At 50.8% G+C, this 70,734-nt stretch overlaps 1 protein-coding gene and 1 long non-coding RNA gene across 3 annotated transcripts; one reads left to right on the forward strand and one right to left on the reverse strand.

Annotated features, from left to right (window-relative positions):
• Nucleotides 1-47,433: 47,433 nt before the first annotated feature.
• On the reverse strand, nt 47,434-60,217 carry SIX3 (SIX homeobox 3). Of its 2 annotated transcripts, XM_017663434.3 has the most exons (4): nt 59,852-60,217; nt 50,692-51,496; nt 48,711-48,870; nt 47,434-48,361 (listed from the first exon to the last, which is right to left on the reverse strand). In XM_017663434.3, exons 1-4 carry the CDS (start codon nt 59,892-59,894, stop codon nt 48,272-48,274), a joined length of 1,098 nt encoding a protein of 365 aa, XP_017518923.2. In that variant the 5' UTR covers nt 59,895-60,217; the 3' UTR covers nt 47,434-48,271. The 2 variants fall into 2 exon arrangements, with proteins under 2 accessions (XP_017518923.2, XP_036846692.1); XM_036990797.2 differs by having other exon boundaries at nt 47,434-48,870.
• On the forward strand, nt 51,495-53,362 carry LOC118967002 (uncharacterized). The gene is made up of 3 exons (XR_005053762.2): nt 51,495-51,865; nt 52,285-52,607; nt 52,712-53,362. It is a non-coding gene; the product is annotated as an uncharacterized lncRNA (long non-coding RNA).
• Nucleotides 60,218-70,734: the final 10,517 nt, after the last annotated feature.

The following is a 70,734-nucleotide window of genomic DNA, read 5'->3' on the forward strand; positions in this document are numbered from 1 at the left end:
GGGGTGAAAGCTCCCCTCCCTTAGAGCCCTCTGGCCTTTATCTTGTCCGAAGCTCTGTGCAGTAGCAGGGAGGAGGCGGCCTGCTCCGCTTGGGACCCCTCTTCCCCGCGCCAGCAGAAGAGTGTCTTCACTCTCTTCTTTCTTCACTTCGGGGATGGGGGTAGGAAATGAGAAGCTGTATGCGAAACGTGCGTACTTGTGTTTGGAGATGCCGGAAAACAAACCGTGCGGTGGAGGTTTCCAGAGGGCAGGCAACTTAGCGGTGGTCGCAGTCTCCTCAACCAGTCAAGACTCACCGGCGCAGATTAGCTGTGAAACCGGGGTCGAGCCGTGTAAGCAGTGAAGCAAAGGTCTCCAAGCTCAGAAGTCTGTCGGTTTGGAGTGAAGATGAAGGGATGTGGGAGGAATAAGACACGGGGAGGGCGCGTGCGTGTTCCGGGAACCAGCGGGCTCCGGGGCGTGGCTGCTCAGGCCGAAGGGGTACCTCGGCGGGTCCAGAACCTCAGGTGTCAGGTGCTTTGGCGGTGTCAATTAACTTGCAGAGCTCCCTCCCCTCTGGGGGAACCAACCCCTCCCCCCCTTAAGATACACGTCTAAGCCTGTACAGGCAGATCCGAAGCGAGCTGGACTCCTCGAGGAGGAAGTGGAGACTTTGCCGTCTCAGGTCGCGGTGGCTATACGTACCGAAAAAGTCCCTGCTCCCGCATCAGGACGCTTCAGACCAGACCTACCTGCTCTGCACGGGAAGGGACGGAGGGGATAAGGAATCCATCCTGCGGTTCTGGAGCTCGGGGTCCTCTCCGCGACTCTTCTCTGCTGAAATCAGCGCTCGCCGAAGACCCTTAAGCGCGGACTTTCTAAATATCAAGGATTCCTTCCCAGTTGAGACCCGTGCAGACGCGGGCAGCTGGGCGGGCTAACTTGGTGCGGGGGGGCTACACTTGGGCCTTACGCTCTGCGAAGGCCTGGAGGTCAAGGGAGTCCCGCCTCACCGCAAGCTAAGACTGCTCCGGGCCAGGGCGCACCAAGCGCCCCTTACACCCCCGCCCCTCGTCCGTTCCTGCACCCGTTCTAGCCCTGCGGCTCCCCCGGCTTCTCCTGGAGGCTCTGCTCTCAGGGGACAGCTTAGGTCCTCCGGAGACCTGATCTGTGCTTGTGGGGCCGTAGCAGCCGAACCTTCGCTGACTGACAGGGTGAAGAACTAGCTACGGCCTGAGGGTCCGGAGAGGCTCAGGGAACGCGAGAAACTGTCTTGAGTCCTCCGAAGTGAGCCGACAAGCCGGGCTTACTTCTGCGACGGAAGGAAACAGTAGTCTCTGGGCCTGCATCACCCCTATCCGCCCCCTATTTTCCAGACTCACACTCACAGGCAAACAGGCTCTGTACTTTCACAAGGACACAAACTTACGCATTTATAACTCAGTTCACTAGGATTGAAAGCCTGTTATGTGCCAGGCACTGTGGATGTCAGGCAAAACATCCAGTTCCTCACACGTAGTGGCGACACAGGGAAATACACAGACTCTGAAACAGGGTCACACGCACACAGGGAAGCAAATACACCAATTTTCACAGACACAACACTTGTATTCTTAGGGGAAACCCTCTCTTGCCCGGATATACCTGAGATACACAAATGAGACACTCCTGCATACCTGTGTTCCCACAGGGAAATACAAATACTTATCATTTCTCCAGAAGCATGCAAATCCACACTCACCCCGGTGCCCCTGCCAGCAGCCAGCCCCAGCCCTCGACCTGCTGGGCCCAGGGCCGGGTCTCAACGCCTATTACCAGCAAGACCTCGGCACCAGGGGGTTGTGCCCCAGAGAAAAAAATGATCCTAGGCCGAGGCGGCAGCGGATCAGGGATCCCACCTGCGGCACTGCTCTCGGACAGCCCAGGTGCGATCGCTGGAGTTTGCCGGGAGCTCTCAGCCGCCAGTAGGGGGCGGCGTGCCTGTCCTGAAGTTTTATTCCCGTACAGCAGCACTGCTTGTTGCAACTTCCCTCTTTTCCTGCTTTTGAAAAGCCAACCCCAAAAATATTTATTTAAACGGGAAAACTATGCAGAATGTCTGAAAATAAACCCGAGCAGCTACTCGCCCACTGCATAAATCTATGCAAGCCAGCCCTGGTTACACACTCCACCAGATCGAGAAAGAGGCTGCCACCCCGACCAGAGCATGCCAGAGCCCTGGACATGACTTTTGCACAGATGTTGCCATAGGAATACAGCCGCTCGCCATCAGTGTCCACCAAACAGTGTTTCCAGTGGCTTGTCACTTCGGCACGAGCAGAAGCTGGAATTTTGCTCAGGCGACCTGAAGGGACGCAGAGAATGGAAGCGCTAGTCTCCCACTGTGCTCCTTTTACCCCGATCGCTTTCCATTTGTTCCCAGCCAAGGGAACTTCATCGGGAAGGTGAAACCGGATGAAGGCAGAATACAGCCCTCGAGGGCAACTGGTCTGCTCATCTGATTGCAGCCGTAAATGGAGGGCAACCGAGCGCAGAGGGGAGCGTGGAGACTCTCTGTGCTTCCACGTGCGTGTCCTTCCTCCGCCCCGTGCACTCAGCAGTCTCTCCAGGACTCAGGTCATGTCCGAAACCGGTGTTCCTACCCCGAAGCCTATCTCGAGGAAGTGGTGGGTCTATCTGGAATGCAGATGGTGATGGAGCATCACACCCAAGGAAAGGTTAAACAGAATCAGGGAGATCTGGGAAGAGAACCTGCGCTACTCAGTCCTTGGTTTTCCCCCGCACTTGTAGGAAACACCTTTCTGGCCCCTGAGCAAAGCAGGAGCCAAACAAATGGTGATGCTGCAGTCTGGACCTCACTAGCGCCCGCCTCTTGCCCGGATGTTGCCGGGACTCCGGAAGGCAGACCTGTGAATGCTTCTGTGTTGGAGGGTACAAGAGGAGGGCTTGAGCTCCTACCAGGACCCCCTCCTTTTTTCGTGTTCCTCACCCCAAGGCTACAGCTTAGGTATCCAGGCCCTTAAAACTGCCTAGGGACATTGGACAGGGATGTTCCGGTGCGTGAGGATGTACTGGGCGATGAGGGAAGGCGTTAAGAGAATGCGTTTGCACAATAGATTTTTTAAATGCTCTGGTGTGCAAAGATGGGACAGAGAGGCGCCTTGGGAGGGTGGCTGTTTTTGAATCATAGGTGTGCGGGAAGCTGGTGCATGTCCAGAGCTCTTAGGGTAGCCGGGAAAGTCTAGCTACCTTGAGCGCACCTGCTCCTAAGTGGAGGCTCAGGCAGCTGAAGGAGGACCAGCCTCTCCTCTCTCACAGCCAGAACCAAACTGGGTTGGTCCTGATTCCTGGAGCCGCCGCTGGCCGCGGGCCCGATAAACAGGAGAAAAGGAGGATCTCTGGGTCGCTGCTGCCCTGGTTGGGCAGTGAAGCCGAGCCTGGGCCTAAAAGATCTGGAGTCCTGGTATCAAGGTCAAGACCTTGTGCACTGCCTCCTGGGAGTCTCTTCTTAAAACTCAGTGGGACCCTGTGCGGCTGGAAATGGTTTCTCCTGGGTTGGGAGCGATGAATGGGGTGGGGTGGGGTGGGGTGGATACGGGGCGGGAGTCGGATTGAAGAGGGTCAGAATGCGTGCCCTACAGTGGGGTGAATTTTCCATTCGCTTTCCTCACCATCTCAGCAGCAGGGCTTCTCACCCTGCTCCAGGCAACCCAGCAGTTCAGAATCTAAAACAGTGTGGATGCGCTCTAAAAAAAAAAAAAGAAAAAGAAAAAAAGCCCCTTCGCGAGGCCCAATAGGACCCAGATGCTCCCATAATTTCCCTGTCTTGGAGGACCCACAAACCTGAAAGGCTGGCGCAAGGGCCGACACCTAGGAGGAGACATTCTTTAGGATGCCCCCAGCCCTTGCCAGGGCTAAATCCAGAACTCTCAGTGGCGCAGCCCATCCGGAGTGCCAGGCTCGTCCTCGCTCGCGGAGTAGGGTGTACCGCCCGACTCTGGCTTGCCTGTGGGGAGAAATTCCGCGGCTTGACTGCGCTGGGCAGCTGAGTCCTGGTGCTCCACCCTAGGCCTACGCGACCGGCTTCCTGGGGCTAGTAGCCCGCGCGCTGCTCCGGGCCTGAGGGCGGACAAACCGGGGACGCGGGGCTGGATAGCCCTGTTCCTCTGGCTTTCTGAGCTGTCAGTCAGGTGTAGGACAGGACCTGAGAGCCAGAACGCTCGGGACGCGCCGTAAATGACAGAATCATCTGCAACTCTGTCATCCCCGATAGCTGTCCTGGCTCAGGGCACTCCACCCTGCCCGTCAGCACCAGGCCCCACAAGCCCGCACCTGGGATCCTGCAGTCTGGAAGCTCAGGGCTGCGGCAGTTGCACTGGCCCCTGACTTAGAGCCGCATGAAGTCCTGTACAGACAATGTCCAGACAGGAAGGCCAGAGCGGCAGCGGGGGAGGACCTTGCAGAGCTGCTGGCCCTTACTCCCTTTTTTCAGGCTATTGCAGGGGCTGGCGTTGACCTGCCCAGCCAGGCTCTCTCTCTCAGTAGCTCAGAAGCTCACTGCTGGCAGAATTAACCTGTAACCCGCCTGTGGGCCTTGGAGACGCAGCTCGGTGTTGACTTCGTGGTCCCCAGAGTAATAGAGCATAACTGCCATTTCTTGAATGCTTGCTATGCGTCAGGCACTTTACATACCTGGTATCTGTTTAGGTCTCACAGAGGCTACGCAAAGAAGTTATTCTTACTGGTAGATGAAACTGGGACGCCAGGTTCGGGAACTTGCCCAGAATCACACACGTTACAGCGGCAGGACCAGCATTTGAACCTGGTCTCTGCGAATCTGCCGCGCACTTTCTTCTCAGGGTCCCTCCTGGCTGCGGGCGAGCGCGGAGCCCTGGACTGGAGTGGCTCCTGGTGCCGGGGCCCCGAAGGCAGGGACTCCCGTGGGGACCGGAGGCAGCCTTTAGCAGCCAAGTACGACGTGAAACATAGGACGGACGGGGCCTGGCTCCAGAACGCAGCGGCGTCCGCGGAGCTCCCAGCTCAGTGACCCGCGTAAGTCGGGTGAGAGAGTTCATCTCCGAAACTATCGGAATAATTCCCAGTTCCCTCACTTGCTCTCTGCTATGTAGACGTGAAGTGCCGTTGTACCATCGAGCGGGTTTTGACTAATGCCGGTTAGTCGATCTTAAAGATGGAACCTCAGGACCCTAGGTGGGCACAGACTGCTGCTGCCTTCCTCGCCACCCTCCTGCACCTCTGGCCGGGTCTCAGCCATTCTGTTCCTTAACAGGAGGGTGATTCAGGGGACCTGAGGGCTGAGACTGGAATCCTCCCTGGGACATCTTCCTCTTTGTTCGTCTTCTCATCCTATTAATCCCTAGCTGTGGGCAGGGCTGTCTGTCTGGGCACGGGGATATTAAAGTGTAATTCCATTAACGGGTTCAACACGGGGGGTGGGAGGAGGTCAGAAGGGACAGGTAGCCCAGACGGTGCTCTTCAAGGGCCAGAACAGACTTGTCCCATCCCCTGCCCCCCTCCACTGGAGGCCCCCATCCCCTCTCTATCCCCCAGATGTTGGTGGTACAAGTGTTCCGATCCCACCTGAGCTAGGTGATTCTGTCAGCGTCAAGATAGGGCACATGAAATACCCCTTTGGCCTGAGGAAGAGCCGTTGGCGATGCTGAAAAGCAGCCCTGAGACACCTGAACTGCTGAGGGAGGTCATCAGTCCAAACCTAGGAGATTGAGAGAGTGAGTGGAGGTGAAGTAAGGCTTGATGGAGGAGGCCTACCAAGAAGTGGGAGTCGTTCCTCCCTTTTCCTCCCCAGGAGAAAAACCATAGCCCTGCTGGGGTGGGGGTAGGAAGCTGGAGGGAATCAGAAACAGGAAAGGCAGAGCTAAGTAGTTTCTCAAAGCAACATAATGTAGATATTCCTAACATTTATAAGGCACTTTGCAGGGTGTCAATAGATCCACCAACTTGCTATAAATGATATTATTCACAATTATATAGGGTAGGCAGGAAAGTAGTTCTTCTCCCCATCTGACAGATGATGAAGTGAGGCTAAGCAAGTCCTGTGCGACTTTCCTGAGTTTTCAGAGTTAGTGGAGGCTCCTTCCTCTACACGCTGTTGTTCAGGTGACTTGCTGAGTTTGGCGAGGAGGAGAGCACATACCAAACCAGCCCAAAAGTAAAGATTGTTCCCCTGGGGTTGGGAGAAGGATGCAGAAAGGTGGCAGCCATCATGGAGCTCTAGATGCAGCTACAGAGACTTGAAGCAAATGTACCTTAAAATCCGAACACTGTCCCCAAAACCACTAAAAGGAATGCCTGAAACAGGTGTCTCCCGTTTGGCCACTGCCAAACAAGGGAAGCATGGGGAAGTGGGCAGGGCTGAGAGCTAGAACTTTGCTCTGTCACTGGGCTGAGCACCTGTCAGGTAAGTCTCCCAGCAGATTAGTTGGGGGGCTGATTTCCTCAGAAGTGGAACAGGAATTGTGTGGGTAGTCCCCAAAGGACTATACGTTTTTTAACTGGAGAAATGGCAAAAGACTCAAGACTTCTGTTTACTTGAAAGACTAGACCCTGGTGTCAGTTTAGAGCTAGTGTGAGAGTAGATGAAGAAGTGAAGACCATTTTAACATTTACTTATTATTCTTTAAAGGAGTAGATTAAGCAATCACCCTGAAAGCACATAATATTAAATAGAAATAAATGAGGAGGGGGCTTAGGGACAAAGTAGGAGTGAAGACAAGACTTCAAAGAAAGGATGAAAGTCCGGAGTGGCTAGAACCAAGGCACCGCCTCAGGGGTTAGGCAGGGCAACAGGCAGTGCCTCCCTCCCTAGAGACCAGGAAGCAGAAGCGGGCCGGGAGACACAGGCAGGTAGTGCCACATCGCCCAGAGCAGCTGGAAGGTGCTGGGCACTGGACTCGAGACCAGAAAAGACCAAAAACCCTACCATAACTGGTAGCTGTGTCCACAAAAGTCTGTCTCAGGCTCGAAGTCTGCTTTGCAAAGGTGAGCTTCCAACCCAGGGGAAAAGAGAGTATATTAGGTATGGCTGTAACAAATAAATTCCAAGACATGAGCTTATTTCTTACCCACAAAGTAGTCCAATAGGGGTGTTTCTAAGCAGCAGCTAGTTTCCCATGGGGTGAGTCAGGAACCCAGGCTCCCTCATCAGGGGCTCCCCCTCACCTAGGACCTTAGAGTTGCTTGCATTCAGTTGCTGGGTGGCTAAGGAGCATGGAGGACAGGCATGGGAGGTTCAGTGCTGGAGGCAGGTCTGGGGTGGTGCTCATCACTTCCACTCATATTCCATTTGATAGAACTTAATGACCACCCCAACTGCAAGGGAAATGGAGCTGCCTGTGTGACCTGGAAGAAATCCCAGGAAAAGGATTCACAGAGTTTGTATAAAGGGTTAGTCAATCCTCAGTGATTTTAAAACAGAGAAGTCTGTGTTCTGTATATTTTCCTTTTTCTAGTACCAGTATTTTAGCTGTTGTTTTTATTATTATGAGTTGGGGTTTTCTTTTTTGTTTTTGTCTTGCTTATCTTGGTTTTCCAGTAGTGAAGCATATATGTGGAGATGAATGCCTACGCTATTGACCACAATTCACTTCACGTCTCTGGGCGTGTTTCCTCATGTGTTGCATATTGTATTAACTAAGGTAAGGTTCAGCTGGAAGTGACGAAGAAACCCAAATTAGTGTGGCTCAAGCATAATAAAGGATTATTTCTAGCCAGGCAATCTAGGATTGGTGCAAAGTCAGCTCTTCCTACTTTGTTGCTCCACGGTGCATTACCTCAGCCTGATGACCAAGGTGGGGACAGATGGAGGAAGGAATGAAGATAAAGGCCATGTGCCCACTGCCCCTTAAGAAAGATTCCTAGAAGCTACCATACAACATCCCATTGGCAGAATCTAGTCTAATCGCACTGCACTGGCAGTGAAAGGCGGGTTTATTCAGGAAAGCCATGCACAACTAAAATCTGGCAGTTCTATTGCTGAGGACAAAGGGTAGAATGGAGGAGGGACATTGCATCTGAACTCATAGGACTTGGACTTGGTATCTCCAATGTCCCTTACTGACTCTGTGTTTTTATAAAAACAATAAGAAGCCAAAACGATAGCAAACTGTAAACCATTAAGTAGTTAAAAAAAAAAAAAAAGACCACGGCTAATTCACTTGTAAAGTTAAAACACAGATAAGAATATCCCCATCCCGCCCCCACACCAAAGTATATATAACGTAGTTTCAGAATTCTAGAAACTGGATTTACCTGTAGTGGAGTCATTTTTAATTATCTTCCCATGCATTCATCTGGACATGTCTTTTGGGAATGGGGAGAAACATGGGGGTGGGGGGAGATCTGCAACCTCTTTCACTGCTAATGCAATACTGAGGACTGTAGAAAAATGTCTCTACCTACCTGTGTAGTGGAAGAACTCCTCTATTCCTTCATCCATTTATTCACCTGTTCACTATTCACCTATCTGAACATTCAGTAAATATTTTCCTGCTCAGTACTAGATGTGAGGATATAAATATTGTTTTTACATATCATCATTAATAACAGAACTATAGCCTGGCATATGGCTGACCAACTACATGACATTTCCCAAACTCTTTTGTTAAATGTGGCCCTGTGATTGTGTTCTCTTCAAAGGAATGTAGACAGACATGATGTGGGCCACTTTGAGGCCTGGCCCATAACATCTCCCACGTGTACTTCTCCATGCTCCCTTCACACAGACTAAAATGGCAATGACCAGAGTCACTTTGGAAGTCATTCACTGAAGATGGCAGTCACCATTAACCTGGGTCTCTAAATTACTGCTTAGAATAAAGCGCTGTGTATACATACTCTAACCAGGAGTAAATGCCCTGGGTGAAATGAGAGAAATAAACTTGTTTTGTGTTTGAACCAACATGGTATTGGCATCTATTTGTGACAGTAAGTTAGTCTAACCCAGTTCCAGAGCATCATTAACCCCAGGAGGCTCAATTCACACTGCATTCTGTGTGTTCCTGGAGCACAACTGACTAATTAATAAACTAGATAAATGTGATGTGTGTCCTAGGCAGAGCACCTCTGATATGGACAGATGACAGGATCGGTGTCCTTGTGAAGTGGGAGGTCATCCTCTCCAACTCTCACATGTCTGATTATCTGGAACAGGCTCCAGCAGGCAGCAGAGAACTCCACAAGAGTGGTCTTGTCTGGAACCAAAGCTTTGGGTGAGAACATTCTCTCTCTGGAAGCCAGGGAGGGTGGCAGCCTGCTTACAAACCCTAAGAAATCCTTTCTTCACAATATGTGGGAATGGGTAGGTAGAGAAAGGAAGGGAGAGTAGGGAGAGATCAACTGAGGCCAGTAGTTAACAATATTGATGGTGAGGTTCTGCTTCACAGGTTGCTTTAGAAGGTCTATGAAGTTGGTCAATACTCACACTATTCCACTAAACGCAGGGTTGGAGGATGAATATTTGAACCTACTGTCTTTGGGTTTCTGTGCTAGGATTTTTCAAGTGACTTTTGGTAGGGGGCAAGAATCTCCATAGAAAATGGCAGAGTAAGGAACTCCAAAATCCACCCCTCCATAAAGTAACAGCACAATAGCAGGAAATGTCTGCAGCCAATTTTTCAGAACTCTAGAAACTAACTGTGGCATCTTAACTTACCCTGCTCCCATCCCCTACTCCTCAGCTCATCAGTAACACTGAAAATAACAGTCTGCATCCCCATATAAGAAAGTGCAGAATGGATCCCACTTCCCAAATGTCCTTAATCTGTACAGTGGCTTCCTGGAAGACCTGCTCAAAGATCTGTCTTCATCTTGACTGCCTGACTGGAACTCACTTTCTGCTAAAGCCACGAACCAGGGGACACTATTCAAAAACATTTATAGGCAAATGTTTTAGTCTCTGCTGCCTGAGGCAATGGAAAACAGTGGGGTAAAGTACAGACTAACCCATAAGCTTGGTAAGGAAGGCTGGGAAGTGAGACGCTTTGGGGAATAAGGGCTTTGTAAAGCTCCAACATATTCCTAGTATTCTAGAAGGTCACACCCATGCTGAGCGCTGTGCACATGCTCAAGAAAGACCTGAGACGGCCCTAAGCTCTTACCTCTGACTGGCCAGAGGCTCTGCACAAGTGGGAAGTGAAGGCTAAAGCCCAGCTCCAGATGTAAACTTCCCAGCTGCAGGTTGAAGCCATGCCCAGGATGCACATTGAATCTCTCCATAAAGACTGGGAAACCATTTTTTTTTTTGGATCCAAGTTTTTAAGAAAATTCCTGTCCAATAATTAGCTGATCACTAAGCTAATGGAACAGAGACTTCAGTGCCTGTACATGACAAAGAATACAGAATTTACTCAATTAGTTTAGAAAGTTACTAAGCAGACAAACCCCCATGACACACAGCAACAACGGCAAACTAGAGGAGGGGGTAAAATTCTGATTTCCACAGTTGCCATATTGTACTGTTTACAATGTCCAGTTTCAAACAAAAACAACAAAAAAACTGCAAGACTCTCTCCCATTAGGATGGCTATTATAAAAAATCCAGAAAATAATATGTTGGTGAGGAATGTGGAGATATTGAAACCCTTGTGCATTACAGGTAGGAGTGTAAAATGGTGAAGGAAACCAGTTTGGCAGTTCCTCAAAAAATTAAATACAGTATTACCATATGATCCAGCAATTCCACTGCTAGGTATATATACCAAGAAGGACTGAAAGCAGGGAATCAAACAGATACTTGTACACCCACATTCATAGCAGCAGGCGGGTCAGAAGGTGGAAGCAACCCAAGCATCCATCAACACATGAATAAACAAAATGTGGCACATACATAAAATGGATTTTCATAAAAATGGATCCATAAAAAGGATTACAATTCTTATGCATACCACAACATGGATGTATTTTTAAGACATTGTTAAGTGAAGTAGGACACAAAAAGACAAATACTGTGATTCCATTTATGTGGAATACATAAGAATAGGCAAATTCACAGAGACAGGAAGTAGAATAGAGGTTACAAGAGGCTGAGGGAAAGGGATATATGGATTTATTGTTTAATGGGTACAATTTTTGTTTGGGGATGGTGAAGAAGTTCTGGAGACGATAGTGGTCATGGCTGCATGTACTATGAATGTATTCAATGCCACTAAATTGTACACTTTAAAAGGATTAAAATGGCAAATTCATGTTATGCATATTTTACCACAATAAAAAATAAGAGAAATACAAAAAGAAAAATTACAAGCATACAAAAGAAGAAATGGTAGCCCGTATATAGAAAAAAAAAATCAACAGAAACGGTCCCTGAAGAAAACTAGACATTGACTTACTAGACAAAGACTTTTAAATAATCCATTTTAAGTATATTCAAGGAGCTAAAGGAAATCATATATAAAGAACTAAATGAAAGCATTAGAATAATGTCTCAACAAATAGAGAAAATCAATAACGAAATCAGAGCTACGAAAAGTAACCAAATAGACATTCTGGCATTGGACAGTTACAATAACTGAAATGCAAAAATCTCATTAGAGAGATTCAACAATAATTTTGAGCTGGCAGAAGAAAGAATCAGCTGACATGAAGATAGATTCATCGAAATTATCCAGTCTGAGAAAGACAGAAGAATGAAAAGAAAATAAACAGAGCCCAAAAGAACTGTGGAACACCATCCAGCATGATAATATATGTACACTGAGAGTCTTAGAAGAAGAGAGGGGAAAAGAAGCAAAAACAATATTTGAAGAAACAATTGCTGCAAAATCCCCAACTTTGATGAAAAATATTAATCTACACATCCAAGAAGCTTAATAAACTTCAAGTAGGATAAATTCAAAGAGATACTCACTGAGACATATTATAATCAAGCTGTCAAAAACATCGTATACTGCAAAAGAATCTTGAAGGAAGCAAGAAGTGACTCATATACAAATGATTTGAAATGATATTAATAGCCCATTTCTCATCAGAAACCATAGCAGCCAGAAACATATTCCAAGTGCTGAAAGAAAAAACAGTCAACCAAGATTCTATATCCAACAAAACAATTCTTCCAAAATGAAAGAGATGAAACTTACCCAAAGGAACTGAAAACTCATGTTCACACAAAAACCTGCACACGAATGTTTATAGCAGCTTTATTCATAATTGCCAAAACTTGGAAGCAACCAAGGTGTCCCTCAGTAGGTGAGTGGCTAATGATAGATAACATGTCACTATACATTTGTCATAAATGTCATAAACCCATAAAATGTAGAACAACAAGTGGGAACCCTAAAGTAAACTACAGGCTTTTGTGATTATCATGTGTCCATGTAAGTTCATCAATTTTAACAAATGTAGGACTTCGGTGATAATCAGGAAGGCTGTATATGTGTGAAGCAAGGAGTATATAGGAAATCTCTGACTTTCCACTCAGTTTTGCTGTGAATCAAAAGCTGCTTTAAAATAGTAAAGTCTTTTTAAAAAACAGTAGTCAAGAATCTATGATGTGCCAGACATCATATCCAGTGTCAGTTTGCACATATGGGAAGATGTGGACCCTACCTTCCTGGGGTGCATGGTCAAGTTCCAAGTGTCACCTGAAAGGGGTTTGGAAATACTGTCCTTCCCTGCTCTCTTTGGGCCATTGTGTGCACAAAATTGATCACTGTGCTCAGAAGCCACACAGAGCTGGAGAAGGTCCAAAGAAGAGATGGAGCAAGTGGAGAAGTGTCTGCCTTCATGCCTTAGTTCCAGAGGCAAGGGTTTTGCTCTGATCCCAGATCATGTCACTTCCTCTCCGAAGCCCTGCCTGATTGTCTCCCCCAGGTGGAACTGACCTACTCTTACTTGAGTGCCCCACAGTTCTTTGTAAAGAATTCCGTCATGCCACTTTATTCCAACTACATTTTTTTTAACATATCTTATCTTCCCTCCCAAAATGCATGAAAGCAAAGACTTTACTTATTTTTGAATCTTAATTTATTTAGCAAGCATTTTTGAGCATGTACTGTATGCATATACTCTCTGCCCTCACACATGCACAGCCTCCCCCACTGTCAACATCTCACCAGAGAGGCACAGTGGATGAACTGGCACTGACACATCATTGTCCCCTGACGTACATAGTTTGCATTAGAGTTCACTCTTGGTGTTGTACTTTAGGTGAGTCTGGACAAATGTGTATTTAGTACAGTATATGCATACAGTACATGCTCAAAAATGCTTGCTAAATTAATGGGAAGATGGAAATATATTCCATTTGGCCTCTAAACTTTTTGTTTATATGCTGCATCAGAAAAAAACAATTTGAGCACATTCCAAAAGTATTTTTTAAATAAATCATATACTACAATATGCACTTTTAAATACATTGTCTACATTATGTATATCATAAAACATAAAAATAATTTAAAATAAATGATGTATAAATTAGCCTTAATACTTTAATATTTTATTTTTTAACAAGACTATCAATAGCAATAGTAGATTCAAATTCATATTTCAAATCACTTTGACAATTTTGATTGTTTTCTGACTTTGTCTAATCTGCTTAGGATATCTTTATTTTCACCTCATAACATGGCAGATGAAGTGCCACCAGATAAAATGTTACTGAAAAAGTGTCTGCTTTGCCATTAAAATATATATATTTTAATAGACTATATTGAGAGCTGTTTTAGGTTCACAATAAAGTTAAGCAGAGGTAAAGAATGTTCCTATATACTCTCTGCCCTCACACATGCACAGCGCCCCCGATTGTCAACATCTCACCAGAGAGGCACAGTGGATGAACTGGCACTGACACATCATTGTCCCCCGACGTACATAGTTTGCATTAGAGTTCACGCTTGGTGTTTTACTTTAGGTGAGTCTGGACAAATGTGTAACGATACGTGTCCATCATTGTAGTATCATACAGAGTATGTTCATTGTCCTAAAAAAATCTCTGTGCATTACCCATTTATCCATCCCACAATCCCCCACCCCTACCCCTTGGCAACACACTGATTTTGGCCGTTCTAACAGGTGTGTGATGGTATCTCATTATTGTTTCCATTTTTCCCAATTTTTTGTTTGCATTAATTGTGTCATTTTTAATCTAAAGATTATTTGCAAAACTTTTTTTAGCTTCTTACCCATCTGGGGACAGGTAATTTCCTTAAAACTAGATATGACCATCCTGGCACTTAAGCACTTCTGTAACACAAGGAAGACAAAGGACCCCCCCTGACAGTCTTTTTGGGGAACATCCACTCCTCCTTTGGAGTATGTTGTATATAGCAGGTAACATGTTTCCACCTGAAACATGACCTAAATATGGATACCAGCCTAAATTTATATATGAAATATTAGTGAAGGTTCATTTTAAATTATATAGACAAAATTAAAATATTAATGAAAGTCCTGTTATTTCTTGTCTCACCCCAAGGGATCATTTGCAGATTGGGTCATAGATCTAAGTTATCCAGAGAGGCTGTCTTGAAACTTGAAAAAGAGATTTTCAATGGAGAAGAAGGAGTTGGTGTAGTAAATGCAGAGCCAGAGGCAGAAATAGAAAAGCTAGTTTCAGTTCAGTAAGTGGTGGTTTCAAAACACAGTGGCAAATTCTTTTTTTTACACCTTTTCCGTCAAGAGGCAGAACTTGCCTCCCATCCCCTAGAACCTGGACAGGCCTCTGACTACTTGAATAAATAGGATGTGGTGGAAGGGGCATTATGTGACTGTTGAGAGCTGTTTTAGGTTCTCAACCTAAAGGTTGAGGCCATAAAAGGCCATGCAGCTTCCACTCTCATCACCAGAACACTCACTTTTGAACCTCTGAGCCTTTATGTAAGAAGCCCAGCTTTCCTGAGGCCATGTGCTGGAGCATGTGGAGGTTCTGTATGACAGGCCCGGCCCAGCCTTACAGCTATCCCTGCCAAGGAGCCTGCCCTGGACTCTCCGGACCAGCTCACTGGCCAACTAAATGCCACTGCATGACCCCATCAGTGCCCCACAGAGCAGAAGAATCAGCCAGGCAAGTGTTCCCTGAATTCCTGACACACAGAGTTATGAGATAGGAGAACATAGTCGTTGTTTTAAATCACTGAATTTTGGGGTAGTTATCGTGCAGCAGAGGATAGCCAGACAATAAGAAAAGTGTTTCTCAAAAATCAGAGCTACCAAACAGACTGCACTGGTGGGAGTGACCGTAGGCAGTGTTCGGTGAGAGCTGGACAAACATTTGCTGAGGGTGATGGGAGGCAGCTGTGGGGTCATGAAAGAGTGCTGAGCTTGAAGTCATGCGACGCTAGTGGATCCTGCCATTAAGTAGCTGTGAATCCTTGGGCAAGTCTCTTCAGCCACGTATCTCACAAGGTGCAGTGAACATTAAAAGAGAGTGAACACTGTCTGCAAACCGAAGGGACTCTGCTCCTCTCAGGTCGACACATGGCAGGAGAATGCCTGCATTCCGTGAGCAGTTGAATTAGGTGAATTAAATTAATTTAAAAAGGGAGGTAGTTCTCCTTCGTGTGATAAGGCATAAACGTTTGTAAAATGTATACTCCTGTGTCAGGATTTCATCCTTCCAAAGACCCCTCTGAGTCAAATCCAGAGCGTGTGCCCCTTGCTGCCTCCCCAGCCTCTGCAATAGGAGTGTCAGCCAAGTAAGCTACATCATTATTAGTTTTAATGTTTTTGAGGTTCTGGATGGCAAATTCTCTAAGAGAAGACTGGGGGAGTTTGGGGGAAATCCCCAGAATTTTAGGGTGATAGACAGTACAATTATGACTTGCCCCAGTGCCTCCTCAGTGCTCCAGGTCTAGATGGACAGTATTTCTGACAAGTTTAAGATGCTCAGATGAAGAATAAAAAATGCTGCAGGTATTGGGAGAAAGCATCTTGGAGAAGGTTATGCTATCCTAAGGGATACCAAAGTCCTAAATACCAAGAAGGGGAGTCCCAGGTGGCGACTCCCAGACCTCCTTTGCAAACGTAAAGCTGCCTTCCCTGGCCATGGAGGCTCAGAAAATAACGTTATGGTGCCACCTGGTGGACAAATGTGGGTTTGACTCCTTCCACTTGGCTCTGTTCTGACAGAGCCCTAAAGCTCAGCCCTTCAAAGACATGAGACCTGCTAAGGTGCCACATCCCAGCCAAGGGGGAACCCACTGTCCTGCATATCAATATGCCTTTAGCTTTTCAAAACCTGATTTGGGGGTTGGAGAATTGGAATGTTATAAGCCTAGCAGTCTTTCCCAAAGAAGACTGGGATAGGATGAACACACTCTCAATCCCTTAAAAAGGTAAGACCAGAGGAGGAAAGGGGTCCCCTGAGGTTACCCTGACTGCACAACTCCCTGAAAGCCCACCATGGTGAGGGGCCTCTTCCCAGAGCTTTCAGGAGAGATGCTGCTGTGGCTCTGAGGTCAGGTGTGGGTTGGTGAGAGATGGTGTGCTTTTACTGGCCATGAGTGAGCCCATGAAGATCCAAAGCCCAGCCCAACACTGACGAACTTGCAAGTGCCCCTGTTCTGTGTGGACCAAGTCTAAAAGGCTCTGTAATGACCCAATAATGGCTGGCAGATGCCTTGAAAATGGCTCCCTCCTCTAGGAATCATTAGAAAGCTATTAAGGATGTCTAATTATTTCCTAGTGCTAATAAAGGTGATAATAATCCAGGCAAGTTTTCTCACTTTTACGGAGATAATTAGAAGGCCAATTATTTTTTTATGCACATAAAGGAGTGAAACCTTAGTGACTGTCCTGGCAGCTGTATTTTATTTCACATTTGTGACAGAATCTGCTTTGTAGCACTTCATTATGCATTAACAAGAATCTTGGGTAAATTCCACACTACCAGTCTGCCTCAAGTAAAGGATTAGTCTGAAGGAAGCAGAGAGAGAAAAGAGGACAGTTAATTGTTCCCTAGGACTTTCAGGGCAAGGGGTCCTATTGGCCATGCACTGTACTTTAGAAATTCCCACCTAGCTCTAAGACAGTGGTTCTCAAAAGTGGGCACACATATGAACCACCTGGAGGCTTGTTCACACACCAATTGCTGCCCACCCCCTACAGAGTTTCTGAGGGCAGGTGTGTGTGTGCAAATTGACATTTCTAATAGGCCCCCAGGTAAAAAGCACCACTCTAAAACAAGCACTTCTAACTTGGAGTCCAAAGATCTCTGCCCTCCCTCTCTGCCAAGAGATTAATGGGTAGAGTTCAAAGGGGTCCTTGATTTTGGGGAAAAAACTGATATCTTTATCTTCACTAACTTCTAACTGAAATTTAGATTTTTCTCAAACTGTGAATGTAGAAAACCAGACACAATAGTATTAGCATGATTGCAGGTATTTTCAAATCCCATTACAGTCTTAGCAGGTATCTGCAAATATCTATGCACATCACTGCCTCAAAACTCCGATGGTTATTAGTCCTGCCAGTAACTCTTATTACCTAATCCATTATTGGAGAAGCACATATATTACTGTATCACTACTTTTAAAAAATATTTTGATAACTGCATTTCAAAATGATCAGTTTCCTTTGAGGTCCTCTGTACTTTCTTTTGTGCATTTGAAAACATTATTCAGGCTGCCCAGGAAGGAGAGAAAAGGGAGGCAGGCCCCACAGCACACAAAAAAAGAGTACAAACCTTGTTCTTAGGGTGTGAAATTGATCCTCAAGGGGAAGTCAGAGCTTCCTTCAAGAGAGAGGTTTGAAAGAAATGATGTTAGGGCCTAGACGGGCAAGGAGTGGGGTGGACAGGGAGGCGGCCTGGAGGCAGGGTATGGACAAGACCTCCAGGTTGTTAGCAGCACGGTGCTGAACTGAGAGCTGGAGAAGCCAGCTGGTGCTGTGTTGCTCACACTGTGGGTAGATCAGGCCTCTTACAACACCGCCAGCTCAGTTAGGAATGAGCAGTGACAATAGCAACATTATGTTTTGTTTTGTTTTGTTTTGTTTTGTTTTGTTTTGTTTTGTTTTAGGAAAGCAAGGTACAGGCTTTTATTTAGAAATAAAGTGAGAGAATAGAGCTCCTGGCTCATGCCAGGAGGGGACAAGAGAGCCCCAACATAAGGTTAATATTTAAAATGTTACCAACTTCTATCAGGAGCCACAAGATTTATTAAGAGTTTATGTGTGTGATACACTTTCTTTGGGAGATATGATGCTGGGTATAATTCTATGAAGCGTAGAGACAGCAAGGACATCCATTCAGTAAATGGGGGAGATGAAGCTGGTCACTTCACTCTAAATCCCGCAGTTTGCAGCCAGTTGGAGGAATGGGCCCGTGTTTTTATGGAGTTGGGAGATATGGCCCTGCAATGAAATCCTTCTTTATCCTTCCTACAGGTTAACGGGTCCTGTCACTGTGGTTCCCAGGTACAAATCCAAAGTTCTTCTCTCTGTGGCATCAAAGAAAGAACCTGGGTCTGGAATCATACAGACTTGAGTTCCATGCTGTTTCTGCTCTGTGAATTTAGATGATTTATTTGACTTCCCTGAACCTCAGTCTCTACATCTGTGAAATGAGTATGATATCTACTTTGCAGGGTGGTTGGCACACATGGCAGCCATCTTTATTCACACCTACTTGCTCCAGTGACCCGCTCACTCCTTTTAAATCTCCCTGTGGATGTCCAGTTCTGTGCATTTGTGAACAGCACACCCGGTGTCTCCAGCTAGGCAATAAAGGGCCGGACTGTGCCTCCCCTGGTCATGGGGGGCCAGGGTTGCTGCTGACAGTTGTCTGAACAGAGGAGTTGGTGTCTGGTCAGAGGAAAGATAGCTCCACATAGCAAATCTTCCCTAGAACATTTCAAATCTTTCCAGCATATTTCTTAGCCAGAAACTGTCTGGGACTTGCTTTGATGTTTTTTCCTTCCCCTTCCCCGTGTGTGTTGGGACAAGCCATCCAAGCCTGTGGCATTGAGTGCAGCCCCCATACCCTGCACCCTCCCTCTTTCAATCCACCCACTCTTTTTGGCTCCAGAGAAACACAGGGAGGCTTTGTTCAAGAACTGGGAGGAACTGGCAACGTCAACACCTCCGTGTCCTGCATTCAGACACCTTAATCCTTCTATTTGCCCTGTGTCCCTAGGCAAGTCACCTACCTTTTCTGGGCCTAGGATCAACATATTCTGGGAGAGGGAGGAGACAGTTGCTCCATTTTCCCAAGTGCTCTAGAAGGGGTGATGGAGGATTCAGTTAAAGTTCGGATAGGGTGATGGCTCTGCTGCTGACCCAAGGTGGGCAGGGCTTCTCCACAGTGTCTCTCCCATCAGCCCAGCCGGCCCTTGTTACCTGCTGTCAAAAGAAACAGGACATGGCCCCTAGGCCTTCGGCATGGGAAAGACAGGCTTACACACAAAATTACAGCATGTTGTGGTAAGTGCTGTCCTGGACTTAGGTAAGAACACCCCAGGTGCAGGTGAGCAAGTGATGGATTCTTCCTGGGGTGGGACAGCCAGGCTGGGAGGTGGGCAGCAGGTGGCTGTGGCAGGAGGAGGAGACGGGGGCTCCACTTACTGGGAAATGGGGTGCCGTTAACCAAACTGGGGCTTAGGAGGGAAAGCAGGATTGCATCAAAGGATGAGAAAGAAATAATCCATGTGGATGTAGACATAGCAAACACTGGAAATGGGAAGCTAGAGGCAGAAGGCCAGGGCAAAGCAGCGCCAGACCCAGGGCCCCCCAGGCACTCCTGAGGGAAGAATGTGCCGGAGGATAATAACTGACTAGACAAAATGATAATTCTAATAATTATGATGAATATTATTTAATATTATTTATTGAGCACCTACTAAGTGCCAGGACCTTGTTCTCCTGAGCCCTCAGGGCTGGACCCCTCAGAAGATTTAACCACAAGGCCATCAACAACCATGGGCTGCGCTGCCCTTTTGCTGCCCCCTCCCGCACTGGCTCCGAGCTTCACCAGTGCGAGAAGGACCTCTAGCAAAGAACCAAGAGCAGCAGTGAGAAAGCACAGCCTGGGAAACAAGGTGGACAGCCCAGCAGGCGCCGGCTGCAAGCTCCCCCCACCTCAGCTGGCTGAGGGGAGGCAAGCCGGACAGGCAGGCAGGAAGGGTGGCCGCCAGGAGAGCAGAGCAGGCCTCTCTCCCGGGGGAGCCCACAGGCACCTCTGGCCCCAGTTCAGCTCATTCAGACTCTTCTTGCTCGCTTGAGGAGGGAATTACACGACCCTTTACTGAAGTGGGCTGGGAGGGGGTGGAGGGAGGGGGAGCAAAGAGCACGCCCATTCATTTGTCATATGTGGTTTTTAACTGAGTGCGAACTGCAAGTATGAATCAATAAAACTGAGGAGAATATAAGGCAATTTGGACAATATAAGGACCCCCTTCGCCTTCTCCCTTCACCTCCCGGCTTGGGAGAACAGGGGAGCTGCTGCTGTTCAAAAAGAGAGACTGCAATGGTTTATGCTTACCCCAGACTTCTGTCAGGAGTCCAAGAACCTTAATTTCTCTCAGCCTCAGTTTCCTGATCTGTGAAGCAGGACTAAAAGATCGAGTGGGATAATACGGGTCAAGAGGCAAGCCCAGAGCTTGACTGCGTGGCAGCTGGTGTGTCTCCCTTCCTCCCCCACCCCCTGCTCTCAGCACTGCGTCTGCTCTTGGGACTAGGAGTGAGTGAGGCTGGGCCGTCCAGTTGCTGCTGCTGAGCTGAGGTCCCCTGGTCAGGTCTGGGCATGGGAGTTCCAGGATGAAGACTTTCAAAGGCCAGGAAATCTGGCCTCCACCTTCAGGGTGACTGGTTGCTGACCTCCAATATTTAGAGGGGCACAGCACTTGGAAAAAAGGGAGTCTGGAGGGGCAGAAAATAGACCCATGGAAGGTGCTATAGGGAAGAGTCATTGACTTGGGAGGGAAGAACTCTTGAGAAGCCAATCCCGAGATGGTGTGGGCTGGCTTTGGCTGCAGTGGGTTCTCAGGCATTGGAGGTGTTCAAGCAGAGGCTCGGTGAGGTCAAAGGGACTTGGGATTGGAAGAGGGGATGGAGCGAATGGATGATCTTATACTTCCTCTAATCTGGAGCTTCAAAATCTGTCAAAATAGGGGGCTGCTAAGAGGCATGATTTGAGAAAGATTCTTCACCCACATCTCCCCTCTGTCCATTGCTAATGCCTGAGATTCCTTCATCACAGATGCATTGCTTTGGTTTAAGGCACTGTCCTTTGCGAAATGTCAGACTGCCTGCTTGGTGTCACAGTGATTTATCAGAGCCCTTGTGAAGGTTCTGATGGGGGGAAATAGAAAGGTGAGAATGGGGGACATTTGCATTACCTCAACCTTTTTTCAGGGAGTGAAAAACACCTACTGTGTTTTTAAAGCTCAGTACAGAAGTGGATATAAACACTGTGTGGTTTTTGTTCCATTTTAATCAGTTTTGATTCATACTTTCAGTTTGTACTCAGTTAAAAAAAACACATTAAATGCATCCTCTTATTGCTTTATAAATGCATGCAGCTCTGTATATCAAAAGTAATAAATAAAGGCAATAAAACACCAAGACAATTATAAAAATGATAGCTCAGCTTCAAACATCATCCAATGTAGAACAATAACCCAACAAAATACATAAAAACACCACATATGAAAATAAGTGTGTATATCCAATCCAGCACTGGACTTATACTTGAGATTCTTCAAAAACACAGTTGGACTTTTTAACTCCTTAAAAGGATTGACATAATATAACTTACAGCATCATTGAAGAACCAGGTTCCTGCCCTGGAGGAATTTTCCATTTGATAGGAACATAGTGTGTGTTCTGGGGAAGAGGGAGAAGCTTTGGGGGCAACATATAAAATACGTACTCTGGACTTGAGCAGATACTTGAAATCCTTGTGCACAGCAGCATTATTCCCAATAGCCAAAGGTGGAAAGGGCCCAAGGGTCCACTGAAAGATAAAGGGACAGCAAAATGTGATGTGTGCCTTCAGGGGAATATGATTCAGCCTTAAAAACATTTTGGATACATTCTACAACATGGATGAACCTTGAGGACATTATGCTAAGTGAACTAAGCCCATCACAAAGGGCAAATGCTGTGTGATCCCACTTATATGAAGCACGTACAGTAGTCAAACTCAGAGACACAGAGTAGCATTTTGGCTGCCAGGGCTTTGGGGTGGGAGGATGGAGAGTTACTGTTTAATAGGTACAGAGAGCTTGTTGGGAAGGTGAGAAAGTTCTGGAGACTGATGGTGGTGATGGTTGCACAACATTGTGAATATACTTAATGCCATGGAACTGTGCACCTAAAATGATTAAAATGGTAAATCTATACATGTTTAACCACAATAAAAAAAATGCATGCTCTGGAGTTTAGGGTTCAGAGAGGCTGAGTGAGGAAGGCTCTGGGTTCTGCTTCCAAAAGCAGTCTGCTAGTCTTTGCCATGGAGATCTGTCCACTGCCCTCCAATGGCTGGGGTGGTGACTGGAACCCAGGCCTTGTGTTGAAGGGGAAAGTGGTATCAGTGGGGCCTAGGGGAAGCCAGCAAGGTGTTCCAGGGCAAGCAGTGGGTGGGCGAGAGTGTCAAGAGTGCCAGCAACTGTGAGGAAATGCCCAGCAGCCCCACTCAGTACTGTGCCCAGGGGCCTGGGGTGACAGAGACCTGGATGGAGATGTCACTGAGTGGAACGTGGAGTGGACAGGTTTCCAAGGGGGCAGCAGGGGCAGCTGGTGGAGGGTAGGAAGTTCACTGGGACAACATCTTGGAAGTATCCTCCCATTAGGAAGGGGTCTTCAGTATCCAAAAAGGTATCCTGGGGGCAGTGGAGGCTCCAGAATTCCTATGAAGGCAGGGCATAGGGCAAGCATTCTTTCGGTATCTTCATAGTAGGATTATTTGGTGCCTTACTGCCGCTGGATGGAGCAGCAGGCTTTGCACCATGACAGAGGCAGGAAGACGGCTTCTGAGTCAGCACAAGGAAGAACTGTCTAGAACAACTAGAGCTGGATCGGGCTACCTTTGGAGGTGGTGAGTTCCCTGTTACCAGAGGTGTTCCAAGGCGAACTGTCCTCTGCAGACTCGGAGCGCTTTGGACAGTGGGCTGCATGGTTAAGAGAGGGGGCAGGAGATCCCCAGAAGAGGAGGTATTGTCTGAAAGAGTGGCTGCGGCTTTTTCAGAGGAAGCCACTAATCCTTGCAGGGAGCCTGTCTGGCCCAGGGCACTAGATAATCCCAAACTGCCATTCTGGGGTTTCCTTTCATCCTGGTGCCTGGCGCAAGGGGCAGGGCAGCAGAGCCGTTCAGACACTTCCTGGCAGCGGCGCTGGGCGGGAGCAGACAGTCTGGCTCCCTGTACCTTTGCCCTAAATGCTGGGCTGGGGAGGAGGATGGCGCAGAAAGGAAATGTCACCGTTATCCTCTCGGGGACTGCTTCAGAACCCAGGAGCTGGTGGACCTGGACAGACCCATGGGGAAGGACTTGGCTCCTGGGATACAGCAGGCACAGGGGTGCAGCCTATGACGCAGGCAGGTCGGGTCCTGGGCCAAGTGAGATGACAGTTTGCTTTTTGTGTCTTCTAACCTTTGGAAAAAAGGCCAGATTCTACAGAGAGCACTCAATTTGTAGGAGTTTTTGGACACAACACCACACAGCTCAGCACTTGGATGTTACGCCATGGTGGGATTTAAGGTAGGACTGAGTGCCTAGGTGAGGGAATCTTCAGAGGCAGAGTGATTCTTCTGACACTGTTCCACCATAGCTCTCTGCCTGTCCCACCTGGGAGGCTATCCGGCCCATAAGACAAACCCTGGGACTGCTAGTCAGCACTTCCTGGGCAGGAAGGTGTGTGCACATTTGAGAGTCCCAAGTGGAGCCACACATCAGAATTGCCTCCATGTCACACTAAGAATACTGACCCTTACCCATCAAGCTGCGTCTGAGGATCATCTCCTGTAAAAGAAGATTCTGTAGCAAATGGACAGGCCCAGGAACAAGAGCTGGGCAGGGAAATCACTGTCCTGCTGTAGGCTTCGCTCTGCAGGTTAAGGCTCAGGTGGCTGTGGGAGGACTTGCACACTGAGTTTATGAGCATCCCACATTAACATGTACTGTGTGCTATGCCAGCTACTGCGGACCTGCCATCTGGAGAGACACACCGCACACAGCTTCATGGGACAGCCAGCAAACTGATCATTTGTGAGCCACCACTCCTGGGCCCAGCATACACCCACACCCCAGCCAAGGTGCAGGGGCGGCCTCAGTGGGAATCAGTGAGTTTCCCGGGACTCACTACCCCTTCCTCCAACCTCCGCCCTGCACTCTCCCAGAAGCTCCTCCCTGTCTGCTCCAGTGCAGGCATCTGTGGCTGGGTCACTGCCCAAGCTGATGAGTGTACAGAGAACCCAGCAGGGGCTGTTTCCTCCTAGTGACAGGCAGACAGGAGGGGGGAGTTCAAGTGAGCTGTAATGTCAGAGCATGTACAGGTCTGTCTCACTCACTTCTCTGTGGCAGGCTTGCTAGAGGACCTGGTCCTCAGGTAAAAGGTGAAGGTCAGAGGGGGCCCAAGGAGTCATTTGGAGAGCCCATGCATGAGCAGGACTGTGAGCTGGCTGCCTGCCCACAGCAAGGGTGGCAGGGGGCTGGAGAGGATTGAAGCTCCCCCCGACCCTGTCCCTAAACCTTGGACCTTTGGCTCAAGGATGATTAGAAGGGCAGAATTGCTTTAATCTGGTAGCTGCTAATCAAGGATCCTCTCCATCAAATTCTGAGTATTGATGATCTGGTGAACCAAGAGCTCACGTCTCTCCCTGGCCTTCCACCTTCCTCTCCTCAACCCCAGTGCTCATGTACACCACTCACACTCTAATTCAAGTATCCATCATTTCCTGAGTTCTGCCTATGTGCAGGCTCTGCTACACCCTGCACATGCGTCCCTGGACCTTCATCACAATAGCCTCCTTCCTGGGTCCACTTCTCTGACCTCCAGGACAACCTTCTCTTGGTTTTCCTCCTATCCCTCCAGCAGCTCCTTCTCAGCCTCTTTGGCTGGTTCCTCCTTGTCCCCCTGGCACATAACAGTTGGAGTGCTCAAAGCACCCTGTTCCTTTCCTTTCTCTGCCCACTCTCTCCCTTGGTGGGGTCCTCCCACCCCGGGGCTTCAGACACCATCTGTATATAATATGCTGACAGCCTCACCCCAGATGTTCACTTGGCTCACCTCCTGCAGGTCAGCTCACGCCTCCCTTTCTCATGGAGGCCAAAGCTGACAACCCTATTTTTTGCCCTGACTTCCCAGCCTCCCTTCCTGGTTCCCTTCCCTTCTCCTCCTTTTTTTTATTCCTATATCCTTGTGGCCCTCAAACACACTATATGTTTTACTAAGTTTTCATGTTTCTTTCTTATTGTCCATCTTCCTCAGCATGAGGACACAGATCCTTAGCCCCTCTATCCACTGAAGTAGCCCAAGTTCCTAGAACCATGCCTGGTGCACAGTGGATGCCTACTAGACAGAACCGAATAACTGACAGAAGCTGGGTCTCAGGCCAACTGGAAGAATTTCATAGCCACATATGAAACACAATGGTAATATACCCACAATGCTATCAGTCTCACATGAAGTTTCTTGCTTAAAATGTTGTGTCTATAGAATCTTTACACCTTTTGTAGTTGGCTTGGATGTCTCAATCATTGGGCGTACTTGGGAAATTTGGGGGAAGTGTGAGATTCTAGTTTAAAATTTGGTTTTAATCTTTTATGAACATTACATTAGGGAACTGTGGATACATTAATAAAATATATATTCATTGTGAGTTTTGCAGATTTCTTTTCATATTTTGGAGCCAGAATATATTTCTGAGATCTGAAACATTGTCACTGGTCTTAGGCTGTATGACCTTGATGCCTACAGAAAAAATGGTCTGATGATGTCAGTGATGGAGCTGAAGAGTGAACCAATCCTACTCGCTAATGGGACGGCCCTATACCCCCAATTCTAGAGATGCCTGCAATCCTGAGCCACCTTCTGCTTTCTGAATAACTCACTCTCCAGTCTCCATGAGGCCCTCTGGGCAAACGTCCTCAGACTCTTAGAGGTCCAGCCTCATGATCAAGACTTTTTCACATGCTCCTTCACACAGGCATCTGTACCGTCAACCCTGGTTTCTGACAAGGGTATGATTCTCTGACTCAAAAGAACCCCACAAATCCTCTCCAAACTCCAGTTCCTATTTTCCCTGTCATTTCTGCAGGCAGGATTGCTGGAGGGACCCTGGTCCTCCTCATTACCTTCTGACCTGGGACCCCTTCAGTACAAGCTATGCACATATAAATGGCTTCTTCTGCAGTCAGTATGAAGCTCTGCAAGGCTGCAGTTTTTCTCTGTTGGCCCAGTGTCCTGACTGTAAGAAGCTTGGCATCCAAACAGCACTGGCCTGTCTCATGAAGTTAGGAAGGTGCCTCCCCAACCCCTAACGTAGGTTCCCATTCTACCAATGCTGCTAACACAGACTCATGCCAAGCCCCAGAATGCTGGCAGCCCCCCAGTCCCCTTCCTGGGTTCTGTGGGATTCTTCGGTTTGGGCTCTGAGCTTATACCTCTCATTTCAAGTTAACCTGCACTCACTCTGCAGCTGTCCTCACCCTCTTTGGGAAAACCCTGGTTCTGGCTGTTTCTGTTCAAACAGGCCGTTTCTTCTGCATTTCCCTTGTGGAATGCAGGTTGTGGACGTGCTACATCTCAGTAATCTTGCAGGCATGATTCTCCTACACCATGAGGCTCCCTGCCCTCGGGCCTCCAGGAAGCCCCATCCTACCTTCTGTCTGTCCCTTTTCCCCACCTGAAGTCCTTGTCACTGGAGTTACATGCAACATGTAGTAAACAAAAAAATAAAGAAAGAAAGAACATGAGCCTCAGAGGTGTACAAATTTAAGTTTCAATTCTGAATGGGCTGCTTGTTATCTCAGGGACCTTGAGTGTGTCATTTGGCATGTGACTCAACCTCTTTGATCTTCAGGGTTTTTTTCATTAGTCACATGGGTTTAAACATTTTTATATCTTAGAGGCTCTGTGAAAAACAATTCACCTAAAAAACTTGGACAGCTCCTGGTACTAGTAACTGCTCACATAAGGCATCTTCCCCTGGCCTGGCCTTTCTGCTGCCTGTCTAATACCCACAAGTGCTGTTTTTGAGGGAAGGGGTTTGGCTTCCATCTTAATTCATGCTGTCTTTCAACTCAGGCCCACGTATGTCACCCACAGCCAGTGCACTGATTCCACCTGCCTTCGATCTTCCACCAGCCCTTATTAGAGTTCTGCTGAGTTCCTTAGTGGGACGATGTGGTGGGGATGCTGGGGTGGACCCCTCATAGGCCAGGGCTCACTATGACCTTGTTCTGGGCTTGCTCCATGAATTCCCCCAAAGCACCCCCTCTTCTGTCCCCATTACTAGCCCATCTTCTATGGTCAAGGGAAAAGTGAGAGGCTGTGTCTTTCCAACATTTTCACATTAATCCTGAGACTTATAGAGACAGTGAAGTCCCACAATGCTCCTCCTTAATAGAAGTCAACACTGTACAGTTTTCTACTTACAAATAAGTCAGCATTTGTGCACCACTCTGGCAATTTCCCCAGATTCCTGTAGGAATGCCTGCAAAGAACCTTCTTTTCTAAGAGCATCAGCAATGGTCTTGACCTCTGTTTCATCAGATATCAGATTTCAGAGATGACTGTGACATCATTTAGCACTTGCTTATCTGGTTCAAAGGCTATAGATATTTCCCCTCCTCTGGAGGGAGAAGAGGAAGAGAACCCCATTTCTGAAGACTTGGGAAGTTGTTTCTCCTCCAGCTGGCATGGGATGTGGGTGACTCTGCAAGCAGAGGGTGGATGAAACTGGTGGTTCTCTGGCTTCTGCAGCCCATCACCCCCTGTGCAGATGCAGACCCCCTCACTGCTGCTTTCATCACGGTAGAGCCCCTTTTCCCACAAGCAAGTTACCACCAACGTGTGAGCCTAGGGGAAGAAAATCTTAAGCTCTTCTCCAGTAGGTGCCAGAAACAAAAGTATATACCTCAAGCCCTCAGGTACCCACCTCAGCAGAGCGACCTGGGTGCTACAGGCTCTGGACCCACCTCTCAGCACCCAACCCAACCCTATTTCTCTGGAGAGGAACCAAATTAAACAGAACAGCCTCAAAATGAGAAATTGCAAAAAGACAGTCTGAGGGGAAACGACAGGAGGCAGTCCCTCATTCTGCTCTAGGGCTGGGGACAAAAAAGATAAGGGTTCATACCCTTTGCATCCTGTGACCCTCAGGCTCACGGGGGCCCAGATGGCAGAGATACCCCATCGTTCTCACAGGGGCCACTGAATCATCTCAGATGACTGATCTCAGCTACCCCTGTTTCCCACATGCTAGAAACTTTTCAGATCTTTTGAGACAATTGAACACCAATATTTCTCAAGGTTCTTTCCTGCCAACAAATTCTGTTTTATTCCAGGGAAAATGGGATTCTAATAAAAATGCTTTATTTGTTTATCGTATATGTGTCACAGTTATAACCTGCTTACTGTCTGCGCATTCCTTTTCATCTCTAACCACCCAACCTGGGCCTTGCTGCAGAAGGGATGATCTGCAGGCCCACCCTGACCAGGCCGATGCAGACGGAGCAGGGGATGGAGGCGGCGGCCTCTGACTCCAAAACACATGGCACTCGACCCTGCTTTTCCCTGTTCATCAGTGGGTGAGGCACATTTTCACGAGAGGCGCCCCCACCCCTGCTCTACCAACAAACCCAACACATAGTCAACTCAAGCTTCTTAGAGTCTGCCCACGCAGTACGAACACTGGGGACCGAGTGAGAAAGGTGAGGAGAACCTGAGGCAGAGTCAGGGCCAGGCCAAGGCTGGCGGTATCGCTGCTTCCCAGGCCGCCGGGGAGGAGGTATTCCGTTTCCTGAGTTGTTCTTGTCCCATTTCAATTTGAACAGATGGAAATACAGTTCAATGTTTCAACATCATTTGCCTTTCTCGTGCTAAAATATTGATAAGTGCTGTCCAGGCTGCTGCCCCCGCGGTTCTAAGCAGTAACTGGAGCATGATGTGTACTGAAGTGAGACACGGCAAAGCCTTTAACGAGTGTTTAAAATTCTTGGAATAATGCTCAACGCCGGCTTAGCTCATTCGGCTCCAGAAAACCTCCCCCACCTGGCCTGGCCGCCTCCTAAGCCGCAGGAGGAGCGCGAGCGGGGCCCGGACCCCCTGCTGGTGGCAATTAGTGTGGCAGCTGCTCGTCTTCAGGATGAGAAACAAAGCAGGAGGTGCCCGCATCTGCCGCTGAGCCAGGCGGGGAGCAGACACTCTCAGGGGGGCGAGGGACACGGGATGCTGGCTCCTCCGCCACAGGGGCCTGTCACCGGGAACTCAGGTCCCAGAAAGAGGGCCACTGGTCAAGGCTCTAAAGAAAGTCAGGTGAGGGAAGGGCTGGGAAGGGCAAGGGGAAGATGGATAGGGTGGGGGTATTGGAGAAGAAAGAGAGGAGAAAGAGGAGGGAAGAAGAGGATGTTGTCAGGAACAGAAAAGCCGCAGGGAAGAGCTTAACAGGCCCTGAATTTGTGCCTCTGGGAAAAAGGAACAGCCCTCATGAGGAAACTGAGGCCCCTGGTCTCAGCCTGTGGCACCGGAGTCCTAAAACACTCCTTTTCAAAGGTGAGCCATGGCAAGGCCCCCAGACCAAGGGCTAAAAGAGCCCCACTCAGTGCGCCTGGGGGTCCTCAGGTGATGACCTCTCCGGGTCTCAGCTCCCCACGTGGACACAGGTGATCTAACTGCAGAGATCTCTGCAATGTTAACTTTCTCTTCTGGGTTTCAGATTTGTGATTTTTTTAAAACTCTTTATAGATCTTTGTGGGATCATTCAAAAGAATGTCCTACAAGAAGATCACTTAAATCAGATCACAGGGAGATTCAGGAGTGATCCTGTCAAGGCACCCGTCAGGGAGAAAGCAAGGCTGAGCCCTAGAAAGCTGTAGGGTACCCTCAGAAGGAATTCTGGGATGGTAGTTATATGTGACTTAAGTCACTGTAATTCGCTGCCACCAACTGAAAAATCATGGAAATGATTACTGTAGAATGAATAGTACTTGCAATTGGGGAGACAGAATAGGAAATCCACAAAGGGTTGGAAAAGAGGATCTGATAATTACGCTCTGCCTCTGTCTTCCATAAAATAAAATTCAATGAAGTCTGTAAATATAACAGTCCTATTTTCTGAGACAAAAAAAAAAAAGAAGGGACATGTGATCTGACACACAACAGGACATTAATGGGAAAAAACAGGAGGGTGTATAAAACTGAATGGGATGGGATGGGTCAACCAGGACTCACAGCACAGTGATTGTGAATGGAGTGACAGGGCAGGCCGAGGGGCCCCAGAGACCCACCTGGGTAGCACTGTCAGACCAATCTTTATAGAGGAGGAACTGTCTAAGAATTGCTTCAGGCTCTGAAGAGACTGGCAGCCGCCTCATCTTATGCTCTATCCAGAAGTCATCCAGCTGACCAGGAAATACCCTTCCTGGAAGCACAATAGGAGGATTCACACACACCCGCTCCAGGCACCTTTCCTCACCTCTGCCACGTTCCAGCTGCTGGCCCCAATCCCTCAAAGAGCCTGCCCATCACCCAAACCAATTTCCATGTGGGCTGTTTCTGAGACCAGCACAGTCACGTCGGGCTGAGGCCCTGGCAGTGGGTCGGTCCCTGTGGGAACAGGGCTCTGCCTGTGATTGCCCTCCCCATCTTCCTGCTGCAGAGGGTGTTAAATTTATCTGCAGGAGTCAAGGAGCCCCACCTTCAGGCAGTCGGCTTGGGCACCACAGTGGGGAAAAGGCCAGCCCCGGTGAGAAGAGAAAGATGGGGAGTCCTAGGGCGGCCAGAGTGAGTGGAGCAGCGGTAAGGGCAGATGACAGAAATAGTCTTTATCTCTGAACTTTGTGGAATGTGACCAACTGAGGAGCCAGTCTGATCACCATGCTCCCTGGCAGATATCATTGCCACCAACTTTATAGAGCAGGAGGGCAAGAGCATAGACAGGTGAAATGACAGCTTCCCTTCTACACAATGTCAGCTCTGTGAGGAATGCAAGCCCAGTGATGCCCCTGTGCGTCGAAATCTTATTAAATGCATGTCAGCGTGGGTGGGGCCCAAGACCCTGCGTTCCCTAAAAGTCCCCAGGTGGTGCCAGTGCTGCTGGGACAGCCCCAAACCCACCTCCACTCACCCACAGACCGAGTGGCCAGGTCCAGAGCAGTGTTTTCTCATCTTTCTTCTTCATAAAACTCACCGGAGAGTTTGATTCCAAAAGGACTCGGGCTGTGACTGACATGAGCCTCGGGGGCCCCTAATGGTCAAGTACCTGTGGGAAATGCTGCAGGGTCCAGAGGCAGGGCCTTCTTCACTGGCCTCCCGGGTTCACCGGGTGCCCTTGCGCAGCAGGAGGAGGCCGGCACTGGCCCTGACACTGCTTCAGCACTCAGCCGTAGGCAGGCTCCTTCCCACCTCTCTGCCTCCACTTTCTCATCTGTGACATGGGAACCCATAACCAAAGCCTAGGGCACACGGCAGACATGATGGGAGATGCTGGACAAGCAGCCTGGGAGGAGGAGGCTGCGTCCTCACACAGGCAGGAGAGAGGTGGGTGAAGGGAAAGGCAACAGAAAGGGTGAGGGGAGCATGGCAGGGTGGAGAAAGCCACGGTGTGCTGGGTGCAAATGAGCTGAGCTCGGGGCACACTGCAGCCTTCCCTTACCCACCCCACCCCCAGCATGGAACCAAATGACCAAAGAAGAGAGTAAAGGGAGCGCAGATGAGAGGGGATTTCAATGTGGAGACCTAGACCCTACCCATCACAAGTCTGCTGAGCCCATCCCTTGGGCCCCCCTATCACAGAGGAGCAGAGAAGCAGTATTGGGGAACAGGGGGCAGGGAGACACTGAAGCCTCTGAAACGGAGTGGAGGAGAGGAGGGCAGAGCTGGCCCAGAGTCAGGGTCTCAACTGGACATAGCATCTACCACGTGGCTGGGCAGGAGATGCCCAAGAGCTGAACACACTCTACCAGCTTCCCACTGACTCACCCTGCCCCAGTCCCAGCCACCACCACCCCATTTCAGAGCTGCCACCATCACACCTGTGTTCTCTCTATAGGCAGGTACGGAGCACCCACTGTATAGCAGGCATTGGAAAGGTGCATCATCTCATTCACATCCCAGCAACCCTGGCAAGATATACGCTAGTGTACCCACTTTACAGATGAGGGGGTGGACAGAATGCCGAAGGCTGCAGAGCTTTACAAGGAACTGCTGAGATTCAAAACCAGGCCTCTTGCTGTAACATTTCTGACCACCACAGATCAGCGTCACTCTGAAAGCAGGTTCAAACATGGGCCCCAAACTCAAAGGACACAGGAATATATTTACCCTTTCCCTATTTAGGGTGGTGATCTGGGCTTGTGACACATGTGTGGGGACCTTTCACAGAGAGGTATTGGCTTACAAAAACTCCCGTTCTAGGCTCCAATGCTAGCTAGATTTATTTGATGGGAATGGGCTTGCTAAGTGTACGGGCACATAGCGGTTTTGTAAGACATGCCAAACACAGTGAGTCCTTCTTTTCTTGTTTTTCCTTGTGAAATCCATTTCCTCACCTTGTACCGCTTGGGACACACTCATTAACCAGAAATTACCATGCAAAGCCAGTTCAGCCCATCTGTCCATGTGGAGGAAATGGAATGTCAATTTGAGCACATATATTTTTCCTATTTTTACAATAAGATAAGTGGGTATGAAGATATGTGTTTAAATGGATGGCTTTTAAATTCAATAAAGAACCTAAGAGAGACAGTAGGGTTGTTCTAAAATTTGCCATAATATTATGGGTGCATCTAGAACCAGGGAAGAGCATTGAGCACTACTGCCCAAACTGCCTCCAGGCAAGGATGTTCTAAGTCTCAACTGCAGGTACTTCAGTAGACAACACCTTCGAGACCACCCCCACTCGGACCACACTCACCAGGGCAACAGGCCCCGCCCCTCCTTCTCTTGCCCTGGCCTGTTAGCACTTCCTTCTTACAAGCTGCCTGGTGGCTGCCCTTACATCTGACCCCAGAGAGGCCTCCTGCTGGCCCCAGGCTATCCCACCTTGCCCAGACAGTGCTCACCTCCGCTCCACTCCCTTCCAGGGACCTCTGTGGCTCCAGGTCAGCATGTCCTACCTGAGTCACTGGTTGACTCCTTTAGGCACATTCTGTGACAGACTCCTAAATGCCTGGGCTCTTTGTCACCCTCAGCTGATGTTTATCACTCCCTCACTCATCTGTTCAACAAATACTTGCCAGGCTTTGTGTTAGGTGCTCTGGGCAACACAAAGAAGCATTCAATACTGCCCCATCCCCAGGCTCGTCAGGGAATTAAGCCATGCACCCAAATCCCTATAAGGTGGCCAAGTAGAATGTGGTCACGGACTCCTGGCGACCAGGTGTCTCAGTGAGGGCACTGTGTTTATCTGGCCCTGTCAGCACTGTCCTGTAGCTGCTCCAGCCTGAGTCAGTCACTCCTGCTAGTTGAAAGCCCCAGGTCCTCTCTGGGTCATCTGCAGGGTTGTTTTCTCTGCCTCTGGACAGGCCAGAATGACACAGGGCTCCTGCAGTCAGTGTTCCAGCTCATGTTATACCCCTACCCTATCTCTAAGCTGTTCTTCCATGACTCAGGTGCCCAGATGTTCCAGGAAAGCACAGCTCCAGACTCCCATCGATCCACATTTTTAGTGTTACAGTACTTTAAATAAACATCAAACCAACACAGCCGATGTTCTCACAGAGAACCAGGGCCACAGGGGAAGTCCTGCCATAGAAGGAAGTGCTGTACAGCCACAGAAGGAGATGAGCCTCGTGGGGATGGAGCAGCCTTACCTGGAGAGACAAGGGACCTGTCTTCATGCTGACAACCTGTCTCTGATGAAGCCTGCGGGAAAGGAGCTCCAGAATTATCCTGAAGCCAGGCCTTCCCAGAGCACCCCCCAAAGCTCAGGGCCCCCAGCCACTTCCTTACAAAGGACGCCACCCCTAGGCCCCTTTATGGAGCCTAGGAGAAGAGGAGCCATCCGGATGGAATTCTTCATCCCCCTGCAAGCCCTCACTGGGATGGTGAAGACTGGCGAGCATCCTGTAGTTCTCCCAGCCCTTCCATTTCCTTAGCTGTAAAGAGGAGGTGAAAATACTGATAGCCCAGGATGCTAGGAGGATTAAAAGAAAGACCATGGAAGCACTGAGGGCACTTGGTGCCCAGTGCCTATGAAGTAGTCAACCCACATCCCCCTTCTTTCCTTTGGGCTGTGTCTCTCGGATAAAGGTTAAAGCTTGAGGCATTTACCTGTGCTTTATAGTGGAGACAGACTATTCCCCAGGGCACCCAGTGGTCACACTAGTGGACACCTGGCTGTCCCCAGTCTGACCTAGAGGACAGAGTCCCACATTTCCCTGTGTCTGGGGAAAGGTGAAGGCTGGTCCAAGCAGACAGTCCAACTCTGGGAGAGAATGGCTAGTAAAAATGAGAGCTGAAAGTCCTCACCACAAGAAAAGAAATGCTGTTAACTATGTATGGGACAGATGTCAGCTAGGCTGATTGCAATCATATCTATAAATATATGCAAATATATAATCATTATGTTGTATACCTGAAATTAACATAAAGTTGTCAATTACACCTCAATAAAAAATGATAAAATGAGAGCTGGTGCCGGCCGGGGGTTGGCTCAGCAATTCAGTTAGAGATCTGAGCTGAAGAATCACAGACTTTCTGCAGGGACCCTTTTTGATTTTTCAACTTTGAAGCTTCAGGAACCAAACCTCTTCTTTCCCTGAAGGCAAAGGCTGTACCTTCCCATTGTCCCCAAAGTAAAAAGAAAAGGCAGAAGGCACAGAGAGCAGGAGTGGGGAACCACACGGGGAGGGGGGAGGACACCCAGCTGCCTGCCCCTCACCCCCAGCTGCCCCGTCAGCCTTCGGATCACCAGGCAGGACTCTGCTGTCACCACCACCCCTGGCTCCACATGCTGGCAGATCCCCTGTGTCCCGTCCTATGTGGCTTCGAGCCCCAGTTCTTCTTTTCATCCGGGGTCAGGTTAGAGTTGTTCTAAATGGACATAAGGGAAATAACAGAGTATGCAGGGTGCGTGCTGGGGAGTGTTGGGGCCACCTGGGGGGTTCAGTGCTGGGGAGGAGGCCCCTGAAAGCTGCAACAGACAAGGACACTCAGCCCAGGTGACTTTTCCTTCTGCAGCCACTGGCAGGCTGGGCTGACCAGGGCACTGGGAGCCAGCGGGACTTCCCCGTTGACCTCAATCCCCCTCTCATCAACTGATAGATAAACAAAAGTGGTATATCCATACAGGGGACATTCTTCAGCAATAAAAAGAAGGAAGCATGATAGCTACAAATGGGTGCATCTTGAAACATTGGGTTAAGTAGGAGCAATTCCAGTTACAGGATGTGTCCAGAACAGGCTTGTCCGTTGAGACAGAAAGTAGCTTAGTGGCTGTCAGGGGCTGGCGGGAGCAGGGGAGGGGAGCGTGGGGGGCACCTGCTTAATGGGGATGGCTTTCCTTTTGGGGTGATGAAAATGTTCTGAGATTAGGTAGTGGTGATGGCTGCACCACACTGGGAATGTTCTGAGCATCAATGGTTGTACACTTTAAAATGGTTTAAATGATGATGAACCTTAACGTTATGTTGTGTGTACTTCACCACAATTAATAAATGCAAAACAAAAACAAAAACCCTTATCAGGCCTTGAGTATTTCCTCCTTCACCTCCATCCTTCTAGCCCCTAACCTATTTAGAAGGAGGAGTTCTCATGCTTGCTCGAGTGAAAAGGGAATTTTAGATTTCTGCTATTTCTGTTGTTGAGGAGGTAGTATCCACTGGCCAAAGCCCACCAAGGACAGCCCCACAGGGCCTTGGCAGAGGCAGTTAAGTGTCACCCTCAGGCCAAATGTCCCTGGACTAAGATTGACAAATGTCTATCCAAGCCCTCACCTAACCCAAGTGGCCCCCAGCCATAAAACAGAGAGGCTGCTCTACCATGTCTCAAGCCCACTGTCATCCAGATACAGAAGGGCAGGCAGGATGGAGCCCATGCTCATGGGATTTAAGGACTGCTTGGAGGTTTACCTATAAGCCCATGCTACAGCTCACCAGGTCTGAACAAAGCCCAGCGCACTCCAGGCTGGCCAGGCCTGCTGCTGGAGACAGGTACAGGTGACCACAGGAAGCCTGTATCGCCTCCCTCCTTACAGATAGCCTGGAACTTCATGAGATGGTTGTGGACCTAACCTGGCCTGGCAGCCACCAGGCCCAGCTGTGCCCAGTAGAACCTACACTGATCTGAATGTGCATGGAGGAGAAAGTGTGTTTGGAGACAGGGATCTGGGCCTGGGCCTGTCCTACAACTGGATGGCAGGAAGACATGAAGAAAGATAAATTACCCCAGAGGGCCCTGTGACTCCTCTGGCTCCTAATCCGAGAGGCCAGGATTTATCTGCCTTCTCTACCTTGTATAGAAATCAAGACCCTAGCCCCTGGGGCTGTCCAGGATGCCACTGGCTTGGCTGGGCTGGCTCTGTGACCCTGTTCCACAGCTTGACCTACCCTTCCTGCGGACTTTACTCTTCATGGTTTATCCACCATGTTATTTACATTCCAACTGTCCCAACTTCCTCTCCCACCATGAACCTCTTTATCTTTAGACAGTGCAGATTCATTCCAATAGACTACAATCCCTTTCCCAAAACCCTCGGGGTAAGATGTGTTTGGGAATTCAGAATTTTGGAGGTTTCCTGAAAGTACATATAATAGTGCATATATGACATATTGCACAATACCACCTGAGTGTAAAGAGCAGTACCTGTAATCAAACATTGATATTTCCACAGTGAAACATCTGTTATCCACGTCAAGTGGGATAAATACAGGTTATACATAGCTTCACATCAGTTTAGGTCAGGTTGTGCTGCCAGAGTTCTGGCAGCAAACGTACCAAACAAATGAGCAAAAACAAAGCTTCCTGCATTTTGGATTTGTAGAGAAGAGATTGAGGATCAGTATTTATGCTGTACAAGAAGGGACCAGGCAAGCAAAACTATCTTGCAAAAACGAAGAGCCTGTAATGGCTCCCCTGCCCCACCCCCAGACAACCTCCACTCTGAGATCACCTGGCAATGGAGCCCTTAGGCATCATTTGGGAGTCTATTAGATAGAGTACTGGGTCACACACCAGCTGTGTGCTTAAGGCCAGAGACTGAGCCATGGGAGTCTGTTTCCTTATCTCTTTAAATGGGGAAAGAAGTGATTCCAACAGCTCCTTTTACCTCTGACATTTTATAATCCTACTCCATGCATTAGCCAAAGCTAGCCATACTGCTCAGAGCGAGGCACTATCTGTCTTCACCATCAGACTAAAGAGCACCCCACAAAAACAGCTGTTCCTAAGGCCTTGTCCCACATGACTGTCTTCCCAGTCCCTGGATTGTCCTTTCCTCCTCACCAGCCAGGAAAACTCATACTTATGGGTTAAGATCTGCTTCAAATGCTCTCCTCTGGGCTTCCTCTTTGTTTCTACTTCAGTATGGCCATTGAAAGCAGTTTGTGTATTGCATTTCTCTGCTTCCACTATGATTGTGGGGGCAGAGTCTGCACTGCCATTCGCTGTCCGGGAGGTGTAACACGGTGCCTGGCACAATGCAGGTGCTCAGCAAGCAGTTGTGGAGGGGGTGAGTGGGTTCCAGCCAGACTATCATCACAGAAGTGGAGCCCTACACTCCATGCTGCATATGCCCTGGGAGCATCTGCAGGACAGGAAGTTAGTGCAGGAGAAAGGAAGCATTGGCATGAGATACATATTGCAAGTTCAAGTGGGCAGCATTAAACAGTAAGACCAGAAGGAGCCAGAAAGGCGAACCCTAATCCCACAGGCCACAGGTTGAAGGTCCTACAGATGCAAAATTGCAAACTTTGATATAAGACAGGGTTGGTCTATCGCAGACGCCTTTAAGAGTAAGAGGCTATTCTACGGAAAGAAGCTCTGGGAAAACCCAAGCAGAAAAGCAAAGGGTCCCAAGGGTAGTGGGCTCACCGCGCACAGCCTGCACAGCCAAAGCCCAGGGAGCAGAGGGCTGGGGCGCTGCGCGCTAGTGCCGCGAGATGGCAGCAAAGAACTGCCAATGGCCCAGAGCGAGCGCTGCCTTGCGATTGCGACCTGGTTCGGTTCACCACCTGTTGGCGCCAAGCGAGAGGGGAAGATCAGCCGCCCGCGTAACCTAGGGGTCGAGGGCTGAGTGCCCCGGCGTAACCTAGGGGTCGAGGGCTGAGTGCCCCGGCCAGGCTCTACAGTCCCCGGAGGCTGGAGAGGAGTCTTCCTCGGGCGTCCAGCTAATAAAATCTCCTGAACTGGTGTCTGGAAACTTATGGAGGGATTCTTGGAATCTAGGTGCCGTAATCCACTCCCCTCCTCTGCTCTCCGCTACCCTCCAACCCCCGGGGGAATGGATCCATCCTCCGCTCCCCCACCACACCCGGCTCGCTCTGCAAGCGGGCTCACGCCAGGACTCTAATGCGGGAACACAGCCGTGGTCGGCCCTCACCCTTCCCCACAAACCGCCCTCCGTTCCCACTCACACGCAGCTCAGGCTAGGACCTGAGAACGAGTGCGGAAGTTGAGGCTTCCCGTCCTGCTCGCTCCTACCTGTCACATACAATTACTAGACACGTGCGGGCGCGGAGTCACACACGCACACACTCGCACGGACTCGCCCTGGTCACGCGCACCTCCCACTCTCCCGAGGAGCAGACGGGGGCAGCAAGGTGATCTCCAAGCTGGCTCGAGGCTCTGAAGCCGCCGCCTCCTCTGCGTGGAAGTGCCTGTTGCAGCCTGGAAAGCCTTCCTTAATGCCCTAATGGCTCAGAAGGAAGATGTCCGCGCTGGCCTGTCTGGATCCCGGGAGCCCAGGATGAGGAGGACGCGCGAAAACAGTGGGACGCTGCATGCACAAATTTGAGCAGAGTCTGCCGGGCAAAGCCAAAGACTATCCAGGTGCGTGGAGAGGCACGCGTGGCCTGGGTCTCCTGCTCCATCTCGGACCCTGGGGAACTCTTTTGGGCGGACATCACTGATTCACTTAATCTGCTGGTCACTGGTCACTCCAGCTACTCCTGGAGGACCTGCCAGGCCTGGGGCCTCAGGAGTGTGTGTGTGCAAGCTTTTGCCATCCTCCCTCACTCTACCACCCCCTCAGAGAGGATGTTACTGCGTTCTGGAACTAAAGCAGAAAGTGGTGGGCAGGGGAGACCTGGCCATACCAGACTCCTACTGGGTAGGGGATGGGTTTTGGAGCAGGTGCACCAGTCTAACTGGCTGGTGGAATCCAATGACAGATCCCTCTGTGGAGCACATGTGAACTTTCTGAAAGGCTTATGTTTCTAGGAGAAGCAGGGTCACAGAGTGAGATCTGAGACCAAGTCACAGATCCACGAAGAGGGGACGAATAGGGAGCCCACAGGTCATCGAGTCCTTCACCATTCCTCCTTGGGAATGTCTCTAAGGGACTCTGCAGCCATAGGGTCAGGCCCTCTTCACTTCTTGCCTGCCTGTTAGAATAGCTTCCTAACAGGCCTTCCTGTCCATAGACCCACTTCCTTCAGCCGAAGTCCTGAAGCAGAGCCCTGGGTATAACCACTTAAGTTCTCCAGAAAGCCTTATTTGGCTCCCTAGTGCCACACAACTTGTCTGACCTTGTAGCTGAACCCCACTCTCCTCTGACTCAATTGCCAGCTTTCTTATGCACCCAGGCCCCAGGCGCACTGCACTGCTCTGCACTGGAACCTGAACCTCCTCCATACGTTTGCTTCTGCTCTTCCTGCCTGGAATCTCCTCCATGCAATCCAATTCACCCTTCTGGCCAAAGCCATCGCTTTTGAGAAGCCTTCCTGTTCCCATCCCCACAGTTGTGTTAATCTGGAGGTTGCCACTCCCTGAAACACTGTGTGCAAATCCACCAGGTGTGTTTGCTTTTCAGTGATGATCTTGACTGTCCACTGGACCATGAGTAACTTGAGAGCAAGACTTACCTGTGCTTGCCCCATCGCCTTGGTTCTTAATTTGAACCAAATTGGATGCATTCATACCCACAAGCACACATCCCTCTCCACTGTCCCCTCCCCTGAGGTGCATCTACAGGCAGACATGTCAGGGGATAAATATTTCTCTTGCATCTCATAGAAATCTGCACAACAGTCTCACTGTACACTCAACAAAGTTCACATATATACACACACTTCACACTCAAATACACACCGTGGAGTCCTATACCTTTGGGACACTCTAGTGGTTGAAAGGGATCCCAGTTCAATCTGGGATAGGAGCCCGCTAAAATCCCTGCTCAAACTCTGGGCTTTATAGGAATGCCAGCACGTAGCACTTTTCCCACCTCCGGTCCTGGAGGAGGCGCTTTTTAGCTAGGGCTTACAACTCTGCAAGGTGCAAGGGCAGGAGCTGAGATAAGGTGTACCCAGATGGGCAGAGACTGGGTCCGTCTGCTCCCTGCCCTTCCCTACTCCCTTCTTTGTCATTTGCCTCACTTACGCGCCCAAAGAAGAGACTTAGGAAACCGTTTACTCGGCTACCCGGAGCGCGCGAGCAAGTAAGATTGGAGGGGTGCACCTGATGCACAAGTGTAGCGGAATGGAGGTAGAGGTCACTGTGTGACAGTGGCCAAGTCATGGCCCCCTCTGAGGTTCAGTTTCCCCTTCCCTTGTAATCAGAGTCGCTTCCAGCGCGGATATGTCAGGAAAAGGCAGTGGTGACCGGGGCCTGGATTCCATACGCCCGCATGGGTACATGTCGGTGTCAGTCCTTGCTTCCTCCCAGTCGGGTTTGGCCGCTCCCTGGCGTCCAGGGCGAGATGGGGACTGGCAGGAAGCGGCGGCGCGGGTCCCGAGCTGCAGAACTGAGAGGCGCGCACACCGGTAATTAGTAACGCGTTCGGTCATTAAGGGGCCCTGCTAAGCATTTCTGTTTATTAATGGTCGCAAATTAGTTATAAAGGTAAATAGTCATCTCAAGATCCAGCAGACTAAAACCGTTGCCGGCCTGGAAGGGCTCCAGACCGTCCCCAGTCCCAGGCAAGGCCACCGCCTGGGGCGGCTCAGCACTGCGAGGACCCCGCGTGGGGAAAGGCTGCGCGACGGGAGGGGCAGGGCATCGGGCCTGGGAGCCTCGGGTTTTGACCACAGCGCCTCCCAGCGGCCTGAAAGAAGAACGGCGGAGTCGGAGCCAGAGGAGCGGGACAAAGGCCCCGCGAGAGCGAGCGCGGGAGGCCGAGGCCGGGAGGATGAGCGGGGATCGAGGGGACCGCACACCCACAGCGTGGAGACGGTATCTTCCTAGACTCCCGCCCCAGGGGACTGCACGAGGCCGGCCTCCTCCTCACCTCTGGGCCTTGCCTCAGTCCGTTGGACCTCCATTTAGGTTCCTGAATGGCACACACTCTTCTGCCCTCACCTCCAAGGGTCTGAGAACTCATCCCTGGCCCCAGCCCCACCTTTTCGTAGGGGAGAGCAGCCAGTGCTTCGTCGTCGTTGTCGTCTGGAGCGACTGCCCCCACAGCCAGTTACGTCTTCACAGGGGGAGGCTGTTCCCATGAGCGGGGCAGTGAGCAGCCTCACTGGGGAGACACGTGTGTGACTTCCGTGTGCTTTCCTTCCTTGCCGGAGCACTCTGTCCAGTCCTCTGTGTCTGAGGGGTTCAACTTCTGACAGTCAAGGCTCTTTCCTTTTCCAAAAATCATGTGTGTGTAAATCGGTGAGTCACAGGTTTATTGTAAAAAGTGGGGAGATATTGTTAGGAGTGGAGATGTGCTTGTGTTCTTTGCACAAGGGGGTGGTGAGCCAGTGCCTCCTGTGGGAGACTGTGTGCCTGTGTGTGTGTGTGTAGGGAAGGCTAATATGTTGGGGAGGCTGTATGTGTGTGCAGGGGAGGATGTGTGAGTGAGTGTGTATGTGTAGAGGAGGCTGTGTGTGTGTGTGTGTGCAAGGGAGGAGGCTGTGTGTGTGTGTGTGTGTGTGTGTGTGTGTGTGTGTGGTGTGAATGAAGTCTCCCTGGCCTATCTGAGAGTATGTAGCTTTGGGGAGAGGCTTCTGCTTCAGGCAGAGGGAAGTGGCTGTGAGAGAGGGGCTGGGCCTCATCTGCGCAGAGGCAGCTGCCTGAACTCCCCAGCTTGCAAGGGGAATAAGTGCTTTGGGGCCCCTTGCAGCACGCAGCTCATGCCCCTGGGCACGCACCTTGGAGACTGAGTTGTTCCTGTGTTAATAGTGATGCCTTCTCCCCAGCCAGGCCTGGCCCTGCCCCAGCGTGAGTCCCAGGAGTAGCTGCTTCCTGTTTTCTCCTGGTCCCACCCTCCCCAGTTTTTGTCTCAACTCCCCCACTTCTCTCTCTTCCTTCTCATTTTGCTTTTCTTCCCCTATAACTCCTCTCCCTCTTCTTTATTCTTCCTTCCCCCCTTGCTCTGCAAAACAAATGTCCTGGGCATTTGGGGGAGGCTTATAAAATGGAGACCCTTGTTCACCTGACCACTCCCAAGATTAGGCATGTTTCTCTGAAGTGCCTATCTAACTTTCTGCCTATCTTTTGGGAGGCCCTAGACTAGATGTGGGTAGGGAGAGAGGACGTGGGTGAGACTGGACAAATGGGTGGCCTCTGAGCACCTAGAGTCAGGAGATGTGGATTGGGGGTTAAAGTGCCGCAGCCGCTGCAAGGTATTCCTATTAAGTCTTTGGGTTGGCTCCTACATATGTTGTGTGCTTAAAGGATTCCTCTGCGTATATCCTCCATGTGTGCTCTGGTAGACGTATAGTGGCCACATTCTCTGACTGTATTTATCTGCTCTCTTCTTTGTATGTGAACTTTTGATGAGCCCCAGTCCACTACATATAACAGGTTGTGAATTAAAGGTTTGTTGGTGTTAGTGTTATTTTATGCAGATATATGTTTCTTTTGCTGTGTGGATAACTCTGGATAGCTTTGTAGGAGGGCACGATTGTGAGATTGGGCATGTTTGTGTGTGCATCTGTGCAGTTTGGAAAGTGTGCACCCTGCAAGAGATAAGGAGGATGAAGGGTACTTGTATTTGTGTCTGAGGACCGATGTAGAATCTGTAAAGAGGAAATCAGAAAGGCAGGCCCTATGTTGTATAGAAAAGGTCTATGGGTGTTGGGAAACTGCTCTGGGGTCAGGTGGGCATGTAGGGAAAGAGCTATCCTGGGTTTGTGATGAAATGGCTTGGGGTAAGGTGTGTGCATAACATGAGAGTTAGGAGCATATTTGTATAGGTGTGTGTGTGTGTGTGTGTGTGTGTGTGTGTGTGTGTGTGTGTGTGTGTGGCGTAGCCTCTGTCAGCATGAGAGTTAGGAGCATATTTGTATAGGTGTGTGTGTGTGTGTGTGTGTGTGTGTGTGTGTGTGTGTGTGTGTGTGTGTGTGTGTGTGGCGTAGCCTCTGTCAGCCTGGCTGTGACTGTCTGCTCCTACTGAGCCCCCCCCCACCCCGACACAGAGCTCAATCAGCCACTGCATGAATACACTCGAATGGAAAGTTGTGCTCAGCTGACCGGAGAAATCGGAGCCGGCTAGCCTGCTTCCCTCCTCCCTCATCCCCTCCCTCAGGCAGACCGGCTTGCTGGGGCAGAGAAGGTGCACTCAGTTGGGACCGGAAGGGGCCTGGGTGGTGGGAAGTTGCCTGGGTCTAAGCTCAAGGACGTTGGTATGCATCCTGGCGGGCTGGGCATCTTAAGCCCCAGAGCTTGGGGGTAGAGGGGAAAGGGGAGGGCCTAGCAAAGTTCCAGGTGACAGCCACAGACCTAGGTGGGGACTGAGATGGCCACAGAGACAGAGAAAGATGGAGAAGGAGAAATGACTGGGGCATCCCCTGATTAGGGAGGCCAAGCAGGGCCAAGGCATCACAGGCCTGGGACTAGGCTGCAGGCTCCAGTTACTCAAGTGATGAGCTGGGTCCGGAATGTGCCAGGGTGGCTGGCTCTTCTTTCAGAAGAAGTTGAGGAGCTGCTGCGTGGCAGCCCAGTGGGGTCCCAATTCCACCCTCCCACATCCCCACCCTTGACCTGCCTAAGCCTAGGTCTGGCTGCCTCAGCACTTCCAGCACCTCATTGGAGCCCTCCACCATTCAAGTCCAGCAATCCCTGGCTGGTTCCACTGCCTCCAACCCCAACCCCAGCCCAGGCCCACCAGGCTCTTATGCTGCCAATCCCACTATTGATCAGTATCCCCACCCCTCACCGTGGCAGCTTCCAGGTCATTTCATTTTAATCAGCAAAATGTCTCACCAGGGATAATCAACTGCACTGGCGCTGGGCAGGCAATTCCACAGGATTTGAAGAGGGCAAGAATAAGGGCCAGGTAGGGTTTCAGGGCCAGAGCTTGGAGTGGGGGGAGAGGAGGCAGAGGAGAGCAGGCTGGAAGGGTAGATTGGGCTATCTTTCCTCATACGGGTGACTTCTAGAGGTCAATGACTTTGATACAGATTTTCCTAGTTTCACACCCCATTCTGCCGGTTCTGGTTTCTGGTGCAAATCCTCGATTGCCATTGTTTCTCTTTGAGGGAAGTGGGAATGAAGAGGATATTCCCAAATTGGCTGTTCTTCAAGGGTGGTGTGCACCAATGCTTTGGCTCACCAGGAGAGGAGCTGGCCCTCAGGCTGCTGCAGGGCCCAGACAGAGGGGACAGATGGTTAATGTTGAGCCCTGCTTACCCAGCCTAAGAGAACACACACAGGTGCACACGTCCCTCTCATCCCCCACCCCCACAAGGCTCAATCCGCAACATTCCCAGGGGGTGGGGGCTGCCCAGATCAGCTGAGATGGCTTTTCCAACAGCAGAGCGTCAGCCAGGCCTTGCCCTCAAGCTCGGTCCCTCGGCCCCTAGGACCTTGATTGCCTTGGCCATGGCTTTGAGGGACCCCAGAAAGAGAATGGGCAAATAGCAGATAAAGGAGAGATCTGGTCAGAAAGGAGCCTCTTTTCCCTCATTAAAAGGGCAAAGGCCAAATGCAACATAATATCCACAGTGTATCAGCATAAAGGGTGGGCTGAGGAAGCCAAAGAGCCCAGCTGCCCTCCACCCCCAGTCAGAGAATACCTATTGTGGCTCCATTTCTTAAAGGGTGAAGAAAGGGTGGGTAGCCTGGCTATCCTATCTGTGGATTGACTAGAACAAGGGAACCCACACACGTCCACACCAGAATTGAGACTTGCAAGACACATGCCACTGTATAGAAAGGCCCTGCTCAGACAGCATCCTGTAAGTATACTAGAGCCAAACCCTGCAGAGCTAGGAATATATAAACTGCCCAACCCACACACATATGCCTACACCTTAGGAAATATACATGAAAACACATACTGGGCACACACGGATACACTGTGCACACATTTACATCAAATGTCACTCTCTCTCTCACACATGCACACACACACGCACACACACATCCCTTTATATGCAGACCTTGATTGCATTGTGGAAGCCCAACATTCAGAATTGCACACATCTGTACAACTCACAAACAAGCATGCATGCCTCTCCTGCCAGAAATCCGTAGGTAAAGTCAGAAAGTACAGAATAGAGTATTGGTATTTATACAGACCTGGATAGAAACATATGAAATGAGAGTGACAGATGATAGATAGCAAGACAGACAGATAGCAAACTGGTGACACCCAACACAGCCTAGCCCCCCAAAGCTGGAGGCTGCTGTGAATCTGATAGCCTGTTTTCTGCAGCAGAGAAGGAAGAATGTGCACTGGATACCCCAAAGTGGCTTTCTCCGTTGGGTATGTTGGGAGAAGGAAGCATTTTAACTTCACATGTTTGTCCACTGTCCCCAGACAAAAAGGCATCTGCTCCCTAGTGTCACCAATTAAGACCCTTCCATGAATCACTCTCAAGCAGTGCTACCCCCTATCCTTCCACTCATCAATTTTGGTTAGTTAGTTGGTATGGTCCATCTAGACCTTCCACTCTTTCAGAACAGCCCCCTTCTTTGGGTTTCCAGGCCCAAGCTCTGGTTCAAGTGTGTGACAGTAGGGGATAAAGCTCCTCCTCCTAGACATCATTCTGTGCACCAGACAGAGGCTCAAGCTGGGCAGAACCTAGGCAGCCCCTTCCCCAAATTCCTGTCACCTGGGTCAATACTGCCTGAAATGTGGTGTCATGAATAACATTTTTCCAAGGCAGTAAACACACTCAAATTCTGACACTGACTGACACGCCACATAATGGGATGCCTTGGATCTAAATAGGGACACATGCAGGAACCTTCCTCTCCAAGCAAGCGCACACTCTGGCTCACAAGGCCCAGTTTGTATGCCCAGGGCACCTCCAGGCCTTGGCTACCTTTCTGCCCAGTCTGGCCTGCCTAAACCCCATGGTGCTGCCCGGGATGGAGACAAAAGGAAATCGGAAGTCAAAATTAGTTTGGAAATGGGCGCGAAATTCCAGGCACGTTTCTCCCTAATCCTCCTCGCTTGGAAATTGGACTTTCAAGTGAAGGCAAGTTTTCTGAAATTATCTCTTTGGCTCCTCCTCGGGCACAGGCCAGCCTGGCCCAGAGCGGCAGAGGCGCCGCCAGCCACGCCGTCACAGGGAACTGTGGGGGGCCCGGTGCAGGGCGGAGAGGCCTCGCCGCAGCAGGAACCTGATTAGCAAAAGGTGGTGGGTTTTTTTGGTTTTCGTTTTAAGGTGTAAACCAGCTCTGAAATGTTTCGGCTCGAGAGACTCCAGTTGATCCCCCAAAATGAGAGGAAATATAAAGGAGACAGGTCGAGACACACAAGGCAAGTCACGCAGTCACACAGAGGCAGACAAGGGTCGTGCAGAGGAGGGTCCGTCCTGATTCTAGGTCCTAAACTCAAGCTACCTTCTCCCTCACTCTCTACCCTCCACACCCCGACTACAGTAGTTCCCCGGGCCCCGCCTCCCACAAAAGGAAAAATCTGTCAGCTCAGCTGGGATGGATACTTGGGTTTGGCGACTTTGTGTGATTTCCCTTTAAAAAAAGAGGGGGTGAACAACCAGAACCGAAAGACGCCAAACACACCCTAGAGACCCACAAGGCTGTAGGTCCTGGGGACCCCGCCTGTCGCTGAGGAAAACGGCGAAGGCCCCCTCCCTTTGCGCCCTCTCGGTTCTTTGAGCTCAGATTTGGTTTGGGTTCTTCTCCAAAGGGGCCTGTTCCCGTCTTACCCTGCCCCAACTCCCAGGAAAAAGCTCAGACCCAGCCTTAAAATTCTGCCCCAGTTGAGGCGGCATAGCCTGAGTAGAAGCGGAGGCCGGGTGCTGCACCCCGGGGCTGCGGCACAGAGGCAGACAAAAACACCAGTCTCGGGGAGTGATACGAAAATGGAGAATACTGTATTTGCTTTAGAAAGTTTTTACATATAGATAAACACGCAGTTAAGATAACAGTAAAAGCGCCCTACGGGGAGTGAGCGATATCTCCAAAGCAGCTAAGAAATACTTTGAAACAGCTTTTGCATAAGAATAATACTACGGTCTCACTCTCCGCTTCCGCGATGGGGTCCCTCTTCCTAACCCAGCCCACCACGCCACGCCTGGACTGCAAGAAGACGCCCGGAACACCGAGTGGGAGGGGAACCCCAAAAAGGAAGGAGGTAAGCGGGGAGGGAGGAAGGAGAGAGAAGAGAGAAAGAAAAAGGGAGAGAGAAAAAGCATTATCATTTACAGGCAGTCTCTACACATATATTACAAACTGGGAAAATGACTGATCATTAAGATATACATAATTCATATAAAATTTTGAAATAAAAATAAAAATCTGTTACAGTCATAACTATTCTTTTTCCACATTTATAACCAGTACCCACACAGGCAGTGACAGAGTGGAGAGAAAAAGGTGCTTACGAGGAAAATGATTGTCTGCTGAACAAAAAAACAGAAGATTGCATCTTGTTTGACCAATACTTGGACTTAAAAACAGAGAGAACGAGAGGAAAAAGGAGAGGGAGCAACAAAAGGCGAGAAACATTTGCTATTTCCCTCTCAAGTTTTTTTTTAAAACAAATTCCGAACGGAGATGGCGGTTTTATTTTTTTTCCCTCTTTTTGTCTGTTTTGCTTTTGTCGTCTTGTCGTCGTAGTGGTGGTCGGTTTTTGTATAGTCGACTCTTTTTAAATCGTTTTAAACTAGAGAGAATATTTTCCCAGATACAAATAAATCGTCATGCAGGTGGGGTGCCGGGTCCGTGGGAACCGAAAGGAGAAGCCGTGCTTGTCCTAGAAAGTATACAATTGTCACCTCTTTTATGTTCTCTGCCCGCAACATCAGCGTTTGTGACTGTCTGTTGGCGTCGCGGTCCTTTGGGGTGGCCGTGGTAGTAGATGGCGGTTGGGGTTGTTGACGGTTCGCGTTTATTTTTCTTGGTTTTTATGTATTCTTGGCTGGGGTGGGAGTGTGTGTGTACTTGTGTGTGTGTATAATTGTGCATCCTGATTTCGGTTTGTTCGAGGATGGCGGGGGAGAGGACGAAGAGGAGGAGGGCGGGAAGGGGGCGGCGAAGGGGGGGAGAGGGGTGGAGGGCAGCCTTGGCTATCATACATCACATTCCGAGTCGCTGGAGGTTACCGAGAGGATGGAGGTGCCGGTGTCCGCGCGCTCCGTCAGGCTGGACACGCTGGTGGTGGGGCTGGCCGCTGTGGACGGCGACTCTGCCGAGCCGTGCGTGGGGCAGCCGGGCTCGGCCAGCGAGCGCATGCCGCTCGGTCCGATGGCCTGGTGCTGGAGCCTGCGGGAGACAGAGAGCGGCGCCCTCCCTGACACACAGGCCCCGCCACCCGGCTCCGCCAGGCCGCCTCCCTGCGCCCGCGCTGCGGGGAGCGCGGCCTGACGCCACCCAAGCTCCCGGTCTCCCCCACCCCGCGCCCTTCGCCTCCGCCCCCCGACACCGCTCTCCGCTGGCACCCGCTCCTCCAGACTCCGTATACTTCTCTGAGCCTCCCCAGCGCGGGCCTTTGCCCTCGGCTCCTCTCCCCGGGCTCTCTGAAGCTTCCCGAGGCTTCCCAGATCCGGACCGGATTCGGCGGAGAGGGAAAGCCCGAGGCCCGCCTCCTGGGGAGGCCTGAGAGCGCGCGGCGAAGGACGCGGGGCCCCCGAAGAAGCTCAACTCCTAAGGAAACAGGGTTCTTTTTCCTCCCCAGCCCTTGGAACTCTTCAGACCGAGCAGGCCTCCGCAGGAGCGGTCCGGTGCCCGCAGTGCCTCCTGCCCCAGCTCTTCGAAGCACACCCAGAAGTGCGGGTTGCTCACCCGCCGCCTCTCCCGTGTAGGACCGGCTGGCTTTGCTCACAAGCTCCATGAGCAGAGCGCAGGAGGAGGGGAAGAGAAAACGAAGGAGTTCTGAGCTAAAACAGTGGCTAAAGAGAAGGCAGGGAGAGGGGGAAAGGAGAAGGCAGGGGGAAGTGCAAAGCAGACTCTGGCGGCCCCTTTCCTGGGCCAGGCAGCGGCTGCCGCACCTAGTGTCTCTGAGTTCTCCCCACAAGGAGGCCTTCCCCTAGCCCAGGGCACTCCCCCCATTGGGCGAAAAGTTGGCTCCACAAGCAAGGGTGAGAGGGCCCAGGGTTCAGGCCTGGGCCACCTGAAACGGAACACACTCACTCACACTAGGAACTCACATCCAGCTTCCAGGCCCCTGCAGCTGTCAGCAGTTGTGGCTCTGTTCCCTGCAGCATACCAGGCCCAGCCTTTCCAGGCTAGGTAGCAACACAGACCTCCTTATCAAGGCTTTTAGCCAACCTTCTCCCTTCTCCCTTTTCTCACCACTCTTCTCCTCTTCCCCCCTCTTTCCCTCTAGTTTTTATTCTCCCTACTTGCCCCAGGCCCAAGTCAACTGACTGGTCAGGCCCAGCACAACTTTGTGACTTGGTGGCCAACTTGCTGTCAGAAAGGCTTTACCTGCTTCTGTCCACTTCCCAATTTAGTGGAACTAGGGGATGCAGGAGGGCCAACACACACACACACACACACACACACACACACACACACACACACACACAGCCGCTCTACTCCCAGCTTGGTTCCCTGCTCCTGGTCAGGCAACCTGCAATGTTGAGGGAAGGAGGCCCACAGCATCGTGGTCACCGCCCTTGCTCTTTTGTGGCAGGGACCCAGATTTAGTTTCCTCTCCTGGACATTTGTGGATCCTCCACCACAACCTCCCCCGGGGGTTTGGCAATGCAGGAGTAAGAACTAGATGGCAAGAATCCTTTTCCTTCCTTTCCTGTGGGAAGGCTCTAGAGGAGCACGGAGCTGGAGAACGGCTGAGGAGGCAGCTGGGTGCAGCTCAGAGCTGACTCCCAGGGAATGGGACCAGAGGCGGTGGGCACTCATGACCTCACACACACACACTCTCCACCCTGAGGAAAGCCCCTCTCCAGCAACGCAAGCAGTAAACCCAGAGACCGCCCCTCTTGTGTTCATCTGGGTAAGTGGAAACTTTCTCCAACAGCCAAGAGGTCGTGACTTCTCACACCCTGTCCTGCCCGCGCATTTCAAACCCTTTCCCACTCCCCAGCCCGAGACTGTAGCCCGACCTCGGGTCCCGCCACTGACCTGTTCTTGGCCGCCGCGGCGCGATCGCGCTGCCTCCGGTTCTTAAACCAGTTGCCTACTTGTGTGGGAGTGAGGCCGGTGGCCTGCGCCAGTTCGCGTTTCTTGCTGGGGTTGGGGTAGGGGTCCTGCAGGTACCACTCCCGCAGCAGACTCCGAGTCCGCTCCTTGAAGCAGTGCGTCTTCTGCTCGCCGTCCCAGATAGTGCGCGGCAGCGGGAACTTCTTGCGCACGCGGTACTTGTCCACCGGGCCGAGCGGGCGGCCGCGCAGCTTTTCGGCCTCCTGGTAGTGCGCCTCGAGCCACATAGCCTGCAGCTTGCCGTGAGACTCCTTGGTGAACTTGTGGTTCTCCAGGATGTGATAGAGGTCGCGGAAGTTGCCCGTGTGGAAGGCGACCACGGCGCGCGCGCGCAGGATCGACTCGTGCTTGTTGATGGCCTCGCACGCCCCGGGGGCCACGGGCAGCGACCAAAGGAAGCGGCCCAGCCGCTCGATGTCGCCTGTCTCCTCCAGCGTCTCGCAGACGCTGGCCACCTGCTCCGGCGAGAAGTTGAGGGTGGGCAGCTGGAACATGGACAACTCTTCCGGGGGGGCCCTGGAGCCGCCGCCGCTGCCGCCGCCGCCTGCTCCGCCAGCACCGCCGCCTCCCGCACAGTTCCCGCCGCCGCCGCCGCCGCCGCCGCCCGCACCGCTCCCGCCGCCGCTACTCGCCAGAAGTAGAGAGCGGTGGTGAGAATCGGCGAAGTTTGGCAACAAGAAGTGGGAGGAATAGAGGTCTAGGGGGGAGCGGAATACCATGGACTGACCTGAGACGAGAGGACAAAATTCAGGGAGAGGGAGAGAGAGGGGAGGAAGAGGAGAGGGGCGATGAGGACCAGGAGGAGGGAGAGGCGAGGGGGGAGGAGGAGGAGGACAGGAGGGGGGAGCGGGAGGAGGAGGGGGAGGAGGAAGGGCGTAGGGGACACCCGCACCCCACACACACCCACACACACACACGGCCGCGCAGCCACATAGAGGGAGGAACCGAGAGCGGCCCGGCGCGCGCGCGCAGAGAGAACCCGAGACGGAGAGGGAGAGAGGAGAGCGAGGGCCAACCACCGCCGAGTCAAGATTCAGCGATTCCACAGCAATCGCCCTAATGACAACAGCCTCATAATATCTCCCCTAAATCCACAGTGAGTGCAGCATTGAAACATTTTGTTTCGCTTTTCTATTGGTCTGCGGCGTGTCGTTGTGGCGTTGCCACGGCAACCGCTGCCAATCACTGTCAGCCCTGCCAATCAATACCGAGAACGTAAGGAAGGTTTTACCACTTAGCCAGAGTCGGGGGGAGGGGGTGAGGAGGGAAAGAGGGAGAAGGGGGAGAAAGAGAATTTTTTAAAAATCTTTGCAACTCTTAATCTTGCCACTTCCCCCCCCCCACCCACTTTTTCTCTCTCTCTGCTTTTCTCGCTCTGGGCTCCCTTCCTCCCTCTTCCCCCAAAGAAGTTGATCCAGAAATTCAAAAAGCCATGGGCATTGAGTTGTTGAATGCGATGAGCAATTAAAGGGGATGGGGGGATTTTGTTGGGGTAACAGGCTCCCCACATCACAGGAAGGCCAAGGGCCACGGGAGCACGCACGGTTTGCGCACTGTATGCACGTCGGGCCTACGCTTTCTGCCTATATAAGCACTAACAGCGGCGATGAAGAAAGGAGACGAGATCATGGGCGCTACCAAGTGTTGTCCGTGGCCCTGCGGGCTGCTGTGCCCGGGATCCTAGATTTCGGGGCGCATCTGGCCCCTGGGAGCCCGAGCCCAGGATCCAGGGTCCTGGAAGCAGCTTTGACCTCCTGTCTCCAGGATGATCTTCAGCCACATTTACTCCAACTTCCTCTCCGTTGAATTTGGCTTCTCTTTACTCTGCCCCCAGTCAGGTAGCCTTCATTTCCCCTATTTCCCTGTATTTTAAAATAGCAGTAGAAATAACAGTACACTTATTTCTATCTTAAAAACAAATCACCTCTTTGTTTTCCCCCAGACTTTAGCTGCCTTCCCCAAGGAGCTGTGGAGGAAGTTGCAGAGCTGAGAAGCCTGGGAGACCTCTGAACGCCCCTACCCCAACCCAGATACCTGTTAACCCCCACCCCTACCCCTCCAAGGAGCTCTGGGCCTGCCTACCAGCTCCAGAATTCTCAAACCTTTGCAGGCTGCCCCCAAAGAAGCAGATAGGCCTGAAATGTTGTTTGCTTATAATGTAAAGGAAAAAACAAAGAAACTCTAATTTCTCTAAATAAAGTAAAGCCATAAACCAAAAAGAGCCCCCAAAAGGCTCACAGAATGGAGAGGGCCCTCCCTTCCTCTGGCCACTGCAACCCCAGGCCCGGCATGGGTATTTATTCTAAGGTATGTCGCTTTTAAGAAGACGTAATCAGCGCCTTGAGCTGAGGCCTCTCTTTGTGAGGCTTCTGAAACTATGGAAGTGTGATTTACGCAGATTTGTCGGGGTCACAGACGTCTTTCCCCCAGCACTGTGTATATTTGGACAGGACTCGGTTTGGTGTTAAAAAGTGTATATTTTGAATGAGTTCACACACAGTAGCCAACAATGCCCACATTGTCGGCCCGTGTACAACGCGTATTGAAACGCAGCGTCCAGACTTCAACTAATCTGCCCTCAATAAAGCTGAAATAATTATCCTAAGCTGCCTTTCCAGAAGAAAAATCATTGAGGAATTCAAAACTTTTTTTGAAAAAAGATCTTTTCTACATTCCGATGCAGATCTGGGGGTGAGGCAGCGAGTCCACACCACTTTGGAGATCTCAATGAAGGAGAAAGATTGAGAGAGAATTTAAATGGGAAACGTAACGTGACTGTGGCTGCGAGTGTCCCAGGCCCTAAACCCAGCGCTCGGGCCCTGCTTAGGCCTTGACTCCTGCAGCGCCAGGCCTCCTGCACAGAGAAGTGCAAGCTTCTTTGGAGGCTCCAAAGCGGTAGGGAGGCTCCGGGCTGGCGAGGGGGCCAATAACGGCTCTCAGTCCGGGGCAGCTAGGGTTGCGGGTACTAAACCGGCTGAGTCAGGGAAATATTCGCCCAAGTGGAAGACTGGCCAAACCCCACTTCTGGTGCTCTCTCCCCTCCATATATCTTCCTCCTGGCCTGGAGTCCTTTTCTGCTTAGCTGCGAAGCTCTGGGCGGTCGTTCCTGAGGGCCCAGAAAGAGCCCTAAGGTTGGGACACAAAAACAGACGCTTCATCTTTTCTTCCCGATCTCTTTCTCTCGGAGGAGAAGGATTATACGCGGAGGGTGGGAGGGGAAAGGGGCAGGAGGAGGAAGCGGGGAGGAAGGAATGGGAAAGGGGAGGGGAGTGGGTATTGTGCCGCGTGTGGGGGGAGAATTCCTACGGGTGGGTTTCCGAATATTGTGTTCAACTTTGTGAAAGCAGCTCGTGACCCCGAAACTGCATCCCCTGGAGCCGAGGACCCAGGCGCCGGGCGGGCGGGTGAACCCAGCCAGTCCCCTCCCAGTCTCCACAACCCCCGCCTCCGGGTGGGGGCGACCTGCCCTCGCCCCGCCGCTGTTGGGCCCGCCCGGGAGGGAAGCAGGGCAGGTGCCGCGGGCTCTGCCTTATGCGCTGAAATCGAAAACCATCACCACCCCGGGAGAACTGAGGCAAGTGGGGCTGAGACTCAGTTCGGCGACACCCAGTCTCGGCAGGGGCGCCTACGGACCCCGCCGCACCCCGGCTGCTCTGGTGGCGGCCACCGCTTGGGAGTGCAAAGCGCGCGGCTTTGTGCGCCGGGACAGGGCCGGGCGGCCGGGCAGCCCCGGGCTGTCAGAGACTCCCTGCAGAACCGACCTCCGCGCCACCCACCAAGCCCACTTCGCGGCCCCGGGCTACCCGTGCCTCTCCGTTCTGTCCTGAAGCACGACGCCCGCCGCCCGGAGCCCGTAAGTTGAGAGTCCCGAGAGCTGGGGAGGATGGTGCGGACGACTGGACTGGCTCTCTGCGGAGCGGAGAGCGCGGGCTTCGCAGGGTCTTGGGCTAGGAGTGCTGACCATGTGTGTATGTTGGAGTGAGGGCTGTGGGGCGTCAGACCGTCCCCTCCAAAGTCTCCGGCGCTGGACCTTGGGGAGGAGGTGGGAGTAGAGGACTTCGGGTTCCGGGACTCAGGCCGCCTTCCCGGCCGGAGACGTTGAGCAGGCAAGGGCGGGGAGGTGAGACCGAGGGTGCCTGTAGGAGTGGCGCGCAGGGGGCACCTGCGCCCTGGGTCTCTCAGGCCGGCGATATTTGGATGGCTAGGTAAGCCACGGGGCCTCCAGGTCTCTCCTGCCCTCCGACTGCTCAGACTAGGGGGTTTGGAACTTGGCGCCTGCCCCGGCCGAGGTCACAAAATTGCCACTATCGTCCCTACTTCAATCCTGGGTGTACAGGTGGTGCAGGGAGAAAGGATGCTTCGGAGAGTGCCCAACCCCCCCAAGACCCACTGGGCATTTACAAATGCAGCCCCAACCCAGCAGTTTCAACCCCACCAGGAGAGGCGCCTGAGAGACTCTCTTTCCTGGGGTACCGGTAAAATCTAGGGTGTCTGCAAGCCTCCAGGAAAGCAGGACTGGAGGGCTGGGCAAGGGCGCCCACGCGGCCTCGCTTTGCCGGGTGCACTAGTCTGGGCGGGGGGCGGGGTGACGCCCCTTCCGGCCCAGCCGGCCGGGTGGGGCGGCCCGGCGGCCTGCGATCCGGCCTCCCCAAAGCTGGGAACCGAGGCGCTGGGAGCGCGCGGCTGGGGAGAGCGCGGGAGGGGGGGGGCGGCGGCCGCGGGCAAGACGGCCGGAAACCCTCCCAGGACCCCGAGAACTTCCCTGTGAGCGGAAACAGCAACCACAACGACTACTGCGCCCCCGCCCCCTGCCCACACCTCCCACCCCGCCTCCCGCCCCCCTTCCCCGGGCCTGGGGGGCCCGGTTCCGTGCAATTGTCGCCTGGGACAGTAAACACAGCTCAGTTGCCTCAACTTTCTCCGCACATAAAAGTTCCCGGTGAGCGGGGAAATTTGAATATTTGATCAGCCCCTTTGAGTGACCCTCATTAGCCTGGCGCCCTGCTAAGGCCCCGGCAATGCAAGAAAGCTGTCGGCCCGGCGTTTGTGTGCCTTGTTAGCGCCGCTTAATGAAGCCGCCCCGACGGCTCAAAGGCGGCCTCTCGGCACCCCGCTCTGCCTAATGAGCCCCACCACCCGCCAAAGACCCCATTCGCCCCCCACATCCTCAAACGGGAGAAGTTTAGCTGTCCTGGGCCTCCGCACCCCTCACTGCTGGGCCCGGAAGAGTGGGCACGAAACTGGCCTAGCTGGCTGTGGTGACCGGCCCCAACAGAGAGAGGTAACTGATGGGGGGATGTAAGCCTTGCAAATTGTGGTGAGGAGGCTGCAGCCTCAGGTTCTCGCCCAGGGAATGCACTGCCGACCTCTCCCAAGAGGGCCAATTTCAAACAGTCACCCCAGTTCCTTAAAGATGCATCTGGACTAACAGGGTGGCAGGGGGCAGATACCCAGGGGAGGTCCAGCTTTCCATCCTCTTCCTTCCCTTCTCCACTGTCCAAGAGGCTGCCTATTTCTTTGTAGGGATCTCCCATGACAGCCAAAACTGATGTGCTAGGGCTTGGATTTGAGAAAGGGTGGGCACGTTCAATAACTCAAACAATCATGCTCCTATCATCCACAGAGCTCAAACAATCAAATGCTGTGACAGTTGGCACTAGGAAAGGCAAGGTCCCCCAGCATTCCTTGGCTTACTTGCAACCCCTCTCAGAGAGCCCTGGCCTCTCTGGACTCTCTTTACTCATGCTGCCAGTCTTTAGGAGGCCTGAGGAAATTACTTTAGTCAGGTCCACTCTGTGCAGAAACAATTGTCTGGTGGGATGAAACTGGGACTAAAATAGGCCTTAGGGAGAGATAGAGAGTGCACTGGAAGGAAGTGAGACCAAAAAGCCACCATCTTACTTTCCCTTTTCTCAGTGGGGCAGGTGACATTGCTGGCCAGCAAATAGAAGGGACCCCACTAGAAGGTGTGCTTCAGTCCTCTCAAAGAGAAGTAGACTTCCTTCCCTCTCTGCCCCCTCTGTTCTCTGATGCCCTTTTCCTTTTCCCTGGACAGTTTTCACTCAAGGTCCCTCTTTGCTCACACAGTTCTTGGACTTTTAAGGGTTACACTTGGAGGATTAATGCTCCTGGCTTGGGAAGTAGGCTGCTCTCAGATCCACACTTGTGGCCTTCTAGAGGTGCATCCCCACCCACACTCAATGTCCACAATTCCTCAAAAACAAAGCAGCCTGGTCAAGTTGGTAACCTTGGGACCCTATTCTAGGGAGGACACTTCTAGGAATGAATGGTACCCAGACAGCCCTCACCCTCTGCAAAAAGGCTAGGTAGGCCCTGGGATAGCAGAGCTTTCCAAGTCCACCTGGTCTGCTCCTCCTCTATCTCTTCCCCTCTCCCCCACCTCAATTGGCATTCCCCACCCCATTCCCATCCCACGGCCCACTAATTCAACCCCAAACTGATGATCTTTAGGGATCATCTCTGCACTGGGCATGGCTGTCCCGGGGCCTTGATCCAACCAAAGGGAAAAGGCAGGAGCCAGGAAGAGAGGGGTAGACGCTGTTGGAGAGAAGGGGGACCTGAGGCAGAGGGTAAAACAGCTCTGTGGTCCCAAGGCCAGGCTCACCAACTGCTCAGGGGAGGAGGCGAGGGGAGGAGGCCAGGAGTCCGCAGGCAGTGTTCGGGGCAGCAGGGACCTAAGGCGTCGGCGTGGGGGGCTAGATTCAGAGGAGAGAGGCGAGGAGGCGGGGGTCGGGGGAGCGCGCAGGGCGGGGGACGGAGGGGGGGCGGGCGGTGCGGCTCTTTAAGAGCCACACGGCTGGCAGAAGAAGCGCGCGGCCGAGTGCTGGTAGAGCATTGACCCCGAAGAGGATTTAGCGGGAAGGGAAAGGCCGGGCTCGGGCTTTGTCCGGGGGCGACCAGAGAGGCCGAGGCACAAGAATAAGGAGCTACCGCATCCTGAAAGGCTGCGCCGAGGCGGCGATGCTGCAGCTCTTGACTTCTGAGCATTGCTTAGAAAGTCTGCCCCGGCTTAAGCTGAACGGCCAGTGCTGGGCCCTGAGCTCCGAGTCCACGAGCCCGAGTCCCCTGCCTTGGTGCAGAGGAGACGTGAGATGAGGGGGATACTGCGGTGACGGGGACCTGGCAAAGTCGCTTTTGGCTGTACAGCCGCCTGACCTTGTGCAGGGCTGTGAGCCAGACGGGCCACGCTGGGCATAGCCAGAGAATTTTCTTTTCCCAACTTCGGCTTTTGGTTTTGAGGGTCCCCCTCGCGCAGCTCCAGAACCGGCCGACACCAAATGGATTCTCAACAGGTGGCCGGGTAAGTCCACTTAAGAATTCTGGTTATACTGTCAGCCCCTCCCCAGCCCCCTACCCTTTCCCCTCCCAGTTTTCCCACTGGCCGCCCGCAATTCCCTGCCCTCCTCCCGCACGCGAGGAAGGGGGATGGTGAGAGGCGCCCTCTCCCTGGGGGTCTTCGGGCCCCCAGTTTCAGCCCAGGACAACTGGCGGGCGGCCCTGTGAAGCGCCGCACAGTACGCTGGGGTCCTGATGCCCCTTGGTTCCGTTGTGTGCCCTGGTGCTCCAAGGTGTGTGTGGGAGCGAGAGGGGGAGCGTGTCGCCTCGTCTCAAGAGAGTAGCTGGCAGGAAGAGGACCGGGGGACCCCAGGGCCGGGCGGCCTTTGTGTGGAGACCCAACTATACACCCTCTTTTACGAGCGGCCCAGAATTCGGCCCGGGGGAGCCTGCGCTAGCTGTACAATAACCGCTGAAGAGCGTCTCGGCAGCCCGGGTCCGGAATCGGTAGGGGAGATGGAGGGGGCGAGAGGAGGGAGGGGAGGGAAGCAGAGACAGGCCGGGGCAAGAAGTCCGAGTGAAAAGTCGGCTAATGTCCTCAGAGCGCGCGGGAAACAGGCGCGCGCTTTTGTGGGCGCACATCCTCTCTCTCACACACACGCACGCTCACCCCCACTTCACACAGGTAACCCCCTCGCGCGGTCCTGGTAGGTGCGGGGTCTCAAGGCCCCGCGCTCAAGCCTTGCCGCGAGCGTAGCAGACCTCCTACTCTCCGCTTTCCCCCGCTGTCAGAAGCCCTTCCGCCCGGCCGCCACCGGGGCTCGAGAATGACTGAGGGAGCTGGGAGGACCCCGGGGCTGGGGCTCAGGGAGGATCTTACCTGCGCAAAGGTAAGGGAAGCCGGGAGCAGGAAGCAGCGGCGGATAAATATTCATTAGGAAGTGTGTCTCCTTTTAAACCGCGCGGCGCACGCTCTCGCTCCTAGCTCCTCTCCCTCCCTCCCTCTGTCCTCTTGTGAGGCTCTCTCCCCCTTTCGCTCAGTCTCCCCCCCCCTTTTCCTGCGAAACGCCGGGTGGATCTCCGTCTAGCTAACCTGTTGGGAAGCCTGAACCGCGGGCAGCGCCTTCACAGCTGTTTGCCTTCGCTCTTGGGGAGCGAGTCCTCTGTCCTCCCTACCTCCTCTCGCCCAGCCCCTCACCCCTCCTAAATTACTACATCATTAGGTTTATTTTCCGGTGTCTGTGGGGTGGGGTGGTAACTGCGCAGCCCGACCCACCTCCCCAAAGCATGGTGAAAAGCTGGCGCTATCAGAGGCTGCCCCAACTCTATCCCTACTTCACATCCCCACCCAGTCTTTTTTCCCCTCTCCATCCCACCTCCATCAGGTACCAACCCAACTCCACCATCCTTTCTTCCCCCGCCGCCAATCCGGATCCTGTATTGGGTCGGCAGTGAGCAGGCGGGTTTGTCGGTCCAACTCTCAGAGACTGGGACGTTATGCTACGTTGGGTGTAGGGGTAGCTTTCCAAGTCCCCCTTTCCCACGTAGGTTTTCTAGCTTAACCCTAGCTGGGTACCTGGTCAGCTTGGGCCTTAGGATCACAACACCGAGATGCACATCAAGGGCTTCACCCCGCCAGGCCTCAGGGACCCCAGGCCTTGGTCCTTTGGCTGTTTAGAAGGCTCATGGAGGGCGGGGAATAGATGGCCTCATTTGATGCGAATGCGCAGGAGAGACAGACCGACCCACCCACGGACTGACAATAGCCTTTTATGAACAAACTGACCTGAAGTTAGTCGCAGGTCCGCATCTTTCTCTCTCGCACTCATGAGAAAACACACATACAGGATTCCGGGAACGCACAAGTTCCCGCACGCTCCCTCCGAGAGACGCTTCTAGTCGCTCGAGAGAACGTGCACACTCCCATGTCCACCCCTGCTCGCCGGAGGCCAGCGCTCCGCGAGTCAGGGAGACCAGAAGGCGCGCCGGCCAGCAAGGCGGCTCCCGGTGGAGTACGTCGCAAGGCAGCCCCTGGATGGCCCTGGCCACCCTTCTTGGTACAATTCCTTTCTGCTCCAGACTCCTAGGTCACTGCAAGGGCTCTAAGAGATGGCGTGGCCCCGGGGTGCTCGGGGGTGGCGGGGACCTGGGCTCCGGCGCCCGCTGAGCTCTGCGCGCAGAGGTAGGGGCAGGAGGAGGAGCCGAGGGGGCGGGCTCAGGCCAGTTCCCAGTTACAAATACTGCGCTCCTGGGAGACCAAGGAAATTGTCGCCCACAAACACGCATATCTCTTGCCCCAAGACTCCGTGACTTCTACAGTTGGGTCTTGCATCTTCCCCAGGATTCCGGGGCACATTCGGCCATTTGTTGGCCTGTGGTGGGGTGCGGTCGCAAACCTCGGGGCCAACTCGAGATCCGAAACCCCCTACAGTCCATTTGAACAGGCTGGGCCCAAATTCACCAGGAGAGGTCCCAGAAGATGTTCCAACCCTTCTGGAAGGGAGCGAGACACAGGATCAGTGGAGGGTCTCCCTCTTCCTGGAAGGTTAAGAGCTGGGCAGATGAAGGTATAAGAGAGGCCTCGGTGGCCCTGGGACCATGAAGCCTTCTTAACCTCCCACCGCACCTCAAGTTCCCAGACTGTACTTGCACACCTTCTCCCCATTCAGACCCAGGAGGTTTGAGGTCAGGCTAAACCTGAGTCACCCGACTGTACACAGAACATACCTGCAATTGTACCTGAGTACACACAGGAGAATTGGAGAAACACTAAAGCAGAATTTGAGGGGGAAAAAAGTGTCTACAGACAGAATTATTCCAGTGCAGGGGTGCACATTCAGTTGCCCAGATGCAGACAAAAGCCAAAGTGCCCATGCAGAGTGGCCCCAGCCACACAGGCAGATGTACAGAGAGCCACACACAGGGAGAGTGGGTTGAAAAAGGAAGCAGGCTGTGAAGCCAAGGGCTTGCTTCTAGAGGAAATCAGCTCTCCAGGGAGAAACTTTGCTGAGCTGACTGGGTGAAAGGTGTCATAGTTCTGCAGACAAGAAAGATAACCTCATCCACCCCAAAGCCAACCCTTTTGCCTTCCTCTCAGCTGGGCTAGAGACACTCAGAAGAGGGCAATACAGGAAAGAATCATTTTAACAGGAACTATTTGTTACTATTATCATTTGTTTAGGAGATCTTGTGCTGAAGGAGGATGGGGTGGAGAGCTTAGATGCCCTCAGTCACTGCTGGGAGATTCCTAATTCGTAATGGAACGTTTGTTCTAACTAGGGTTCAGGATTCAGGATGACCCTATTTTGCCCCTTTTCCCTGGCTCCTCTTATCCTAAATTTAATCGATAAAAAGAACCTTAACTCAGTTTCACACCCTCCTACTCTCATTACCATCTGAAACCCCATTTTATCAAATAAGTCTGCAAAAGAACACTCAAAGCAAACTGATTTGGTTTATTAAACTAATTTTCTTTGTAAGCTGTTGGGATATTTACACCCCTTATGCCTCAGTCCCAGGCAGAGTGCACTGTCCAGGACAAGCTGGGAGTTACAAAGAGGGATTTCCAGAATGGCTCTCTCAACAGGCCTCAGCAAGTGCATAGACTTGTTTTGGTTTCAGCTCCATTTGCCTGCCCCGTCCCAGTGAACCTTCCAGACAGTAGCAACCATGGTTTTCCTACAGAAGAGGCAGGCACGCCGAACGCAATGTTGTCCTCCCTTCCACTTTGCCTTCCTCTCCAACTCTTTCTCTCTCTGAAAGTTTGGAAAGATTCTTTTAAACAAAGACAAAAAACAAACAAAAAAAGAGGTCTTTTTGGGCCAGCAAGTTGGATAACCACCCTGCAAGGGACAGAGGAAGGTTCATCCTGTGAAGAACAGATGAACCATCTGGAAAGCCCGGCAGGACAATTAATTTAAGCAAATGTAGTTGCCCTAGAAACCAAGGGGGTGTGAGGGTATGATAAGGAAGAATTTCTTCTTTTGGGGGCATACACTGTGCCCCCCCTCAATACACTTAGGTCATAGAAATTTTAGCAAGAGTTTATTCTTGCAGGTGTTTTGCACAATAAGGAGGGAAAATCACTTTTGGGTCAATTAATTTTCCTTGGAAAGGCGGTTTCTTCCAAGACATTTTTTCCCCAGTTTTATTTTCTTATAAGAGTCCACCTGCTGATGCACTTCAGAAAGAGACTGAGACAGAAAGAGAGAGAGATAAATGAATAAGGAGACCATCACTCTCATACCCGAAGTGTAACTTCCATTCTCTATAGCGGAGATTCAGGACACAAAGAGGCAAATTCCTTTACCATGGGGCATTTCTCCTCTCTTTGGGTAGTTTATTTAGAACCTTTCCAATAACAAATAATTAGCATTTTAGAGTTGGAGGTGTTTGCTATTACCAATTAATTTTACAAGATTCTTCAAGCTCTGCTCTCTAACTTATAAAACTGCGTATACATAGCTAAGCTCGTTGCAATATTTATCATTCAGGCAGAAAAGCAGCGCGCTTTCTCACAGCCCCAAATGTCCCATGTACAGTCACTGGAGCGAATTAATTTTTCTCTGTGTTTCCTAAGCGCCCTTGGCACCTCTGCCCAAGGGCTCAGGGCAAAACTGCGAGGTTTGCGACCTCCTGAGTGGTACGCACTGTGTTGTTAGCTTTTTTTGTTGTGAGAAATTCTTGGTGATTGTATTCATTTTCTCTCTCTCTTTCTCTCTCCCTTTTGGGCCAAAATGAGCCGGCTAGAGTTGCCCGTGTCTTCTTCAGCGGAAACTTTTCCCCTAGATAAACTCTAACCATTTCCTCAGCCCGGAGCAAAGGGCTGAACGTTGTTGTCTGGTCCAGGACTGGGGCGAGAAAAGGGGTGGGGGTAATGCAGGTGAGGGAGGGAACCATCATCACCTTCAACAATAAAACAACCAGACGCCCTTATAGTCCTTTCCATTAACAGTGTCAATGCACCAGATAGGCTGTCTCACCTCTAAAGGTGTCTTCACTCCCGGAGGGCCCAGGCTTCCAGCCGCAGCCCAACACCGGGCCCGCACGCCCGAGAGGAGGTGCTCCAACGGCAAAAATCCCATATATTTTTAACTACAGTGATTACTAAATTAATAGCAGGCACTAAGACAGATGTCAAAACGTCTTGAAAATGTTTATCTGTGAATAATTGAGAAGGTGGTGGGACGCATTATCTGATTGTGTAATGAAATATGTATGAGGAACAGCTGTTTGCAAGAGTCTCCTCCTGCTGCCTCCTCAGCCGAGGCCCATCTCTTGGAAGCAGGAATCGCGGTGAAGTTGGTCGCCACTTCCGTCCACTTGGGAGACCGGCCCCTCTGGGACTTGAGGCAGAGCTGTGCCTCCAGTGCGTCCCAGAATCACCCCATTTCCTAAGGGAGAACAACAGCATGAAGTCAACCCTTCGGCCTCGATCTTTTGGCTCTGGTGGCGGGGTGCGGTTTAGCAGCAATAGGAGCTGTCTGTCGCGCCTTCGGGGCGGGCCGCGGGCCCGGCCTTCGAGGCCCAAGAAGAGGCCGGACTCGGGAGGCGGCGGCAGAAGCCCGGAGCCTGGCGTGCGCCCGCGGGGCGGAGAGGAGCGGCCCCCTCCGAACTGGGGCGCGGGACTCCGCGGCTCAGCGGGGCGGGCCCGGGGTCATCGCGGGGTGACGGGGCTCCCGAGAGGGCTTTGTTCGGCGCTCCTGCCACACTGCGCACTTCCTTCCAGCCCCCGGCCAGTCCCACCCCAGGTCTCCGCGTCGGCCCTGTTTGTTTTTCCAGCCCCGCGCCCTCCACCCGGTCACGCAAACAGCCCTCAGGGCTGCGTCATCGACTTGAGGCCCTGGCCATAGGCAGGCCAGGGTGACGAGCAGCGGCCCCGCAGTAATCGGAGTGCGCGGAGAAGGGCCCTGGGGTCTTTCTGGAGTTCTGGGGCAAGGGTCGGCCGCGCCGGAGAGGTGGCCTAATGGGGCGCGTGGCCTCGACGGGCGGCGAAAGCCCAAGTCCTGGGCTCCAAAGGGCGCGGGCGGCCTGCGCCACCGCCTATCCAACTGCCTGCGGGCCTCGGCCCAGAGTCCCAGCCATGCAGGAGGGCGGCGCCGGGGTGAGGGCTAGACCAGGGCGCCGAGAGGGAGCACATCAGGCCTGGACCTTGCATGCAATGTCACTGATAAACCCGGTGACCCCCGTGTTGGCGTGCTGTCCCTTCGCAGCATTTCCGGCGCTCCCACCTCGGTGGAACCGTGTCCTTGACGCGGTGTTACCCGAGGCCCCAGCGTGGCCAGAGGCCTGCCCGTGCCTTGTGCTTCTGCGGCTCCCTGGCTCCTCGCCTTCCCGAGCCCGGGGTCCCCGTGCCTTGTCCCTGGCCCCCAGGAAGGGTCGCCCCGCAGTTTCTGGCCGCGCTAGCCCTTCCCGCGCCGCAGCCCCTGACAGCTCCCGGGACGGCAGCGGAGACGCTGGGCCTAGCTCCGTGAGCTGTGGCACCCGGGCACTAAGCATCTACGCAGTTTCCATCGGCTGACTTGTAGTCGAGATGCACTCGGGCGTTATTTCTCGAGCCGTCTCCCTTTTTACCTAATCCCTTATGCTTTTATTCTAATCCTACACATTACAGTTAATCTGTAATGATACCGCTTCGGAGGAACCTGTTGCATAGGAAGCACAGTAATTTGTAACCTTGGAAACAGTTTTAAATAAAAATTACAAGTGGTGTCAACTGTGTTTATTTTCCGCACGGGCCGGGGGTGCGGTGGGGTGGGGTGGGGGCCTGGCAGCCCCTCGGCGGAGAGGACGGAGTTTCGAAGAAAAGGGAGTGAGGCGCATGGGGCAGAGCGGAGTGGGCATGAGGCAGAGTGGGGGGAGGCGGAGAAGCTGCCAGAGCTTGCTCCAGTTGCTCCCGCCCGGATTCTGGGGTCTTGAGTTTTTCCTTTTGGGAAATCGCGTGCTCTTAAACGGAGAAGCCTGGAGAGAGGGGAAGGATTTGCAAAACTGAAGAAAACTTCGTGAACTTGAGCCATGTGTATTGCGAATTAGCATTCAGCCAGGCCCGGTGCCCCTGGGAAGCTGAAGCCGCTGAGAGCAAAGAAAGGCGGCTTGCAGGATTCTTCGGCTGCAAGAAGGCAGAGCCGTCTCTGCACCGATCACTGTGCGCTCCGAGCTTCCTTCTCTATTAAACAACACCCGTAACAAGCAGCAACTACAACCAAAAATTGTTCGCACACCGAAAGCCAAATTAAACATAATTGCTTTTATTTATCTATTGCTTTTACATCATTAAAATATTTTTAGTTGCATTGTACAAAATAGCATCCACTCTGATTATTACCTGCCATATCTGTTGATCTGCTCCTTGTGTATTCAGCACAGTAATATTAACAATTAAGAAAAAAGCACATCTTATATATTGTATCTGTCAAGATATGTTACAATTTCCATTAACAAAAATAATGTTATTCTTGTTGAAGAAGCTATGAAGCATATCTTTCATGAGAACTTTGTTAGTAACCACAGTTGTCAAAAAGAATTAGATATGCATAGATTGTAGATGCAAAGGAAATATTAGATGCACAGAATAAAATATACAGTGAAACTGAGGCATAACTGTTTTTCTTTTTAAAATAAATTTTTACCGAGGTGAAAAAAAAAAAACCCCGAGCTATTAAGCTTACTTAAAAGATGGCTTTGTTGGTTTAATTATACTGTAGTTATTTTATAAATATGTTTCAAAGGAAGCTTGCCATATTGCATGTCAATGAGGACTGTAAAGAAAAGCTCACAAAAGCTAATGCATACCAAATACCAAATTTTAGTCATTAGCATTCCTATTTATTACAAACTAAAGGAACCTATTAACAGACAAGATTTCTATTTAGCTAGCATTACAATGTTTGGCCATTAAAATAAAAAGGGCAAAGTATGTACGTGTATTTTCCCCCTTGGAACTATATGCTCTTTTTGCCTAGATCCTTATGGAGAGATTGGGAGGTGTTTCTTATTGGGGAAACATGATTCTACAGTGGGAATGGGCCAGAGGGTCCAGAACCACTATTTTTAGTTATCGAGCTTAATGCTATTCATTGGAAGCAAGAACAGAGCTGGGCTGGGGCTATGCAGCATGCTGAGGGGTGTGTAGTAACCACAGTCTGTGAGGGACCCTTTGTCTTTAATTTGTGTCAGGAGCATATGCAAATTATTAATTGTTTTCCTCTGGGGGAAGGAGTGGATAGCAACCATAATACTGCTTTTGTTTGGATATCAGAATTTCCTTAAATGCTCCCTAGACGGGGTATTTCTCCCAATGCGGATTCCCCAAGTTGGAAATCCGACCATGGCAGTGAATACAAACGTATTAATTTTAGGAGCATGCACATATAGATTTGTGCCATTTCAAAAACCTTTTCCTTTGAACGAAAACAGCAATTCTACTCTCACACAGAAGTAAATGAATATATTGATATGTTCTTCTGAATGCCGATTTGAAAGGGAAAAAACTTTTCAGCTAGTCTTACGTTTAGAAACTTAAAGATATTTCTCTTCCTAAAATCAAGGCAGATTTTGTTCCCTTCTAAATTGGATAGGGAAACATTTAAATTGTAACAAGTAAAAACAGGGACTGAAATGAAACATTTGGAATAATAAGGAAGGGTTATTTTGACTTATGTTAGGTCATTTTTTTTTTTACAGATCTAACAAGAAAAAAAATGTTACATGAGCTCTTTAAACTCTGCGCATTTACCAAGTCACTCGAAGCACAGGTTCTTCTGTGCCCACACATCTTCTGTGTTGTTCACTCTCAGATGTGATATATTCTGTCTGCTTTAGGGAACATTTTGCATTAAAAAGATTGAAAATTTCTAAGAAGGGTGCTTCCCTGAAAGGCCTATATAGAAACAACAGGTATCAGAAGGAAGGAAGGGAATTCCTGGATTCCTGATTGAAGAAAGAAAATCTCTCCACCAAAGGCCATTAGCATTTGCAAACCCCAAGCACAATCTCAGATTTCAATAGTAAAATTCTCAGTGTTGTGTTGGTGAGGAGAGGGGTAGGTATTCACTCTCCTGTAATTACTTGGGCAGAGATAAAGGAAGGAAAATGTAATGATTTCTACACTGCAAACTTTTCTTATGAAGAAATAACAGGTCACTATTTTAAGAAATTCTGATGCCTCAGTGGTGGCAGTTCTAGGGTGGAAAAGTGAACTCTTTCCATTTCTATCCCATTATAACTGGAGGAGGAGTCATCCCCCAAGTCTCTAAAGGATATTTGATACAAAAGTGGGGAAAATTGCTCTAAAACCTAAGTGTATTCAAAAAGATGACACTTGCCTGCAAAGGCCGGATCTACACAATTATTTGGATAATTCAGCTCTTACTCCAAATTAATCAGTCTGATTTTGCTTCACTGCTGAGCATGCCCATATTGTCTAGATGGGCCGGGCCACCTACTTTCCTCTTCTTCATCTGTGTCTTTCTCCACTGAATACTGAGTACTACCAATAGCCAAGGAGAAGGCTGTTTCCCATACATTCAAATCAAAGTGGTTTACATTTCAATGTGTGTGAAAGATAACACTGCTTTCAGTGGCCTTAAATCCCATTTTGAAGAGCATACCAAGGGAGACCAATGTGGTGATGCAGAGATAACTAAGCTGGGCAATCTCTCTCAGGGAGCTGATACTTGTTGGGGTAGAGGAATGTACAAGGTCAGGACAGCACAGCACAATAGCATTCAGTGGGTGTCCTGGCAGGGAATACACAGGAGGAAAGCATGGGAGAAATCTCAGAAGGCTTCCTGGAAGAGGCACGGTTTGAGCTGCACATTGAAGGTTGAATATGATTCGAGATGGTGAGGAGAATGACTTAAGCAAAATTGGCATCCAGTTAAGATACAGTGACAGGCCTGACATAAGGTAGGCATTTAAAAGTGCATATTTAAATAAATGAATTAAATTATTTAGAAGCTTGATAATAAATTCCTCTAAACATTTCTCCTCAAGATGGCCTGTCTGCTACATTAACCTGAAACTCTCTTATTTTCTCCCCCTTTAGTATTGTATCTTTCCCTCCTTCAAGCTAAGGAAGCTTGGTTTGAAGTTATAGTGATGTCTAGGGCTGACAAAATGATGCCCATTGGCACCAGGAAATGAGTGAAGGTTCTTACTCAGAGGAGACTCCTCCTCCATGGGCAAATGTTCCCTGTATTGACATCCTGTTTACCTTCTTGCAAGAATAAAAGGGGTTACTGCAATTCTAAGGAGTTTTGTATTTTTAACAAACCTTCTTGCTATACCAATCTACCAATTTAACATTTTGTTTGAAACATCCTGGAATGGAGAAAGGGTGCTTGGTAGGTATTTATACACAGAGCAGAGAAATTGAAAACGGCCTCTGGATTAGAGACAAAGAAACCTGGTAGTGCCACTAATTAGTGGGTAGACAGAGGTTCACCCAATCTGACTTCACTTTTTCTCATCTGAGAGACACAGCTACTCTTGTCTATATGATAAGATTTTTGTTTTGTTTTTTAAAGACAAAACAATGGGAAGGTAGGTTTTTACATAGCTCTGGCCTCTAGCACTTGCAGTATTCAAATGACATGAATTAATACTGAACAGTTTTTTTCTCTCCTGTATTGATGTCCAGATGCATATTAGTTTAAGCTCTAAGATATAAATTTAAAAAATTACAATGACCAGAATAAACAACACTGGCAAGTTGGGAAATTCACATCCTTATTATCTTGTGTTCAGAATGCATTTTTATGTTTCAGTAGGTCTTTGGGAAATCTATGTTACGACACAGCAGAGATTTGCTCTTCAGAAAGTGCCTCAGCTGAGCAAAGCAATGCCAGGCTGGGTTAGGGATCCTGCCCCGAGCAGGACATCTCACATCTTCATTCTCCCTGCAGTATCTCCTCCACTTTGCCCTCACCCCTGACTCTTCTCCACAAATCTGGCTTTCTTCTGTTTCTCCCCTCCTCTCCCCTCCTCTCCTCTCCTCTCCTCTCCTCTCCTCTGCTCTCTCTTCCCTTTCCTTTCCTTTTCTTTTTTCTTTTTTTCTAAACAAGTCTCTTTTTCTTCCTAAACTAAGCACAAAAGTCAACAAATTGAAAGCAATTCAGTTTCAATAATAAACAGAAGTCTTTTGAGCTTCCAAGATCCAAATAAAGGTCCTTCCGTGGGAAGCACCTAATTCAAAAGGAGGAAACCCCGAGGATTATGACGGATTCTGCAATGAGTGTGGCTGAGGAGGAGCCAGTCTCCCGTCGCTGTTCCATGTACCATCCCTCTGAGTTCATCAGAGGGAAGCTTGTTTTCCTAAGGGCCCATCTTTCCCTGGCTGTAAAATGTATTCAGCTCCACTGTATGCAGGCTAACATATGGCAGAACAGTGTGAAGAGGGAAGTCTGTTCATTGGCACATTCAGGGGCAGAGTCTGGGATGTATGTTCAATAAAGGGCTTCTTGTACGGGAGCCCTATACCACAGCAACTCTCCAGTGAAAGCTGAACTGGCCTCAATTTGTGTGGACAGTACACTTGTGCATGCGTGTGGTGCACTTATAAGGCCAGACAAGCTCTAGCCACTCCAAGTCTCTTGGTATAAAAGGAAAAAGGTATTGGATGACCTTGTGTGCATGTGTTGAGGCGGAGGAGGGCCCAGAGATTAGAAAATGAAGTGGAGTTGGAATTTTATTTTAATTAGTCTCACATTTCCCTGGAGAGATTTTCTGAGAATATGATCTTTTCCATTTACTTCTCTGCAGTAAAGTATGGAGACTCACCAAGCTGAAGAGGAAGAGAGGAGCATCTCAACCCCAGCTGAATTATGAAGAAAACTTGGCGCTAGCTCCCAGAAATCCTAAATCACATGTAGGCAAAGTCTGGACCTGGTCACCAAGAATAAAACAGAAGCTGAATCCATTATCCAATTTTCAAATTAACCAGAGGACATATCCTAAAAGCCTGAAAGCCTGGATCAAGGGTGGTATGTGGCTTTTCCCTTGACATGGATGTAAGGACTGCCTTCTCAAGTCCTGGTACCTAGGTTACATCTTCAGCCACCCCTGGGCCGCACCACAGGGGAGGGTAGTCCAGGGGCAAGGGAGGGGTCCTCAGAATCAGTGAAAGCAGCGAGAAGGGGCAGGAAGAACCCAGAAACCATGCCTTGGAGACAGTAAGCCTCTCCACACATGAAAGGAAGGCACCCACCTGGGACAGAGGGGTTATTAAGTCTTTCCCTGAGCCACAGCACTGATGTCCTCAGAAGGTCCCCAACCCTCTGTAGCAATCCGTAGTATGCGTTAGTATGGGTGAAAAAACTTCCTCTATCAAGTTTAACAACTTTCTGGTGTAACTTCTGAGAGGGCTGATTGCTTATTCATGCAGAAGCAAGACGCCCAGTTCATTTTGCCTGTTTTTGCTACTCTTTGCTGGGTTTGGGAGGCTGCTATGGTGGCTGCAAATGGCTTCTCAAGTGACATTTGCTGACATTCAGTGAAGTACATTTATCAGTATTCACCAGCTCACCTCTACACATGCAATCCATTTTGTTTTGTTCTTCATAGCAACCTTCTTTCCAACACCCGTGCCCTGAGAATGATAAATGGCAAGGTGGCATATTTCTCAAGCTGCACTCAAATGTCACTGTGAAAAATCTTTAATGGACTAAGTGT

This window comes from Manis javanica, chromosome 1 (assembly GCF_040802235.1).
Source record: "Manis javanica isolate MJ-LG chromosome 1, MJ_LKY, whole genome shotgun sequence".
NCBI lineage: Eukaryota > Metazoa > Chordata > Mammalia > Pholidota > Manidae > Manis > Manis javanica.

Coding starts and splice junctions, on each gene's coding strand:
- SIX3 (XM_017663434.3), bottom strand. CDS start 59,894: ATGAGTGCGAGAGAGAAAGATGCGGACCTGCGACTAACTTCAG. Junction 51,497..59,851: donor GGACCTGCGACTAACTTCAG/GTCAGTTTGTTC, acceptor CTCTCGTCTCAG/GTCAGTCCATGGTATTCCGC. Junction 48,871..50,691: donor GCCGCGGCGGCCAAGAACAG/GTCAGTGGCGGG, acceptor TGTCTCCCGCAG/GCTCCAGCACCAGGCCATCG.